This window comes from Quercus robur, chromosome 5, assembly GCF_932294415.1.
Source record: "Quercus robur chromosome 5, dhQueRobu3.1, whole genome shotgun sequence".
NCBI classification, from domain to species: domain Eukaryota; kingdom Viridiplantae; phylum Streptophyta; class Magnoliopsida; order Fagales; family Fagaceae; genus Quercus; species Quercus robur.
The window spans coordinates 44493875-44565963 of NC_065538.1; the positions used below are offsets into that span (position 1 = coordinate 44493875).

Below are 72089 nucleotides of genomic sequence, written 5' to 3' on the forward strand. Positions count from 1 at the left end.
AAATCCATATTTTACACCATCTAATAAGAGATTGTCACATTATTTTTATTTATTTAAAACTCAATGCATTTTATCACACCTAATAATACCATATCAACCTTTTACTTAAAACCTGAAAATATATTGTTTATCGAGATATTATCCTTTGTAATTAAATGTATTGTATTTTAGTAATATGATGATGTGACATGTCCTTATTGGAAGGTATAAACCAAAGATTTTACACCAAGTCCTTATAGAATTTAATCTCTATTATTTTAAAACATACTTTTTAATTAAGTTTAAATTTATAACGATTCCTTATATAAACTTATTGATAATAAATGTCTATTAATAACTATCATAATTATCAAATTTCATATTTAGGGAAAAAAATTAAACAAGAAGAGATCATTTTTTGTTCAAATTTTTTTGCTATATTGCATGAGTTATTGACATGTGGCAAATAAAATTCTCTTTATTTAGTGTTCCACCTCAACAAAACTTCACATTTATGTTAAAGTATTAATTAATTATTATATGTATATGGATTAAATGCATATATTTATAGGTGATGCATTAATTATTTATGTGAAAGAAATTAAAATTGTTATTTTTTAAAAAAAAAGAATTATACCCAAAGAAATTTATTTGAAATACTTATTTGATAAGGATTCATGCTTGCCTTCAATTAGTTTGATGTTAGAACCATGACCTAGGATTTGATCTACTTTAATTCATTTAAATATAGTTTACTTTGAATAAGTGCCATTTGTATGTTGTTTGTTTAGAAATACATGAATTATATATTGACCTTGAAATTACATGATTAACTCAAATTTAATGGTCAGAAATCTTGTAACTCAATTAACAAATTCTAGTATTTTTTTTTAAAATGTCCATTGTTCAAACCCGCTCCTCCCCCAATTATCGAATTACAATAAAGTATAATTGTAACTACTTTCATTAAATTTTTAATAGACTAATTGACCAGTTGACATTACTAGTAACGCCCAGTAAATTTAGGAAGAGCATCATTTGAAATTTGAAATTAAGTTTCATGTCATATATGAAAATTCATTGCTTTAACTGAAAAATGGTTTGAAACTATCTAAAAAAAGGGTGTCAAGAGAACCTAGGAATGTAGAGTAATTATAAATTAGTTTGAGCCAAATATGATAGCTTTTTGGTCTCTCTCTTTTCCTTGGGAAGGAGAAATAGGAATAACCAAGTAAACAAGAATGAAATGGAGCAGGTATTTGATACGTTACCAAAGGAAATGTAAAAGCCACGTAGCAGTAATAGGAAATTTCGGTTACTTAAAAAAAAAAAGTGCTTTTTAATTTTGTCAAACATTGAGTGCTTTTTGAAATGTGGTGGGCGCGAGAGATGAGATGAACATGAACCCATTATCCATATATGATGATATATATCTCCTCCGCATCTAAATGTTGGAAGTGGTTTTGTCTGCTTTCAAGTTTTTCAAGTGAAAAGCTGCCAAACATTGAGTGCTTTTCGCCTTTTTTTTGTTTTGTTTTTGTTTTAGTTTTGTCATTTGGAGCGAGAGGCATGCAGTTTCTTGTCTTGTTCTTCATGTTCAGGGTCGTCCGTTACTCTCTCTCACTTGGTGCAGTTGGTAGAGATATGGAAAGGAATCAATCACAAAACCAAAGGATGTGAGAGGAGCAAGACGACAATAGTGGGAAAGAGGAAAGGTGAGAAAAACGCGAGCAAAGTGTTGAATGGTGAAATGAATGAGGATGGTTGTCAATATGCCATATATGAAAACAGGCATGCAACATTACATATTATTATGGAATTACCATGGATATCATGCCTACTTTCTAACCGTGTTTATTATTTTCACACAATTTTACATTTTGTTTTCCAATATATCTATATATGTGTGTGTGTTTTCATTTGGGGAATCTCCAACAATTCTATTCCATTAACGCACAGCCATCATCACCACCTACTGAGCTTATTTATGCTTCAAAAGTACAGAGAGAGAGAGAGATAATCACCTGAAACTTCAACATCTTGTTCCTCATCTTTCTCATCTCTCAAGAAACAAGTGGAAACCAAACCATCATGCCACACTCTCCTTGGGATTTGCCATTGCTTTCTGATTTCAATCATTACTCCAACCTTCACAGCTTTCTTCAATCTGTAACTCCCATTGTTTCTACTAAACTGCTTCCCAAGGTATTCTTTAATTTCCATTCTCAATTCTTTCCTTATTAGCAAAACAATATGTTTTCTCTCCTCGATCGGTTGAATTCTACTTAATTTCTCTCTTTGCTAATCTAGACCGATATTAATGTCAGCTATTTGTTTGTGCGTAACTTTGATGATCTTTTACCAATTTCAAACTAGGATCTAAATGTAAGATAGTCAATGAGAGGACATATCTAGGCTTTTATTCCAAATTTGATATACCAGAATGTTCTCTCTTTTTTTGAGCGTTTACTTCTGATCCTTATTTTCACATATGCACACAGCACACTAATAAGAAAAAGTTTCATCATTTACTCTTAAACATTAATTTTTCATGTTTAGACATCATTGGTAGGTAATAAATGGAGATGGAATTGTGGGTTTTAATTAGTTCTGTTAGAGATATATTAGCCCATTAGCATAAGCCCAAACCTAATTCTACTTTGTGTGCAAGCCAAGTCTCCTACTTGTACTAAAAGTCTATTAGTCTAGGGTTTAGTTTACTATATATACACATGTTATGATTCATTGTAATACAAGATTTGTACTACATTATAATATATTATTAATGTACCCCTTTAGGGTTTTCTCCATGGATGTAGGCCGTTAAGCTGAACCATGTAACCTTCGTATGTTATTGTGTTCTATACTTTATACTTTCGCTTCTGCATCCATACTAACATATTCAACATGGTGTATCAATACTAATATTTAACATGGTATCAGTGCCACATTCTTTTGGCCATGATTTTTTGTCCTTGCGGTATATTTAAGAGCAATCTTTGTTTTCCTCGGTGTTTTTTTCGCTGCGTTTATCTTATTTGGCTTACTACTACTGCTGTCAAAACTTTCCGGTATAGTTATGCTACCGTTGGAAGTCGCATCAACACTGCAAGACCATTACCTTCCTTAAACTACTGTCACAGAGCCAAGTTTCATTCAAGGGATCCTCTCAACCTTATCAAATCTCAAGATTTCATCAAGTTTCCATCTTGAGTTTGAGAGAGGGTGTTAGAGATATATTAACCCATTAGCATAAGCCCAAACCTAATTCTATTTTGTGTGCAAGCCAAGTCTCCTACTTGTATTAGAAGTCTATTAGTCTAGGATTTAGTCTACTATATATACACATGTTATAATTCATTGTAATACATGATTTGTACTACACTATAATATATTATTGATATAGCCCTTTAGGGTTTTCTCCATAGATGTAGGCCGTTAAGCTGAACCACGTAACCCTCGTATGTTATTGTGTTTTATACTTTATACTTTATACTTTTGCTTCCGCATCCATACTAGCATATTCAACATGGTGTATCAATGCTAATATTTAACAAGTTCAATTGGTAAAGTTTCTTGTCGTCGAATAAAAAATATGAAATTCAAACCTGGTCTATACACCAAAACCTATTGGTGTTTTGTAAAGGAGCACAATGTCACCAAACTCCAAAGTTGTGTTTGGATACTTGAATTTGAATTTTAATGTGATGGATTTGAAATTCCTTAATTCAAAGTCCATAAATAAATAAATAAATATATATATATATATATATATTATATAAGATAGAATTTGTACTTTAGCCTAATCTAAGTGTATGTGTGAGTGAAACTATCTTCTAAAGACTTGAACATTGACCCTTACCCCCCACACCTTACAAACACTTATGGAGTAACCACCGCACCAAGGGTGCACGGTGGTAAGTCCATAAATATTTAAGTATATCATATGAATTTCTAAAATTCTATGAGTTTAGAAATTATTTCCAATTCAAAGATTTTAAGATTTAAAATTCTTGGTTATCCAAATAGGGCATTTGGATTTTAATCACCCAAATCCAAATCCATGTGCCCAAATCCGAACACACCGATATTTAATAATTACTCAATTGTTAAATTCCCACCAAAAAGAGCCATGATCCTCTGTAGTTTGGAAATTGGAATCTTTATCCTCTCCATGTTCCCAAACCGAAGAATAGCTGAGAACGGGTCACATGAATTGGTAGCCATTTCATGGCATCATTTATAGCAACCCCCGTATACTATTTTCCATAATACCATTTATGTGTAACCCTGGTAATGCTCGTCTTATTCATACACCATTTACCATTTACCATACTCCTGATGGAAAAAAAATTTATAGGACCAATTGCTTCACTTTTTACCATTATAAAAGAAGCAGCGAAGAAAAACAAGTATAAATGTTTTCTAAAACCATAATTAGCACTAGCACACAGGCTATAACAAAAATAACTTTTGGAAAAAAGTAATTTTTGAAATGAATAACAGCTGTCTACGTTTAATAATTAACCCTATATATTTTGGTGCAACATCATTTATTTGGAGGGTTACCGTTCTTTCTCATTTTCTTTTATTCCTCACATCTTATTTATATATGCAGGCTCGTACACTAAATGGGTTTGGGCAATCAAGTGAGAGAAGTAGTGGGAACGATATGGTGGGGTGTTTCTCCTTAAGTGACGTTTGGCAGTTTTATGTTGAGAAGAGTTTCTATGGGGCTTCTGTACCAATACTGTTGAATAATGGTGAAAGTGTTGTACAATACTATGCACCTTCCCTATCAGCTATCCAGATATATACTACAAAACCTTGTGAATCTATCTCAGTGAGTGTGAGCAATCATAATTCATCAACTAGGACTTCACAACATACCATACTGCTAGTTGATCATCATGAGGGACCATCCAAAATAATGGAAAGCCTTGGTCATCTCTACTTTCAGTTCAACGAGACATTCAGTCCTTATGATAGACTTCCGCTGACTACAAAGGCAAATTATCATATCTAAATATTCCTTTTTTCTCATTCCTCAATACCACAATATAATTATCGTTCTGTCACTAGCTAATATTTGATTATATATGGTGGGATATTTGCTCAGATAAATGAATTAGCTGAGGCTCATCCTGGCTTGACGACATTCAACAGCATGGATCTCTCTCCTTATAGTTGGATAGCCGTTGCTTGGTATGTACAATTCATCATTCCTAGCAAAGCCCTTTTTTTTCTTCTTTAAGTTAAAATTGCTATTCGGAAATATCTTTTTTCCTGTTAACATGATTTATCTTTGGGAGTCGCTTAGATTAGAAAGATGTATAGGGGCCTAGTATTAGTGTAGGATAAAAGGCAAACACGTAAGACACTGACTACATTTAGCAAATATCAAAAGCTTTAATACTAATTTATTGTGAGTATACTTAATTATAATAGATTTATGTGAAATAGGAATATAGAAATGGGATAAAACAACCACACAAAGAATACGAACATTCATATGGTTCGGTCTTTAACTTATGATGTGCACAGGTGGTGTTAAAAAGAAAGGTCTACTAATAAAATTGAGAGATTACAAAGATAGTATATATAAAAATAAAATAATTCAAAGCACCCCCTTTATTTACAAAGGCTACTGCTTGAAGGTTTTTTAAGGAGCTCACATATATATAGTACCTAGAGTCTTAACCAAGTGTGACAAAATTAAATTTGTTGTTTCACACGGAACGAAAAAAAAAAAAAAAAAAACGTAGGAATAAATTACAAAGTTGAATAAGAGTGACTAGCTTTTCATGGGTATGCTGTGACACACAGCACCTTATGAAACATATCTCAACAAAATTTTCACCGAAACTTGATTCGAAAGGTTAAACTTCTTTAACGCCTGCATCAAAACCTCTATCAGCTAAGTCTAAGCAATGGTTAAACTTGTGTAAAGTAATCAGGGGTGGCTGCACATACAGTTCAGGGGATCAATGAACCCCTTTACTTGAAAAAAAAAATTTTATTTATATATATATATATATATATATATATATATATGTGAGATGGGTTCAAGTTACACATTTTTTAAATTATTGAATTTAAGTAGATCCAATGATCAAAAAAGACTCGCATTAATGCTAATATTCTAATTAGGATCTCATTAATTATCTCTTATTTATTATATTTTATATCTATCTCTAAACCTAAAAAAAGTGTTATATTTGACTCTCTCTTTACCTTTCTCTCTTTATCTCTTTCTCCTCCACCGTTGTTCCACCCCATGGATAGATTGCCGGCAGAAGAAGGGAAAAAAAATGAAATACAAAATTTTAGAAATTTTTTATTAAAAAAAAAAAAAAATACCACGCAAATGTATTGCATGAAGCACAATTTCTCTCTCTCTCTTTTTTTTTTTTTTTTTTTTTTTTTGGTTTGGTTAATAGAAATTTTCAAGCAAGGCTGGTTTAAGATAAACAATTAGATGAAACCTACACCAGAAAGAATGGATTAAGTTGACTTGACTTGTTAATGCTACTCTATATTATATGTTGTGTACCTGTGCTTGCATATGCAATGAAGAATGGATTAAGTTGACTTGACTTGTTAATGCAACTCTATCTTATGGTAATATTATAATTTTGGTTAAAAGAGGAGTGAAACACTGGAGCATGATTTTCCCCTTACATGCATATATCTGTGGGCTAACTGGGCTGTCTGTTATTTCCTTGAAAAATGTTGGACTCTGACTCAGGTGTAACTTCAGCAGGGGCACCATAATTGATCGGTAGTCATAAGCAGTTACCACTTCAATTTTCTTTCCCGTTTGCTGCATAGCAATAGTAGTTGTCCTTATTATACTGAAATTCAATCATCCAATGGAATGAAACAGTTCATCAAGCAACATATCTAATATCAAACACGGCACTACACCTAAGGACATTGGATTTCACTTCAAGCATGAAAGTTATCATGTTCATAAATTTGGCTGTATCATACCTTTTCATCTATCTCGCTAATATGCTTCTTGATCTCTAATTTAATTTCATTGTCCTCGTGATTTTCTTCCAAAATATACCATATGATATCCGATTCAAAATTCTCACCATTTGTGTTCTTAATCTGTCTCTCACGCTCTGACAAGAGAGACTTGTAACTCAATGGTTTGTGCCCAAACTCTTCCCTTCTTTTATCTTCTTCAACGCATATACTATCCAAGTTCTGCCATACCCTAATGTATCTCAAATAAAGTATTTTTCTCTCAAAAATGTTCTGCATCCGGTGAAGTTCAATCTCATAGATCTTGAAAAGATCTTTCCCTTGACTTCTACTTGTTTCTCTCAAATTTGCCCACTGCTTCAATTGCTCCCTGAAGAGGAAGGAATTTAGAGGTGACGGATCCATTTGGATGGACTTGACAGATCAAGATAAATGCGCTAAAAGTAAACGGATCCGATGTGAACGGATCAAAAGGCCACGTGGCATTGAATTGGTCATTATGTGGTCTCCAAGAAATCCTAAATGGAAACGACTTGCGTCTCACGATTAACTCTAGTCCATAGAATCCCAATATGAATAGAATTCTAACACGAGGAGGATTCTGGAAGATACGCACATTAATGAAGATCTTCCCTATAAGGAAAAGACTTGTTGCGCAAGTATAGGAGTTTGGTTCTACACTACTATAAAACCCAAAGACCCTCAGAAAATAGGTACGCATGATTCACCCCAGCTCTGACACTCTAGAGTTGTGAGAAGTTCTAACTTAACTTTCGGAGGGTATTTGGCTAGCACCACACTGGTGCTCTCTGTTAGGTCTTTTCTTTTTATTGTGCAGGTATTGTTTTGAGTGTGCAAGGACTGTGTGGCTCACTGGTGATTTTTCGACATCATCAGTTGGCGCCGTCTGTAGGAAAGACTGCGACTTGTAAGCAATACAAATGCTTCCTGGACAAAGAGTTGCATGGTACTTACTCGCTCGATGGCGACCACCAACAACATTCAAGGAGACGAGCCACGACCCACTGCCCTGGAGAGGTAAGTCCAAACCCTCATAGCAGTAGTGGAACATCTCACCAAACAGAACCAAGACCTACAAGAATAGCTACGGCAGAAGAACGCAACAATGGGTACCCAAGAGGAAGACCAAGAACGTACTAGTGCTGAACGAAGAAACCAAGAGGGGCTAAAGGGTAGTAACGCCTCGAGCAGAGCGGAACGACAAGACATGAGCCGTCCATCCATCACTGATATAGCTCAACCCCACATTGTCGTAGAGATGCAGATGATGAAAGAACGGATGGACTTTATGATGAACGTGCTCAAGGGGAGAGTGTCCAGTGACCTCGACGATCTGGTCCACCAAACCAATTCACCATTCACCATGTTTGTAACATCCTAGTTAGCAATTAAAAAAAAAAAAAAACAAAAGTCAAGATCAGATTTTTTTTTTTTGGGTTCCCACGTGCCAAAGCCCAACCTAACCCCACTACCCACCACACAATCATTCCATTTTATCTTCTCTTTGGCCGGCTCACTCTCAACCTTTCCTTCTTATCATTTTTTTTTGTTTTCTCTCATACGCTCTCCTCTCTACTCTCATCCTCTCCACCGGCACTCCCACACCACCACCACCACCATTTCCACCATCATTTTCCGGCAAAATCACCGGAAAATTCTTGGGAACCCATAAACACCTTCACATCCTTTCTTTGAGGTAAAAATTTCTCATCTTTTTGGTGGGTTTTGCACTTTTGCTTGAGGTTATTTTTATGTAAGCTTTAATAATGATACCCATGTGATTTATGAGTATTGAAAGTGATATATATGTGTTTTTATGTATGGGTTTTGTATTGGTGGAATTATTTGATGAGTGGGTATATATTTTGTGCTATTGATGACTACTTAATGTTTATGTATGGTGGAAAATTTAGGGGTTTTAAGTTATAACATGTGATGGTTGGTAAATTTAAATTTTTTCATTGCCATTGGGTTTATTTGGAATTAGTTGAAGTTCTAAATTTCTTGTCTTGGAGGATATATTGATTTTGCTTTCATGGGTCTCTTAATGATGTAGTGTAAATTTTATGGAAGCTAGTCATAATGTTGGAGATGATATTAAATGGGTTAACTTTATAAATTAGAGTTTATGCCTTGTGAATCTATTTGTTAAGAAACTTTGGAAGTGAAATATATTATTATTGATGAGGTTAAATACTAGGCTTGCCTAATTAAGTGATTATTTGGCAATTCCTAAATTGTGGCTAGATGCAATTTCAAGCTCTATGCTTATTGTGATAGGTTTACTTGATATTGTTTAGATTCTAGCTAATCTCCTTGGAGCTTGGAGAATTAGGATTTTCTGGTTGCGAGGTAAGTAGCTTTTTAATGGGATTTTTGAAAAATAAACATTTTGCATAAATGTTGTTTTGGGGTTGGACACGCTTTTGAAAACTACTTATGGAAACTATATTTTCCTAAAAAACTATTGTGTCCTAACCTTAATATATATATATATATATATATATATGATTATATATGAAAATGCATTATATTTGGTATTGCATTTGGGGAAATGCATGAATTGTTGATATGGAAAAATGAGCATATTTTATTTAATCTTAGATAAGGAAATCTTAGATTTTATGGTATATTAGAAAATTTAAATATGCTTATCTTGTCTTGTTATGTAAGAAATTGATAGAAAATCTCTTGACAAGAATGAAGTTGAAAACCTTAAAAACTTTGGAGAAGTTAGATTATTTAAGGTTTTTCTGAAACTACCTGGATATGAATTATGTGTTTCAAAGTAATGTAACCTGTGAGTTGTTTTAACACTATGCCATGTGTGATTTCTCGGTGATCACCCGATTTGGTCTCCATAGTCTTTGTGATAATGGAATCAAATCCAGGTCAGTGCCCTTTCACTTTGGATGACGCGTTCTTCCCTGCTGCCCATGGGGGGAAGAGGTTCCTTGATTGTGTGTGGGTGAGGCTGCTGTCCATGGGGCCAAGAGACCACATGCAAGAGAGGTCCTATTTGACGCACTCTCTCTGCTGCCCATGGAGGGAGAGAAAAACCTTGAGGGTATGGGTGAGGCTGCTATCCATGGGGCCAAGAGTCTGCATACCAAAGAGGACAATATCATGCCAGTTGTGAATAGGTGGATCCCCTGACCAATTTATGTGGTAGTGTGGTATATTTGTGATAATTTATCTTATGTTAGATATTATGGCTTTAGAAATTATATTGTTGATACTCACAGATTATAGTATATAGTTTCAAGGCATTTACTTTGAGAAACTTTGTGTTTCATTATTTAATCATTCTTGTCATATTTTTATTTTGAAGATGAAACTTGCATTTCCCCCACCCCCATTAAATATGCTACTTATTGCGCTCCGTCTCATATCATTATTTTATAAACTTTTCAGAGTAGGCAACACTCTTTTGAAACAGCTTTTTGGTGGCTAATAGTAGTTAGACTAACTACTGATGGAAACTAAACTTTTGTAATGGAGATATTAGATGTTGTACATCTTAGAGTAGGCTTGACTCATTCATTTGTGTATTATAATGGTTGTGACTTTATTCCCACTAATGGGACAAGCTGTTGATATGTAATTATTTATTTAGACCTCTATTCTATTGTAGCCATTGGTCCTTGTAATTATTACTTAGAGTTCTGACTTACTCTGAGAGTATATTCAATGGAATTATTATGATAATTCTTGATGTTGTTATTGGATATGATTTATGTGGATTGGATTGTCAAAAAAGAATTTAAAAAACAGGAAAAAAAAAGTCTATAGGTACTTTGAGATGTCTTTCTCATGCTTTGGACCCTTTGGGGTTTGGGACGTGACAATGTCCATCAACTCCTTCCCCCTACCACAGAAGTTCCGCATGCCGCAGATAGAAAGCTACAACGGAGCCAAGGACCCTTTAGATCACTTGGAATCCTTCAAGACCCTGATGCACCTTCAAGGAGTAGCAGACGAGATCATGTGTAGGGCCTTCCCTACCATACTAAGAGGTCCCGTAAGAATTTGGTTTAGCAGGTTGACGCCCAACTCCATTAGCACTTTCAAGGACCTAAGCACCCAGTTCGCTTCACACTTTATCGGAAGACATAGATATAAGAAGTCAACCGCATACTTAATGAGCATTAGGCAACGGGAGGATGAGACGCTGAGGTCTTATATAGCCCGCTTCAACAAGGAAGTACTCTCGATTGACGAAGCTGACGACAAGATCCTCGTAGCAGCCTTTACAAACGAGCTACGAAAGGGTAAGTTTTTATTCTCCTTGTACAAGAATGACCCGAAAACCATGTTGGATGTGCTTTACAGGGCCACCAAGTACGTGAATGCTGAAGATGCGTTGCTGGCCCACGAGGAAAAACCCAAGAAGAGAGAGAGGCAGGAGGAAGCCTGGCAGGATAGGGGTAGAAAGATGGCCAGAACAGGAGATAAAAGAGATAATCGACGATCCAAGCCCCCGACAAGGAGGTTCACAAACTTCACCCCCTTGAATACCCCGATTAATCAGGTCCTAATACAGATCAAAGATGAAGGAGCCTTAACATTCCCCGGCAAATTAAAGGGTGATCCCAACAAGAGGCCCAGGGATAAATATTGTCATTTCCACCAAGACCACAATCACGACACGTCTGATTGCTATGACTTGAAGCAGCAAATAGAGGCCTTCATTAGGTAAGGAAAACTGCAAAAATTCGTCGGTAAGGAAGGAATAGAATAGAACCAAGGAGCACCAGCCCGAAGAGAAAACGAGCGACCCAGGCCACCCATGGGAGACATAAGGATGATCACAGGAGGCAGTATTTCTAGTTCCTCTAAGAAGGCACGTAAGGCATACCTACGGATGGTTCAGAATATTCAACTAAGAAGGTATGCCCCGAAGATAGTGGGTCGACAATCCCATAATTGGGTTCACAGAGGAAGATGCCCGACGTCTCCACCACCCACGTGATGATACACTTGTAGTCAGTATACAGGTAGGAGACTATAACACCTACAGGGTGCTGATAGACAACGAAAGCTCCGTTGATATCTTATACTATCCAACTTTTCAGCAGATGAGAATAGAGAGAGAACGATTGATCCCAACCAACGCCTCACTCGTAGGATTTGGAGGAACAAGGGTGTATCCACTAGGTGCAACCACCCTACCAGTGACAGTGGGAGATTACCCTCAGCAGATCACGAAGGACGTGACCTTCCTAGTCGTTGACTGCTCGTCCGCATACAACGCCATATTGGAATGTCCTACTTTGGATTCATGGAAGGCTGTAACATTAACCTACCATTAGATAATCAAGTTTCCCACTGAATACGGGGTAGGAGAAGTATGAGGGGATCAAGTGGCAGCGCATGAATGCTACATTATTATGCTAGAGATGGATAATCACCAGCAAACCATGTGCATAGAAGAACAACGAACAACAGCGGAGCCAGTAGAAGAACTAGAGGAAGTGACCCTTGATAACTCAAGGCCCGAGCAGACGACTAGAGTGGGTACGTTGGCTAGTTAGCCGGTATGTCAAGCACTCATAACGTTTCTAAGAGAAAATCAGGACGTATTCACCTGGAGTCACAAGGACATGCCCGGAATCGACCCTTCAGTCATCGTCCACAGATTGAATGTGTCACCTTCATCCTCTCCCGTCCTACAGAAAAAGCAAGTATTTGCTCAGGAACGAGACAAAGCGATAGCTAAGGAGGTTCGGAAGTTATTGGAAGTAGATTTCATTTGAGAAGTGTACTACCCTGACTGGTTGGCGAACGTGATTATGGTAAAAAAAGCCAATGGAAAGTAGAGGATGTGCATAGACTTCACGGACCTCAATAGAGCCTACCCCAAGGACAGTTACCCACTCCCATGGATAGATACCTTGGTAGACTCAACCATGAGACGTCAGCTTCTGAGCTTTATGGATGCGTTCTTAGGATACAACCAGATCAGAATGGAGGAGGTTGATCAAGAAAAGACTTCTTTTGTTACCAGCCAAGGACTCTTTAGCTACAAAGTGATGCCATTCGGGCTCAAGAACGTAGGCGCAATGTACCAAAGATTAATGAACAAGATGTTTGCACACCAGATTGGGAGGAATGTGCAAGTTTATGTAGATGACATTCTGGTGAAAAGCTTACAAGAAGATAAACACTTGAGTGACCTCCAAGAGACCTTCGACACCCTCTGGGCGTACAACATGAGATTAAATCCAAATAAGTGTGTGTTCGGGATTACTGCGAGGAAATTCTTGGGATTCATGGTATCCCAAAGAGGTATTAAGGTCAGTCCAAAGAAAATACGGGCTATAGTGGAGCTAGCCCCACTGAAGACGGTCAAGGAGGTGCAAAGCCTGAATGGCAAGATAGCAGCACTAAACAGGTTCATCTCAAGGGCGACGGATAAATGCCTACCCTTCTTCCGTGTATTGAAGAGATCATTTGAGTGGATGGACGAGTGCTAGCAGGCGTTCGAAAATCTAAAGTTGTGTCTTTCCTCTCCTCCATTACTCAGCCCATCCAAGCCAGGGGAAGAGCTCTATCTGTACTTAGCCGTCTTGCAAGCCGCTGTCAGCGCGGCTTTGGTAAGAGAAGATGATGGGTTGTAGAGACCGGTATCCCCAGATGGGGAAGCTGGCGTTCGCATTGGTGACCGTAGCACGAAAACTCAAGCTGTATTTCCAAGCACATACTATTGTTGTCTTGACGGATAAGCCTTTGAGAAGAGCCATGAGTAGCCCTGAAGCTGTAGGACGGATGGCATTATGGGCAGTCGAGCTGAGTGAGTTCGATATATGATACCGTCCGCGTACTACTATAAAGGGACAGGTGGTGGCTGACTTCATCGCCGAATTCACTCTCATGGAAGGCCAAGGGGTAGAAGTAGTTCCATAGTGGAGCATCCATACAAATGGATCTTTAAATAAGCAAGCAGGAGGGGCTGGGTACTCCACACCTCGGAAGGAGATAAGATCGAGTGCATGATCCACCTGGACTTTCCTACGACCAATAATGAAGCAGAATTCGAAGCTTTAGTGGTAGGATTGGACCTCGCAAGAGTGGCAGGAGCTGAAAACATGGTCGTATACTGCGACTCCCAAGTTGTAACTAATCAGATTAATGGTAACTACGAATGCAAGAACGAAAGAATGAAGAAGTACCTTGAGGAGTTGAAGGGTCGAATCGGCGATCTCCAAATCAAATTTGTCCAAATCCTAAGGGAGGAGAACGAATGTGCTGATCGTCTAGCTAAGGCCGCCTCAGCAAAATACATACTCGTCCCTGATCAGGTACTATCCTTCGTCCAAATCTCTTCACTCATAGATGATGTTACGAGTGTGCAGGAGATAGGTGCTAAAGCAACTGGACCACGCCATTAGTCTTCTACCTAAGGAACGGCATGCTACCGGATGGGAAGGACGCCGCCAGAAAATTGAAGGTCCAAGCATCGTGATTTGTTCTAATAAAAGACGTCTTATACAAAAGAGGTTTCACCAGCTTGTACCTAAGGTGTTTGGGCCCCGAGGAGGCAGATTACGTCATGAGAGAGGTCCACGAAGGGATCTGCAGAAACCATTCGGGGGTACAATCGTTGGTGAACAAGTTGATTCGAGTAGGATACTACTGGCCTACTATGCAGAAGGATGCGCAAACTTATGTCAAAGCTTGCGACAAATGCTAGAGATTCGGCAATATCATCAGACAATCATCCGAGGAACTCACCCCTATGACGGCCCCGTGGCCGTTTGCTCAATGAGGATTAGATATCATGGGTCCTTTCCCAATAGCAGTCAGGTAGCTGAAGTTTCTAGTGGTTGGCATCAATTACTTCACCAAATGGGTGGAAGTAGAAACCTTAGCCACTATCATAGAGAAGAATATTCGGAATTTTGTCTGAAAGAATATCATTTGTAGATACGGGATACCCAGGTGCTTGTTTCGAACAATGAAAAGCAGTTCAACAACAGCGTGTTCAGAGATTTCTGTTCGGAACTAGGAATCAAAAACTACTACTCGTCACCCGCCCACCCACAAGCCAATGGACAGGTTGAAGTTACAAACCTATCCTTGCTCGAGATCATCAAGACTTGGCTCAAGGGGGCAAAGGGTATATGGCCAAACAAACTACCAAGTGTTTTATGGGCATACTGAACAATAGCGAGGACACCTACAGGGGAAACACCATTTCGACTAGCATATAGAAGCGAGGCAGTCATCCCAGCAGAAGTAGGGCTCACAAGCTACCGGGTAGAGAACTATGACGAGAATAAGAATGATGAAGCCATACGCCTGCAACTTGACCTAGTAGACGAGGTCCAGGCAACAACTGAGCAAAGGTTGGCACAATACTAGAACCTCATGGCGAAGCACTACAACTCCAAAGTCAAACACAGAGACTTCCAGGTCGGAGACCTTGGTTTAAGGAAGGTAATGGGAGCAGCTAAGGATCCTACCTAAGGAAAGCTTGACCCTAATTGGGAAGGGCCTTATAGAGTCACATCATGGCAAAGAAAAGGCACCTACCACCTTGAGACACTAGATGGGTGAGAATTGCAACATCCATGGAACGCTGAGCACTTACGAAAGTACTACCAGTAGAGATAACGAAGCGAAAAGCAACATCCACCAGACCTCCAATTTACTTTTTAGTTAAATTTTTTGCTACATTTTTCCAGTTTTTTAGTTCACTATTTAGACAATTTATTTTGCTACAATGCTTTTTTAAGTATCTTTTTAAGCTTCTCCTTGGAGAAATTACTCTCCTATGAATAAATGACTATAATAAGAGGAGTATTCAGATATAACTAGTGTTTTTTCTACAAAATTTTATCAAGTCCATAAAATGGATGAATTCATCCTAGGAGGGTGAAAGTATTAGTCCAACAAGTGGATAGATCTACCACGAATTCCAATAAAATGAATGGTTCAACCCAGGAGGTTGAAATATTCTGAAGTCCTTGAAAAGGACAAATTATTCAGGTCCACATGTGGACGGACTCATCCTAAAGGATGAATACTATAAAGTCCATACAATGGACGGATCCAACTTAAGGCTGGATTAAAATTACTAGTCCATAAGTGGACGGATTTAGATTAATATTTCTAGTCCACAAGTGGACGGACTCATCCTAAAGGATAACTATAAAGTCCATACAATGAACGGATCCAACTTAAGTTGGATTAATATTGCAAGTCCATAAGTAGATTGATTCAAATTAATACTTCTAGTCCACAAGTGGACGGACTCATCCTAAAGGATGATAACTATAAAGTCCATACAATGGATGGATAAAATTTAAGGTTAGGTTAATGATACTATCCCATGAATGGACAGACTCACCCTAAAGGATGAAAACTATAAGGTCCATTTAGTGAATGGACCCAACATAAAATTGATTTACCTCAATCCACAATTGATCCTTATAGTGGACGGATTTAAATTGTAAGATCAACTGGATAGACTCCATCTAAAAATTCAAAAAGCCCTTATAGTGGACGGATCCAACTCATAGTTGGATTAATATTACTAGTCATTGAGTGGACAGGATCATCCTGAAGAACCTTAATGAGTGGACGGGCTCATCCTGAAGGACCTAAAGTTGAATGTTCCTCACTAGTCCGCAAGTGAACGGACCCCCTTGAAGAGAATAGTTATAAGATCCCTATTAAAGGTTCAACATAAAATTAAAATTGACACTACACATTCATCAGAGGACAGATCCATCTAAAAGACAAACAATAGAACAAGTAAATATTACTTAAAGCCCTTAAAAGGGAATGTTTTACATGCCATAAATGACAGATAAAGTTAAAAGGTTGTTCCCCAAATAGTTACAATTCTATAAAAAATAAAAAATAAAAAATAAATTTACTGATGAGGGGGGGTATTTTCAACATTCTCTTGAACAATCACGGGCTGACGGGCATCATCACCGACGGGCTGGGCTTGGTTTTCAACAGGAGCTGACTCTCCGTCGCCAAAGGCTGCATCATCAGCAAATAGATCATCCGCACTCTCAGAGGCGAAGGGTTGAGCAGTAGCTTGGGCTTGTGTATTAATGTTGAGTTGAGAAAAGTCAAGGTCAGGATAAGCTTTCTTGGCTTGACGGACAGCGTCATCAAAACCATCCGCATAAGAGGTCTCGAGCTCCTATAGGAAGGCGTTAGAGTCGTGATATTCACGGATCACTGCCTCCTTCGCCTGACGGAGTTGGTCCTTGGCATCCTTGATCTCTTTCTCCTTATCCTCCAGGACTTTCCTCATCGTCTCCATATGTTCCTCAAGCTCTTTCCTGACTTTCTCCGACGTAGCAAATTTTTTCTCCATGCCAACTTTCCAAGCCTTGAGAGTGTTCAACTCGTCCTCCATCTCGTTGGCCCTCGCCTTTACACGGTCCAGCGCCGTCTCATGGTTCAGACACTGTCTCATCAGCCCCTTCATCATCACCATAACTTGAAAACAAAGGTTATTAGTGACGGAGGTAAGTGAACGGGAAGGATAGAAAGTGGACGGCATGACTTACCTAAGCAATACAAAAGAGCCCCATCTCTCCCATGGCTTCTGTGGCATGGTTGCTTAAATCCTCATAGTCGTCGGACGATATGATGGACGAAAGTTTCTCTAAAGCATATTTGGAATTCTCACGGAGGAGGATGGATGGCTTCTCTTGGGTGGTAGACGGGCCCTTCATTAAACCCTTTCCTGCTCCATGCTTGGCAGGAGTAACCATCTTCCTGCTCTCGACCTCTAGTCCCACGATGGGCTCTAGAATGGTTTTAGGCTTCTTGGGGAGACGACCTCGCTTCTCCGGCAGTTTTCTTTTTGTGGACGGGTTGGATGAACCCATTTCCTTAGGTTGTTGTCCTTCCATCTCTTTCTTTTTGGCTGCCTGTTGTTTGATGACAACCCTTCTCTTGGCAGCATCCATTTCTACATAAGGGAAGACGAATGGTTAAAGCTTACAAACCAAGAAACCCAAAGATAGGGCGACAAACTAACGTTGGCGAACTTGAGCGTCGTATCGATAGGTAGCTGGAATTGGCTCTGGTCTGTTGTAGTACCAGTGGATAGTGTTTAATGTGACCAACTTTTCCCACGTCCTCTCCTCTAGCTTGGACTTGTGAAAAATTCTCTCCAGAAAACTCCACTCTTCGAGAGGGACTTGTGGACTTTCGCGAACTGCAAAAGAAGACGGTTAAAGTGACACGACTGTTAGGACATATGTGATTCACTTGTTAGGAACATATGTCAATATTTTATGTAATTGACTAATTCTTTGAAAAAACGTATTTTACTTGTATTTGGGTAGATTTAGGATGTGTTTAATACTTCAAGAAACCTTATTTCAAGTTCAAGTGTTAAAGCCATGCAAATTCTGTCCAAGAATCAAGTGAGAAAGTGCTGAATTTTAATGCTCGATAGCTGCTCGACACCTCTCAACACCTGGCTTATCTGTCGAGCTCTTCAGTTGCTTCTTATCACAATCTCGACACCTCTCGATAGCTAGGTCGATCGATAGAGAAAATTTCTGTCCCCTCAACACCTGATCGATACCTCCTCGATAGCTGTATCTGTCGAAGTTTAAAGCTCGACACCTCTCGATCGATCGAGGTTACGGAAATTCAGATTTTCAGATCTGATTTTCAGCCCATGTTGACATGTATGTGTAAGGTTTCTTTTCTCACAACCCTAGACCTATATAAGGCTTATTTTAGAGGCTGTCACATAAGAGAATACAAGGAGAACATATGCAAAAGGTGACCGATGCCTTGTTCTTTCTGAAAGAAGCTACTGCGTCTTTGCTCCTTAGGGTTTTGTAACCAAGTGCTTCTTGATCTTTATTGTTGATGAAGTGAAGAACTTTGCAGCCAACAATCTTCTTCAAGCTGGTGTGTTAGTCACGTACTAGGAGCCGTGCATCATTGGTTAGTCACGTACTGGGATCCATGCAAAAAGGGTGGCGTTCATATATTGAAGAGTTCAGAGGTTCTGAAGCGGTAGAAGGTTTCTACTGTGAGTTCATCTATGGGGATTGTAGAGTCTAGGGACAAAGGTTTTGTACTAGATCTAAAACTTCTCTTTACTATAGTGAATTGCTTTTCGGGAAGATTTCCCCCCAGGTTTTTTACTGTGAAACTAGTTTGTTTCATTGGTTTTCCTAGGTCATCATATCTTGTCTTATTTATTTTTCCGCTGCATGATTTTGACATGATATTGATGTTTGTTTGTTTTAACAAGTTTTATTCATAATAAATCTAATTAACAACTTAGGTTTAAAATTTTTTAATTCTATCAACCGGGGTCTAAATTTCCCAACAAGTGGTATCAGAGCAGGTACACTCTGATTGGATTAATTTCCTGAGTGTGATCCTTGACCCCTGTTGTCATAGATCATGGACAATCTCTTTTGATTCCTCGTTTATTTGATGGAACTAATTATGCATACTAGAAAGTTCGTATGAAAGTTTTTTTGCAGGCTCTAAGTGAACAGGTATGGCAAGCTATTGAAGTTGGCTGGATTAAGCCAAAGGAAGTGCTAGTGGATTAGAATGATGTAACAATCATATCGGAAAATTTCAACAGTAGGGCCTTGAAAGCTTTGTTTTATGGGGTGACCAATGAGGAATTCAAAAAAATATCATCCATAGAAGTTGCTAAGGAAGCATGGACTATTCTTGAGATCACCTATAAAGGTACCAAGACAATAAAGATTGTGAAACTTCAAAGACTCACTAGTAGTTTTGAAGAAATAAGGATGGAGGAGGATGAGACCTTTGATGAGTTCTATGCTAAACTCATGGATATTGTGAATTCTACTTTCAACCTTAGAGAATCTATAGCAGAATCCAAAATTGTGAGGAAAATCCTTAGGTCCTTACATGAAAGATTCCATGCCATGATCACTGCCATTGAGGAAGTGAAGGACATTGATCAACTTCCTTTGACTAAGCTTGTAGGGAACCTTCAAACCTATGAGATGGGATTAGGCTCAATGGGAAAAGGTGGAAAGAGTAAAAACTTGGCTCTTAAGGGTATAGAGGAAGAGATTGAGGACTCTGAAGATGAAGATGAAAGTGAAGATGAAGATGATGATGAGGATAAGGTTCTAACCTTCATAACTGATGAGATTATCAAGCTTCTTCAATTTAGGAAAAAGGATAAGGGCAAACCTCCTAGGAAATCTAAATCCTCTAGGAAGGGCAAGAATGAGAAACCCTTCATCCAGTGCCATGAGTGCAAAGGTTTTAGTCATATGAGGATAGAGTGCTCAAACTACCTCATGAGGGAAAAGACCAAGGAGTCAAAAGATAAAGGGCTGGTTGCTACTTGGAGTGATACTGAGAATGACTCTTCTGATGGGTATGTGGTTTCTTTTTAAAGATTCTATATATTAGGGGGAGAAATACATGCCTCTGTAAGGGGGAGATGTGTTTCATCTTGTTAAGGGGAGTGCTTACCTCCTTCTTCTTGTACACTGGTCCTGTGACCATGTTTACATATACTATGCTTATCTTTGATATATATATGATGTGTATGTCTTCTTCACCTACCTTTACATGTGTTGTTTCTTTTCTCTCTTTATGCACATGCTTTTTATTACTTGTATACAATCTATTATTTTTGTTTCACACAAAGATGCCTTGATGTGTTTTGTTTAAAGTGTTTTAGAAATATATGTTGTCAAAGTCTACTGGGCATAAACTCTCTTCTTGCAAAGTTTTTCAAGAGTTTATGTTAGGATAAATTTTATTGTATTCAACAAGTGAATATGAGTTGAGTGATTTATGACTTCTCTTATATGTTCATTTGTTTGTTGTGGTTTTGTCACGGATTACCAAAGAGGGAGATTGTTAGGACATATGTGATTCACTTGTTAGGAACATATGTTACTATTTTATGTAATTGTCTAATCTTTTAACAAAACACACTTTACTTGTATTTGGGTAGATCTAGGATGTGTTTAATACTTCAAGAAACCTTGTTTCAAGTTCAAGTGTTAAAGCCATGCAAGTCTATCCAAAAATCAAGTAAGAAAGTGCTGAATTTTAATGCTCAAAAGCTGCTCAACACCTCTTGACACCTGGCTTATCTGTCGAGCTCTTCAGTTGCTTCTTATCGCAATCTCGACACCTGGCTTATCTATCGAGCTCTTCAGTTGCTTCTTATCGCAATCTCGACACCTCTCGATAGCTAGGTCGATCGATCAAGCAAATTTCTGTCCCCTTGACACCTGCTCGACACCTCCTCGATAGCTGTATCTGTTGAAGTTTAAAGCTCGACACCTCTCGATCGATCAAGGTTACGGAAATTCAGATTTCCAGATCTAATTTTCGGCCTATGCTGACATGTATGTGTAGGGTTTCTTTTCTTACAACCCTAGACCTATATAAGGCTTATTTTAGAGGTCATCACATAAGAGAATACAAGGAGAACATATGCAAAAGGTGATCGATGCCTTGTTCTCTCTGAAAGAAGCTACTGCGTCTTTGCGTCTTAGGGTTTTGTAACCAAGTGCTTCTTCATCTTCATTGTTGATGAAGTGAAAAACTTTGTAGCCAACATCTTCTTCTAGTTGGTGTGTTAGTCACGTACTGGGAGCCGTGCATCATTGGTTAGTCACGTACTGGGATCCATGCAAAAAGGGTGGCGTTCATATATTGAAGAGTTCAGAGGTTCTGAAGCGGTAGAAGGTTTTTGATGTAAGTTCATCTACAGGGATTGTAGAGTCTAGGGACAAAGGTTTTGTACTAGATCTAAAACTTCTCTTTACTATAGTGAATTGCTTTTCGAGAAGGTTTCCCTCCAAGTTTTTTACTGTGAAACTAGTTTGTTTCATTTGTTTTCTTGGGTCATCACATCTTGTCTTATTTATTTTTTTGCAGCATGATTTTGACATGATATTGATGTTTGTTTGTTTTAACAAGTTTTATTCATAATAAATCTAATTAACAACTTGGGTTTAAAACTTGTTAATTCTATCAACCGGGGTCTAAATTTCCCAACAACGGCAAATAAAAACTGAGCCAAATATAGACAGATACATACCAGACGGTGGCAATATGCCCCATGCGGTGTCGACGGGCATAAATTCATTGTCACCAGGACGACACATCCATTCGCCACACACATCCATTTGTCACCTTCTATGAAAAAATACCGACTCTTCCAGTTCCTATTGGAGTCGGGGGTCTCACACACAAGCCTCAGCAAAGGGCTCTTAGGCACGAAGCTATACATACCCTTTGATTGGGCAATCTCATCAGGATGGTAACAATGTAGGAATTCCTGCACCGTCAACCTCCTGGCATCGTTGCACATTGCCCTGTACAATACCTCTATGCCTAGGAAGACCTTCCAGGCGTTTGGGAAAATTTGGTTGACGAACAGGCCTAAGTGTTGAAGGAGTTGACGGTGGAGTGAACTTAAGGGGAATCTAAGCCCTGCCTTCAACATTTGCTCATAAACCCCGACACCTTCAATACCGTCATAGTAACATTTCTCCGACTTGTAAGGTAAACGGAGAGGTATGCTGTCAGGGATTTGGTACTTATCCCTAAGTGTTTTAAAATGGGATTCTTTAATTGTGGAGGTAAAGTCATTAATCGTCCATATAGGTAACATGATAAACTTCCTAAGTCCATCAAGACCCACGACAGATTGAATTGGGGGCTTAGTGTCATCTAGGTCTTGAATGAAGTCATCCTCTGGCCCTTCCATCTCCAAACCCTCATCCCTTGAGGGAGGAGAACTAGCCGACTGACTCCTTTCTCCACTCGGACTGTCAAAGTCTTTGTGACCCAACGAGTACGCTTCATCATAGCCCGCCCCGTCGTGGAAAAACGAATGTTTACTCGACGCACTAGACATGACCTACACATGACGGTAAATCCTAAAACTCTGATGGGTCCATAATGGATGACGGTAGTGTACAGAGTCTAGAGAAATAAAAAGTGCATAAAAATTTTAAAGGAAAAAAAGTGCTTACCAGGTTGAAGTTGGACGGTAAAAAAGCGTTGATGACGGATGTAACAGCTGAACGGTATGGTCTGACAATGATGACGGGTGCTCTTTGATCGTAGATTTTAGTAGAAAGTAAAGAAATGTAAGGAGGAAAGTTTGGTTTATATAGAGGGAACGACACAGAAGACGAAAGGGTGCTTCGATCCAAGTGAGCGACCATTCAGTTAATAACACATGTCCTTCGTCATTAATGATCTTAGGCCAGCCTGTCAAGGCTGGGGTGTTCCTCAAAAGGCCGGATTGAACCGTCACCCCATAGGTCCTTCCACTTAGTGATCACGGACCTATGGGGTGAGGGTGCAACTGAAGAGGAAGGAATTTAGAGGTAACGGATCCATTTGGATGGACTTGATAGATCAAGATAAATGGGCTAAAAGTAAACGAATCCGATGTGAATGGACTAGGGTGGACGGATCAAAAGGCCACATGGCACTGAATTGGTCATTATGTGGTCTCCAAGAAATCCTAAATGGAAACGGCTTGCATCTCACGATTAACCTTAGTCCATAGAATCTCAATATGAATAGAATTCTAACACAAGGAGGATTCTGGAAGATACGCACATTAATGAAGATCTTCCCTATAAGGAAAAGACTTGTTGTGCAAGCATAGGAGTTTGGTTCTACACTACTATAAAAACCCAAATACCCTCAGAAAATAGGTACGCATAATTCACCCCAGCTCTGGCACTCTAGAGTTGTGAGAAGTTCTAACTTGACATTCGGAGGGTATTTGGCCGGCACCACATCGGTGCTCTCTGTTAGGTCTTTTTTTATTTTATTGTGTATGTATTGTTTTGAGCATGCAAGGACTGTGTGGCTCCATCATTCGGCACAAGAAGCTCTCCATGCGACATTCACTTGTCGAAAACTACATAAGAGAAGTCCTCATTGAATAAAATCTTCTCATGATAAGCAACACAAGACTCACCTCTAATCTTATCCTTTGCAAGACTAAAGTAGAGCACGTATAACCCACAAATATGGCCGAGATCATCCAAGAACTTGAACACACGATTAAGCTCTGAGATGTCAAGAAAGCATGCTGAGAGCAGAGTGCAATTCATCCAATGTTCCTTAAGCAGTTGTTCCGAGATTCACTTCTTAAGAATTTCCATTTTTTTTTTCCTTCTTCTACTAGCAATCTATCCATAGAGGTGGAACAACGGTGGAGGAGAAAAAGATAGAGAGAGAAACATAGAGAGAGAGAGAGAGTCAAATATAACACTTTTTTTGGGTTTAGTGATAGATATAAAATATAATAAATAAGGGATAATTAATGAGATCCTAATCAGAATATTAGCATTAATGAGGGTCTTTTTTTTTATCGTTGGATCTACTTAAATCCAATGGTTTAAAAAATGTGTAACTCTTTAGAGTTACACCACCAAGTGTAACTTGAACTCATTACTACTCTTAAAAATATTTTTGCACACCCTATTTTAAATCTTGCACACTTTGATCACATATCAGCATATCCCACAATTAAACAACAACTTAGTGTATTATTTATGTATGGATGAGTGTGGTTATGTGAGTTAATAATTATACAGTGCAAGTAGAGTTGAGTTTTGTTATTTAGTTTAAAATATTTTTATAAAAAATGACAAATATATAACCACATTTGCATAAAAACAAAAATATTATACAAAATAAAATGGTCATACTTACATTGACAATAGATAATGACAACTAATAATTAACTATCATGAGACGATTTCAAAATATGAAAACTCGTAGAAAAAAATTGTAAAACTTCATGTATATTTGTGTGTGTGTGTGTGTGTGTGTGTGTGTTGTTGTTGTTGTTGTTGTTTTTTTTTAATTTTTTTTTTTTTGTTTTTTTTTTTTTTTTTTTTATTTTTTTGGATAACTCAATATATTCAAGTTCTTTTTTTTTTTAAATAAAATTTTTTAATGACCCTCCTAGAAAAAATTTCTAGAGCCGCCACGGAAAGGAATTGGTTTAGTCATCATATTTGCTAATTTATCTACTATAGCAACTTTTGTGACTGCAATAGTTTCTTGAGATATAATCTCGTGAATGAATTGGTATCCAATATCAATGCACTTGTTTCTCTCATGATACTTATGATTTTTAGTCAAATATATGGTGCTTTGACTATCACAAAACACAATAGTCTCACTATGCTGCAAACCAAATCTCTCAACCAAATAACTTCTCTCACTACCTTTGCTGCTACCATATAATCTGTTTATGTGGTAAACAAAGCAACAATTGACTTTAATATCATCTTCCAATTGATAGCGTAACTAAAAAGTGTAAAAAAAAATGACATGTTAGAAATTTCCTCTTCTTTAAATCACCAACGAAATCAGAATTTTCAAATCCAAAACACAATTACTATTACTAGAATTGTCTGTACTACACTAAAAGCATGCGAAATATCTAAATGAGTGCAAAACATAACATACGTCATGATATCAACTGCACAAGCATAAGGAATACGTGCTACTTCTCCTCACACAACAATGACAAAGTGGTTGAAAGCTTAATGTTTGTTGTTAATGGAGTACATTGTCCGAAGAATCATGCATCTCCTCTTGAATGGGTTGAACCATGTTAAGTTTTTAGACCGTGGTTGTTAATTTCATAATGAATTAACCAAGTTGTTATATTAGTCCAATTATACCAAATATCAATTTGAATGGAAAGAGATGAAGCATGTAAAGCTAACTTGAATAATGTGTCAACAATCACACAAAATTAATCAAAAAGAGAAAACAATATGGTGGCTGAAGTGGAAAATCTAAGAAAAACTATCCAAGTAAAAAACCACTATGGGAGAAACCTTTCCCGATGAAGCAAATTCTCTATGATATGAAAAGTTTTACAATCAAGGAAAAACATTTTCTTAGCCTCTACTGACTCGTACAGAACTTAAAGAGAAATTAAAACCCTTCATTGCACTAGAATGCCTAGATTCTTCAATCATATGAATTGCTTTCACAAATGACACACGCATGAGCACGATTAAAGCTTCCGACCAACTCTAAGACCCTCTTGAAAGTAATCTTCACAACAAGTATATGATATGTGCTATGGCTTCAACTTTTTCACTAACTGGTCTTCAAATTTGCTTTAATATCTCCAGTATGTTGAAATTGAGAATCTTGGTTACAAAACCCTAAGCTCACAAACATGGCTCTCTCCTCTAAATAATCTCTCTTATCAACTTATAATTTCTATTTTATATTCTAACAAGTAGGACTCAAATTAGGGGTGAAACATACAAGCTATTGGGCATTTTGCAAAGCGAGTTTGTGCAAGTCTCAATAAGCAGAGGTTGCTATCAAGCTCGACCGATTGATGTTGCTATCAAGGTTGTTGTCGATATTATAGAAACTTTGCTTTCTTGAGCTAATGTTTGGGTTTTTGTTTTGATCTTGAATTACACCTTTAAGTCACAACATAACTAGCAATTTTTTGACATGGTTTAACAACACTAATACATATAGACCTAACAAATTATAGTGTTTTCATGCACTTTGTCAGTTGTTTTAACTTTAAATCCACAAGCTTGCTAACATCATTGTCTTTGACTATATCAAGCTTCTTCTTCTCTTTTTTAATAGTTGAGTAGAAGACTCGTTCAATATTAAATCGATGATGATTGATGATAATTTTACTTGAAGATGTTGAATTCATGCTCCACAACCTATAATATGTTACCCCTAATGCATAGCCTTAGATAAGAATAATGAAGGTGTCTAGTGCAAGATAAAATTCAAACACCATAGTTGATATTAAGACTGTGATTCGGGTATAGACTTTACTTTGACGGGCAACATCAAAGAGAATTGAAACTTTCACCAATAAAATAGGAAGATTACAAAGCCAGCATAGACCATCACAAACTCAAACCCCAGGCGCACCAAATTTCTTTCAATTTACAAAGGCTACGGTTTGAATGTTTTACAAAGAGTCCACTATATATATATATATATAGTAACAATGATCTTAACCAAGTGTGACGGCTGGTCGCACATGGAGTGAAAAGACAACTGACTCAAATAGGAATCAGGAAGCTCACGATAACAATTAAAATGATTTGCCCATACATTGCATGTCGAAAATTAATTTGTTTACTTTTTTTTCCTAGGAGTAAAACCGATATTCCATGCGACACACCCAATGTGCACCTTATAATTTGTCGAAACGAACGTGAGTCAACGTTTCGACAGAAGTTATGAATATGACTAACAATTTAAAAATGGTCTCCATTGTTTATTAATTAGGTATCCTATCTATCCGATACCAACGACAACAATTGTGAAGGAATTATCTGCATGTTTCCTCACTTATCACCCATTATCATTACCCCTCCAAGGTATGTTTTCATCTCTTGCGGCGGTCTTCTTCCCTTTCTGAAATGTTTGTGTAACAAAATAGTTATGAACGCATCCCAGCTTTCCATGCTAGCTAGGCTTAGAACATTATTTGCATCTCTTTATTTTCTTCTCGCCATAAAAATATTTTCCTATTCTTCCCGTTTGGTTTAATATGTCTCAACATTATAGTATGATTTACTAATATTTTACCCATTAATTACTCCAATTCCCTTGGAGTTGGATAAAACACATACTTTTTATCCTACCTACTTTTTGCTATATTGAAGTTAAAAATATAATTTTGGAGTGCTTATAAAAGAGAGGAAGAACTCCAGATTTACCTCAGACTGTAAAAAGATAATTATGAGAAGGTATATCTATTGTATTGACCAATTAAATTAAATATGTAGCACCAAGTCTTAGGACTACTGGACTTTGAGGGGACTAGTACAGGATTTCTCATTTGGAAATATTATGATCAGTGCCATTGTCAACCATTTGAGCTTTAAGGTTCTTGACTGCTAACTCTAAATCTAATAATACTAGTACAAAAAGTACAAGAATAATAGTAATTCTAATAGCAACTCAAAATGGATTTTGATAAGCCAACTTGAATTTGGATTCAAGATCATGGAAACGGCCTAGTGGATGGGATTTGGTGAAGATGTCACTGAGCTAATCCTAAGAGAAAACAAACAAAAGTCTTGCTTGATAAGAGGTAGTGTCGAACGAGATGATAGTCAATCTTAAAGTGCTTGGTCGGCTCATGAAAAACGCTATTATGAGTGAACCAAATAGGACTCATATTATTTCACAAATAAAGGTAGTGAAATGCCCATGTCTTGTAGTAACCATCGGAACCAAAGAAACTGAATACACCTAAAATTGTCCTATATTCATGATAATCTTATAATCCAAGTCATTAAGGTATATTATGTTCACGATCATCTTTTATAAACTTTCCATAATTCTTCTATTTGTAGATTGTACCTTCTATACATATATAAATGAGCTGAATTGTTTATGCAATGACTTGGTCAAAGCTCAATCAGCAGACGATTAGGTTTGCTTGCTAATACAAATGAGTCAAGCTTGAGCTTACTGCATGGCTCATATCATTTTACTAAATGAGTTGAGCTCAAGTATAAAGATGCTTAAATCATAGGTTTGAAAGTCGTTAATGTTGTAAATGTGTAATGTGGGACTAAGATGCTTCAAAGCCCATGTTGAAAATGAAGAAAAGCTCTTGAGCCCCTATGGTTGTATAGACTCGCTTTCTGGAGTTCACAACGAAATCGCGAATGATGATTTGGAGGGAGAAATATGAGCTAAAGGAAAGTCACAGAGAATTTGTAGATTGCACCTTCCATCCAGATATAAATGAGCTTAACTGTATATGTAATTTCTCGATCAAAGCTCAGTTAGCAAATCGATTAGATTTGCTTGCTAATACAAATGAGTCAAGCTTAAGTTTACTGCATGGCATGTTTCGTTTTACTAAACAAGCTGAGCTCAAGCATCAAGGTGCGCGCTTAACCTGTAGGCTCGCAAGTTGTTAATGTTGTGAATGCATAATGTGGGACTAAGATGCTTCAAAGCCCATGTTGAAAATGAAGTAAAGCTAGTTCTTGAGCACCTCTGGATGAGTAGACTCAAATTTTTGGTAAAAATGTGAGGGTGTCACTTTCAAAAGCTCACAAAGAGATCGACGATGACAATTTAGAGGGAGAAAAATAGGTTTAACACACTGTTTGATTGAAAGAAAAGTGGAGAAAAGGGAAATCAATAAAAGGAAAGTAATGTGAATCTTTTCTTTAGTTAAATAGAAAGAGTGGAGAAAATGGAAAGTCATGAAAATGGTATTTGTTTAGGTCCCTCAATTTATCACTTTTCTGCTTCCCTTCGATTAGGTAGAATTAGAAGAGAATTTAAAGTATAATTGATTAAATTATTTTTATGACCATAATTTACTCACTTAAATAAATATTTTAATATTATTGTAAACTGTTTTAAGAGTAAAATCGTACTCTTGATATTTTGTCATTATTTTTTGATACAAAAATGTGGTGCCTGAACTTGAAATGCTCAATGATTTTTGGGTCATACTCCCAATTTATTTGTTTGGGTGGGTATGGTATTTCCTACAATGGGAAAACCTCTGAGAGCCAACCCAACAGCCCAAAGGAGGGTTCTCAAGCCCACTCTATCCTCTTTTCCTTCCTGTGTATGCTTCCTGAGAAGGCCCAAGTTATATTGAGTTGAAACCTTCTTTCCCTCTTTGTTCATTCCTCCCTCTTCTCTCGGGTATCTTTTCCTAAAAATGCCATCCACTTATTCTCTAACCCATTTTCCCTTTTATAATGCTCTCCTAGTGGGGTCCTAATGATGATGTTTCATCCACCTTTCACATGGACTCCACTTCTGTTCAAGATTCCTAATCAGGTGGGGTCTTTTGATGATTCTCTTGAAACTTGCACTTGATGTCGGATGGTGCTCAGCAGACGACTTCCCCCAAGGCACTATCGTTCTCATCTGTTCGGGTTGGATTTGGTCTCCGGCCCATCAAGGGCTAACGGGCTGGTGTCGACCTGATATTGGGTCCTATCCTCATAATCATACAAAGGCTAATGGGCTGGGCCCCAACCTCTTGGCTAATAGGTCGGGCCCCGACCTGATGCTCGTACAATAGCCCCTCATGATTCCATTCCCACGAAGTGGGGATGGGATCAAGGTTAACTTTTATACATCGGTGAGGGGATGGGATCAGGGTTAAATTTTATATATCGGTGAGGGGTACTCGGGAGTTTGCTTCCCCTTAGGAAAACCAACTGCCAGTCAATAAATGCGATGGACGTGACAACTTGTACATTTCGCACGTGTGACTACAGCAGTCATATCAAACGGTCAAGATTGTCTGACGTTTTGTATGCTGTGGTACACGTGTAATGGATTTAAGGGGGAAGTTATTAATTTTCCCTCAAATATCATTTAAGATCACCTCTCCTATAAACACGGCCAAACTCCTTTTAATCATTTTCTTTATTCCATTTTTCTCTCCCAGCCTTGTTTGCTTCATCCTCTTAAGCCACAATCCTCCCCCCTCGAGATCATCCCTTTAAACGAAAAGGCAACACTGTAAGTTCTCTAACCCTTACCTCTCTCTTCAAAATAATCTTTATACTTCCCAGTAATGGGATTTGCATATCTATTATACTCTGACGCCACGATTGCGGCCTTCAAAACTAGGTTCAACATCCCTTAGGACATGCAGATTAAGTATTGTCCTAGAGGGAATATAGAAAATGATAGGCGTCCTAGGGTAGTTTTCTTTCCTCTAATGGCAATACTTGAGGGCGACGTTAGATTCCCCGTAGATCCTCTTTTGCTTAGGACCCTAAGTTTCTACAAGCTCAGCCCCAACTAGTGTCTCCCCAACTTTTATAGAGTAGTGAATAGTGTGAGGCATCTCAACGAACTGTACAACCTAGGGCTCAGCCACCATGACATCAACTTTTTGTACGGTATTTGTGGTAGTCTAAAAAATGGCTACTACCTTAAAATCTGAGACCCCATAGTAAGACTGATACAATGCCTCCCTAACTCTAATAGGAACTCCACGAGAGAGTTCATAAAAGTGAGCGAGAATTGGCTAGCTGGTGAACTCACGTACCCAACATCACCTCGGCACATCAATGGGAACCCTATTTTCCCGAGCATAAGTAGTGTTGGGTTAATTACTTCTGTCTTATCTTTCCTTTTATTTTGTTTTTGCATATATTTCTTCTTCTTCTTTTACTAAACTTTTGTTCCCGACTTAATTTACTTTCGATCTATAGTACAGTTTCTAAATGCTTTAAAACAGACATCAAAGTTGTCCATGTTCGGGACCTAAATTTCGTCCTACACTCAGAGATTTTCGTCCACTACGACAAGCAACTCAGAGCTACCTATCTGATCCTCGATTTTGTTCCATCCTATACAAGCTATCAAGATCCGAGATGTGCTTTGACTGTCGGGAGCCCCCTATTATCTTACATAAATGTGCGCCTTCCGAGATTCTTACCAAAAGGCCTTACCGAGGGAGAAGCTCGGGAAAATGGCCCTTATCATAAAAGAGAAAGTTCTTTGGATCCGGTTAGAGACGGTTCAGGGGATACAGTTTTCTAGGGTAGAGCAGAGCACATCCCTATAGAAAAGCCCACTATTGTAGCCCTAGACGCCATTATGGTTCAACAGCGTAATATGAACATCGGGCGTTACTTCCTGGATGCTCAACCAGTCGGAGGTCAAGCGACCCCCTATTAGACCGCCCTTCTAATGTCCCGAGGTTGCCACAAGAGGCCGAGAACTGCTAATGAATTGTCTAGGGAGTCTGGCATTCCCCCTGCTGAACGTACCCACTCTCTTGCGGTCACAACCATCATAGATATTCTCGCTACCAGGGACATTACTCCTGGACCGAGGGTCATCAAACGGTCGGCCATCACGGGTGTCGATGTGGCTTCATCTTTCACTCTCCCATCCTCAGGGTGGTAGAGTTCTTTCAAGCTAGGGGAGGGTCCTTTTCCTTTGGACTTTTATGTGTGGACCTGGAGAAGTGGGCTAGATGGCTAGGTCATGAACAGCCTTGGGCAGGCTTTTCTTCTTCCCGAGGATCTAAGGTACTAGTAGGATGGCAAGGATGAAGATATCGCCCTCAAGTTAAAGTGGCATACTATTGCTGTAAGTATTCCTAAGCAGCATCTTTCATTCCTTCTTGATGTTCTATATTCGTGTAAATACCCTTCCTCAGCTCATATCTAACCCTGCTCTTTCTCTTTACTTGCTCCAGGCCTCTTAAATGATGCACCTCCTCGAAGGTTGGCTAAATTTGTCCACCAAGGAAGTGGATAGGGAGAAAGCCCTTAAGAAAGTGGCTAAATCCACCTTCTAGGAGAAGATTCTAGAATTGGCCCAAATGGAGCAAAAGGTCGTGGCTACCGAGAAGGCTCAGGACTTTGCCGAACAAAATATGGGGGTACTGGAGGGTAAAATAGAGGATTCAAACTCTAAGTTGGTCGTGGCAATAAATGTGGTTTTGACCCAAGACAAGGAACTCGCAGATCTAATGCAAACAATAAAGCAAGTTGAGCAGCTATTCTATGATATGAGCTTTAATGATGCTGAGAACTCAAGCGGCCCTGTCATCTTTAAAGCTCGGAGGATGGGGTTCATGCAAGGTTGGATGGTAGTAGTGGATGCCATTAACCTCCCTGAGACTTCTCTTTTCAAAGATCTTGCTCAAGTACCACTACCTAATGACCCTCATGTCCAAGCTCTAAGACCTGCTACAAGAGGTGAAGAGGAAGAGGGGGATAGCCCCAATAGGAGAGAGCTAGCCGAAAAAATCGACTCGCATATAGTGGTGGTATATTTGGACAATCCGGCTTCCCCTATTGCTCCTGAAGGCACAGGCACCTCGAAGATCATTCTTGCATCGACTGCCCTAGTTTCTGGAGGTGTTTCTCCCATCCTCCCTGATGCCGCCCAAGATCCTGCCCCTTAAACACTTGGTTTTATTTACGTTTGACTTTATTATTGTATGGATTAGGCTATGTTTTGGCCACTGAGTTGTAAAACAATTTTTACTTGGCTTTTATCTCCCCTTCCCCTTTCTTTTTATTTAATATCATTAATGCTCTCTCTTTTCTTTTCTTTTTATATACTTGTTTACGACTGTTCTTGGTAAATTTACGTTTAATTTGACAAGTATTCACAAGTGTTTATACTTGGGAACAATGTCAACCATCGATCTGATGCAACAAGCTGAGCTATTACAAATAATTCCTATGTTGAAATAAGTTTTGGTTTCTCATAGGGATTCTCTACTTACCTGATAACCGTGGTCAATCTGAATGTAGATAGTCCTCATCTAGATTTTTATTTTATTCGCTAATCGAGATAAGACCAAATTAGCCTTTTGTACGTAGATGGTTTTGTTAAGGTTTCCACCTAGTCGGTGACCGGGGTCAGGCCCAGACTAGGTTTCTGTTCATACACAATTTTATTAAGGTTTCCACCTAGTCAGTAACCAGGTGGCAGGTTGAGGCTGGGCTTTTATCCTTGATACCTTCAGAGTAAGAACTTGAATACATCAAACATAATTCAAAACAGATTGATATAATTTCTTCTATTTCATTTCTTTTAGAGAAAATTTACATCAAATAAAGTTTTGGACATCTCTGCATAACAGTTCCACATAGTGGTAATATCTTCATAAATTGCTCACATTCCAAGGTCGAGGAAGCGGTCTTTCCTCCATATCCTCCAAGTAGTAAGCCCCAGCTCCTACCATTGTAGTTACTCGGTAAAGACTCCTAGTTTGGAGCCAACTTTCCCGAGCTTTGATCCTTCATATTTCCCATAACCCTTTGCAAGACCAGGTCCCCTACGATGAACTCCCTCGGCTTTACTTTTCTGTCGTACCACTAAGCTAACTTTTGCTAATAGCCGGCCAATCTGATCGAAGCCATTTCTTGGTTCTCTTCCAAGAGGTCTAACTGCTCAGTCATATAAGCATTGTTACTGTCCGGGGAGAAACTTGTAACCTTCATACTAGATAAACCTACTTCCATGGGAATCACTGCTTCTACCCCGAAAGTCATGGAAAAAGGGGTTTTACTTATAGATCTCCTAGGAGTGGTGCGGTAGGCCCACAACACATTTGGTAACTCCTCGGCTCATTTACCTTTTGCCCCTTCTAGCATTTTCTTCAACTCATTAATGTTTGATTTGTTCGTCGCCTCTACTTGTCCGTTACTCTGAGGGTATGCTAGAGATGAATACCTGTTCTTGATTTCGAGGTCATTGCAATACTTACAGAAGGCCCTGTTGTTAAACTACAACCCGTTATTTGAAATCAATATCTCTGGGATCCCAAACCTCGTGATAATATTTTTCCAAACAAATTTCTCCATATCTACATCTCAGATATTTGCTAAGGCTTTTAGCCTCAACCCATTTTGTTAAATAATCTGTAGCTACTATGGCAAACCTCCTATTACCGATGGCCCGAAGAAATGGCCCACAATGTCTAGTCCCCACTGGGCGAAGGGCCACAAACTGGAGATTGGGTTTAGGTTTCCTCCGAGTTGGTGGATTATTCGAAGCGTGCTTCTGATACCGATCATATTTTTTAACATACTCGGCAACATTCCTTTGCATGTTTAGCTACCAAAATCCTTGCATCATTACTTGATGTGCTCATGATCGTCCTCCCATGTGACTATCGCAAATCCCTTCATGTAATTTGGTTAGAAGACCCTCCATAACTCTTGGGTGAAGACATAACAAATAAGGTCCTCCAAACGATAGTCGATGCAACCACATGTCCTTAGACAACTGAAACCAAGCTAAAATCCTTCGTATCTTTTCGGCCTCTTTTGCTTTCACTTGGGAGGACACCATCTGATATAAATGAAATAATAGGATCCATCCAGCTCAGATCGGGTGTCGATACTACGGCTACACATTGTTGACATTTTATGCTCGGATGGTTCAACACCTCTACATAAATTATATGAGGAACATAGTCATCCATGGATGAAGCCAAAGTGGCCAATGAATCTGCACAACTGTTTTGTCCCCTAAAGATTTGAGACACCTTCACTCTTTAAAAGAACACTCGTAGTGTGCTAACCAGTTTCAAGTATTCAGCCATCAAAGAGTCTCTTGCTTTAAAACTTTCTTCTACCTGACCCACCACCAAACATAAATATGAGAAGATCTCTACCTTTCTGGCATCCAACTTCTTAGCTTCTCTAAGCCCGACAATCAATGCTTCATACTCAGTTTCGTTATTGGAAGGCCGAAAGCTTAACCTTAACGAGTGCTCCAACCTTATGCCTTCAGGCGAAATAAGTATGATCCCTATCCCTGCTCCTCGAGCATTAGATGCCTCCATCCACATATACTTGCCATGGCTGAACCAAGATTTGACAGACCCACTCTTTGCCACTAGCCGAAGGGTTAACTCCACAACAAAATCCGCCAATACCTATCCCTTAATAGCGTTCCTCGATTTATACCTAACATCAAATGACCCCAGCCTCGTCCCCCACTTGGCTATTCTGCCTATGAAATCGAACCTCCTCAATAGCGATAGCAAGGGAAGTTCAGTTAACACATACACTATATGAGCTGGAAGTAATAAGGCAACTTCCTTGTTACGTGGACCAATGCTAAAGCAATCTCCTCCAATGGCAGGTATCGAGTTTATGAATCCATTAGGGTTTTACTAATATAATACACCAGCCTTTGTACCCCATCTTGAATTTTTAACAATATAGCACTCACAAAGTGATCAGATCTAGCCAGATACATGTATAGATCTTCCCTGGGTTTAGGACTAGACAAGATGGGTAGGTTGACCAAATAATGCTTCAAGTCCCGAAATGCTACATCACACTCCTCAGTCCACTGGAACCCTTTCCATTTCTTCAGTAGTTGGAAGAATGGCCCACATCTGTCTGCTGATCTCAAAACAAAGCGATTTAGGGCTGTAATCATCCCCATAAGTTTTTGCACCTCTTCAGGGTTGCTCGGCGAATTAATCTGTTGTATTGCCCTAATTTGTTCGAGATTCACCTTTAATGCCCTGATTCGTAATCATGTACCCCAAGAACTTTCTGGCTCCCACTCCAAATGCACACTTACAAACGTTGAGGCGTAGTTTGTGTTGCCTCAGGATTTTGAAGACTTCTATCAGGTTTGTTACGTGCCTCTCATTTTCCTTACTCCTGACCACAATGTCATCAATATAAAACTTCTATCGTGCTCCCAATCTGATCCCTAAACATTCTGGTAACCATCCACTAGTAGGTAGCCCTTACATTTTTCAACCTGAAAGGCATCACAGTATAATGATAGTTGCCTTTGAGGGATATAAAAGATGTATTCTCCTTATCCTCGAGAGCTAGGGCGATTTGATGATATCCTTGAAAAGCATCCAAGAAATTCATCCTCGGGTGCCCATAAGTGGCATCCACTAACTGATCAATTTTTAAGACTAGAAAGGGGTCCTTCGAGCAAGCTCGGTCCAAGTTAGTAAAGTCTACACAGACCCTCCACTTCCCATTCTTCTTTTTCACCACTACTGTATTTGATAACCATTCACGGAAGAACATTTCTTTATTAACCCCATCCTGCTTCAACTTCTCTACTTCTTCCTTCACAGCCTCCATATGCAGTTTAGCAAATCTCCTCGGCTTCTACTTCCTCGGTGGGAACAAGGGATAAACATTCAACTTATGGGTGATAAAGGTCGGGTTCACGCCAGGCACTTCATATGGACTCCATGCAAAAACATCCAAATTTTGTACCAATGCTAGCAACACTTTAACATGGTCCTTCGGCCATAGGCTCTTTCCAATCTGGAAATATATATCTTCATAAGGCAAGATTCTGATCTGGACCAACTCTACTACACTGTCAGTCCCGACGTCCTCCTCGGGTTCCTGTAAGTGCTATAATGGTTCCGTTTCTACTTGCTCTTTCTATTTGATCGTTGATCCCCCCTGACCACGACAATTCCATCTTTGGTGGGGAATTTAACCTTCATATGTAGTGTAGATGGCACTGCTCCCATGGCATGAATCCAAGGTTGACCTTGGATTGCAATGTATGGTGAAAAAGTATTAACCACTATAAAGTTCACCATCACCTCCTTCCCCTTAGTTAAAACAGAGAGTGAAGTTTTCCCTTCAGGTACCACCATCTTCCCATCGAACCTTACTAAAGGTGTGTCGTACTTCTTCAAATCTTCTGGCTTCAAACCCAGGTCTTTGTAGAGGTCAGGGTACATTAGCTCAGCCCCACTCCCTTGATCTATTATCACCCTTGATCTATTATCCTCCAATTCTCTACGCCACAACAAGGGCATCATCATATGGCTGGGATGTCCCCTCGAGGTCATTATTGCCAAAAGTAATCAGTTCTCTAGTCGGCCTCAACCTCTTTTCTAGCCGGTCCGCAACTTTTGGCCCTTGTTGGGGGGTAATGCTTAGAACCCCTTTTCGGCGACTTGCACTCATGCCAATGGAGACTGTATGGATAACTTTAATGATTCTGAGGGCCAGAGGAAGGGCATTTCCTCGATTTTCGGGGGTTTGCCCTATCGTGTTCCCTTCTTGCCTGACCACGAATTCTTTCAAATGCCCAGCTTTAAAAAGTTACTCCAAATGATCCTTGAATAGTCTACACTATTCAGTGGTATATCCCTTCTCCCGATGATACATATAATACAGGCTTTGATTCCTTCTGGCTGGGTCTCCTCCCATCTTACCCAGCCATCGAAAATAAAGTTCATTTTTTATCCGCTCCAAAATTTTGTGTACTGGCTCCTTAAATGCTACGTTGACACCCCTAATATGGATCTCGAGATCTAGGACCCTGGCTTCCCTTCTGGGTCTTTGCTGGAAGCCCCTGGATCTTAAATCCCTGTTGTATTAAGAAGTAGCCGGAGCTTTACCCTTGCTCTGGTGTCGGTCATCTTCCAACCTTTTATGTTCCTTAATCCTCTTCATGAGTTGATACACGTTCTTGAGTGGTCACATAATCAGCGAATCTCTCAATTCAGACTCTTAGGGGAGCTCCAGCCTAAACGTGTTTCTACAACTTGCTCATTCCCTCCTCATATCTTGTTGTATAACTCCTAGTACCTATTTGCATATGATCAGAAAGTCTCCCCATTCCCCATCCTCATGGACAACAACGCATCGATAGGCTAAGGGAATCGGCTACATGTGATAAAACGTGCCCCAAATGCCTGAATTATCTCTCTGAAGTTGTGTATGGATCCCTTCCTCAAACCGTTGAACCATTTAATTTCCATGGGCTTGAGGCTAGACGAGAACACTTTACACATCAGTCCATCATTTTGAGAGTATAAAGCCATTAACTGAATGTAATGACTAACCTGCTCCACTAGGTCGGTTTTACCATCATAGCAAATAAACGGAGGACAGTTGAAACAGTTGGGCATCTCAGTACACTCTATCTCATCAGAAAACAGCAATCAAGCAACTCTCCAAAGTGCCCAGCTCATGGCATCTAGGGCGGCGCTGGGGTGTCTGTGTCTTTCTCTTCTTGGTGTTTCAGAGTGATGCCCAATAGTCTCATTAGATTTGTCTCTCGACCAGCGTGAATGACTTTGGTGGGATGACTCTCCTGTATAGCCACTAGTAAAGCCTTGATCGTAAGACGACTCCTCTTGGTCCCGTCTTCGATGTCGGCCCCTTATTTCAAGTTCCAACTCCTTAACTTGCTTTTGTAAGTTCCCTATCTTTTGGTCCCGTTCACTATGATATGAATGCTCGAGGATGTAGGAAACCGATCTTTCTCCTTGTGAAGTAGCCTTATCTAAGTCTACTCTCGTTTTGTGCCCATCTTGCATGTGATCTTGCTCCCTTTTCCGTTCCCTTTCCAGCCTTCTAAAGCCTCGAGATGATATTCTGGATCGATTACCCCTAGAGACCACTAACCCTCACCTATAGGTGGCCCTTCCTTCCTAAGCAATAGCAAACTAGCTTTAGCTCTTCAGCTGAGTAGGAGATTCCTATAGATGGCGCCAATTGTGGTGCCTGAACCCAAAATACTCAATGATTTTTGGGTTAGACTCCCAATTTATTTGTTTGAATGGGTATGGTATTTCCTACAATAGGAAAACCTTTGAAAGCCAACCCAACAGCCCAAGGGAGGGTTCTCAAGCCCACTCTATCCTCTTTTCCTTCTTGTGTATGCTTCCTGAGAAGGCCCAAGTTATATTGAGTTGAAACCTTCCATCCCTCTTTGGTCATTCCTCCCTCTTCTCTCGTGTATCTCTCCCTAAAAATGCCAACCACTTATTCTCTAGCCCACTTTCCCTTTTATAATGCCCTCCTAGTGGGGTCCCAATGATGATGTTTCATCCACCTTTCACATGGACCCTACTTTTTTTTCAAGATTCTTGATCAGTTAGGGCATTTTAAGGATTTTCTTGAAACTTGCACCTGACGCCAAATGGTGCTCGGCAAGCACTACTATTCTCATCTGTTCGGGCTGGATTTGGTCTCCAGCCCATCGAGGGATAACAGGCTGGTGCCAACCTGATATTGGGTCCTGTCCTTATAATCATACAAAGGCTTATGGGCTGGGACTCGATCTTATACTGGGCCCCGACCTCTTAACCATACAAAGGCTAATGGATTGGGCCCGACTTGATGCTTGTACAAATTTTTTTTTTTTTTTAAATATTTCCTTTTTCCCTTTCCTTTCCTACCATTATCCAAACATATTAAAAGAAACCTAGAATCCTTTTCCTTTCTCTTTCTTTCCACTTCCTTCTCTTTTTTCATTTTTCTTTTTTACTTTCTTTCCAATTTTTCTTCATGTATCCAAACATTGCAAAATTATCAAATATTCTTGCCATACAAACAAAAACAATATTTTTGTTTTATAGGCACCTAACCTCAACCAAAAAAAAAAAAAAAAAAAAACATTTAAGCCCCAAAAACACCATCTATGCCACCCATTCAACCAACCCATTGCTCAAAGTTACCCAATTTTTACTCCATCCACCCAAAAACCATCACTACACTAGCACTATCTGTCAAAGACAAAAACTCTTAGGGTCTAACTTTAGTAAAAAAAAAAAAATCCACTATAAGGATAGTTGTGGTACATAACGACTTACAAAACCTCTAGTTATGCAATGTACATGTACTCGAGCCTCTAACTTCTGCTAAATGTTGTCTAGATGTTGACCGCAAGTCCGATCACTTGAACATTTTGACCATTTGAAGGTTTCCGAAGGTCTCTGTGGTTTTTAGCAATCCAAAACACTCAAAGTAACACTTAATCTTTTAGTGAAGTTCTCTTCTCAAGGATATTTAATAAGAAAGGGTGGAGGCATAAGAGAATACAAGGTTTCTCTCTCTAAGTTATAGAAGCCTCTACCTTAGATCTATTTTCATTAGGGTTTTATTTATTTCTTATAAAGAGTATAAATTAAGGGTTAGATAACTGCTCTAAGATTTGGAAAATATGATATGACAACTTTTGAGAAATCCCACTCGACTGAGGAGATGGGCGAATGTCAAGCGAGTTTCTTTATAAGTCTATTATAATGCTCTCGCTTGGCACTTCAATACGTGCTTGATTGTGATCTTCTCAAATGCAACTTCTTTCAATTTTTCTTCTTTGATTACTCAATCGATTATAACTCAAATGAAAAAAGTATACATGGAAATCAATATAATTACAATTAAATATTTGACACAGAACTAGCAAGCACATAACAATCTCCTCCTACTCAACACCAAATAAAAACAAAATCGTATATGCTTCTCCCCCATGCATATATACAATCACGATAAGTCAAGTATGCAACAAAAAATTTCCACAAATTTTTCCATAATTTGTTAAGGTTGCAAGTTATGGCAGGTGCTCAATAAAAGTATTATTAATAATGGGCTCTATATAAAAGTGGTGTTACACCAAGTACAACTTTACTAATTCTTCCCAATTTGGAAAGAAAAAAAGATAGGCTCAAGTGGAAAACTCCATCCACCCAATGGTCTTTTCTATTCCTTTTCACTCCAACCAAACAATAGAAAATCAAGTTTTCATCTCCCTTTTCCTTCCCTAATTTTTCATTCTCTCATTTTTCACCCAACCAAATAATTGTTTTGGTTATGCATCACTTACTCTTGGTATTGTACATATGTAACTGTAAGGTTGAATTTAATCAACCATGTATTGGCTATATTCCATGCCAAATTTGCTAGTAATTCAACATGTAGAAACCTATATTTAGGTGGGAATAATATAAGGGTTGTGTGTGAGAGAGTGTGAAGAAACTCAAGTTGTGTACATTCAAGAGGAGTCTCGTGACTGGCAAGTCACCAAAGTCACACACGTGTGAAGTATGCAGGAAGCTGAAGGGTCACAATAGCTGGAGCACTACAAGACAAAAAGTACAGTCTGGCCTGGCAATTAACTCACGACTTATTCCAGTTGCGAGGCTGAGTTGCCAGAATTCCTTGTTTTGCTAAAAACTAACTTTTCACATTCCATCTCATACCCTACTATAAATACCCTTATACAACACACCCACCCTATTAGCGAGAGAGCTACTCATTCTTAGAGAGAAATCTTTGTAGTCTCTTCTCATTCCCTCTCCCATTATTATACACATTGAGAGGAGATTTGTACCTAAACACTACCCACACCCATTTAGAGTGTTGAGTATTTTTGGAGCTTGGGAAGCATTGGAAGATGCCAAGGATGGCGGATGCAATATGAAGCTTATTGTGGGATCCAGAAAGCTAGAAAAGACTCGATTAGGCTTAACCAGTTGGTAACAAGAGTTTGGAAGGCTCAAGTACATTGGGTAGACTAGGCTTGGAGGGTCTTTTGTTATCCGTGTACTCTAACTTTATTCTCTAGTGGATCATTTCACCGCTTGGAGGGCGACGGAGAGGTTTTTCGTCGAGTTCTTCAGTTTCCTCTTCGGTAACATGTGCCGGTGTTATCCTTGTGTTTGCATCTCTCTTCCCTTACTCTTTAACCATTAATTGCTGCTGTGTTTGTGATTAATTATGTGTTAAAGTAGTTTGCCAAATTAGGTATTGCTTATATTTCATATTTTGTACATACATTGTTTGAATATAAGCTTGTGTTGGTTATTTTGTAATTGGGGTTCTTTGTGATCCTTTAATAGTAGATGTAGCTTTAAGAACCAATACATCTTGCCCTAATAAATAGATTGAGACATCATCCCAAATAATCGATGCTTTGATCTTTCTACTTTAATTATATATATAGGAAATGCCATGAAGAATAAATTTCAGCTAGCAAGATTTAAATCCAAAGAGTTTTTTGTTTATCATGGCATAACTAATATGTGATGTGAATTTTTGTTATGGAGAATGTACAATATCAATCTTCTCACCACAATAGCATCACTTATAAGTCGTTATTATGGTTTTATATTTAAAGAAAATAGTTGTTCTAGTTGACATTCTTCTTATTGTGGAGTGACCTTAATTAAAGTTATGAAGTCATTATCCTTATATGAACATCATAGAGGGGAGTTCTCTCCAAAGGCATTAATATTATGTGTTGTGTTACAAATTGGTTTAAGTTACTTGATGAATGATAAGGCACGGGTGTATCATTCTTTGTGCATGTTGGTTAAAAATGGCATTGACTTCATTATCATTTGAGCTTCTTTTTTTTTTTTTTTTTTTGACCCCTTGTATTTTTTTGGAAACGTTTGGTCTTAAATTCACTAGAAGGAATCACTTGTATATTTTCCCTTTTCAACTGCGCATTTTATCAATTGTATTGAATTTTCTACAGTCTGAATTAGATCCAAACAAGAATTGAATTCTCTAGAGTCTAATCAATGCAGTGCTTGACTTAAGGATTCTTAGCTACCTTGAATATTAGAGTACTCTTGTACCTGTTATCATCAAAGAGATAGAAATCTATGGTTTACTACTACTGTGCTAAAAAATGATTTTAAGGAGTTTTACAAATTATACTCAAAAGTGTAACAAATTGGTGTAGTTGTTTAAGTATCATACCACATGTATCACACTTCTTCACCCCATGAATTTGCACACTTGAAGGTGTGCAAAGGTGAGTATTATCACACATGATATATGGCATAATCATATCAAATTTATAATAAATTAATATTAAAATTTGAAACATACCTAACATATAATTAGTCTTTACTAGAAAATTATGCATATGCCAAAGAGTTGGTTGATATGAAAGGATATCTATATAATTGAGATTATACTTAATTTCCTCTCAAGCTAATACTTCTGTTGGTAATTAGATCTGCCGAGTAGCGTGCCAAAGGAGGATGATGACCTTCGATGCACTGACTCTTTGGGAAAGAAATGTGAAGGTGGAACATTAGGAGGAAAAGTTTCCCTTTCACCATTTGCAATGATGACTTATAAAATGTACGGAGAGCTTTGGATGAATCCCGAGACACCGGGTGGTCATAAGGAGAGGATCATAACTTATCAAAATGCTGCACATTCCTGGTTAAAGCAGCTTGGGTTCAAGCACAATGACTTCAACTTCTGCATCTCTCATTCTTAATAATGTTTATTAGCAGCTAGCTCTTCTTTGCCCATTTGAAGTCACCATTAGAGCAACTTAAACCTTGGTTGGCCCGAAAGTATAAATGGATAGACTAAAGGTTGCGTTTGAATTCGAGGATTTTGTATTAATGGATTTGAAGAATTGTTAGTATAAATTACTAGATATAAATTCAACATATGATGGTTAAACTTAAGATATTTTACTGAAACCAATGCATTTGTGATGTTATGGATTTGAAATAACCTCTTACAATTAATCTTTTAATTCATACACACAGTACAAACAAAAGCATCAACCTCATGTGAGAACAAAATATTTTATCATATGGCTAGTAGGTTTGACACATCATATTGTTGAATTCGAATTGATGTTTTATTTTTAATTAATTGTCAAATTTATTTTAGACCTCGTGTACACATTGTAGAAATTATAGTTTAAAAAATTGCAGGTGATAAGGTCTTGTCTCATTACCCACCTCATCATTACTCTTTCTCTAATCATTTCTTACCTTTTTTATACTCTTGTTCTCCCAAGTCCCAGTCGTTGGTCTCCTCACTATTACTGTTTCTTCTCTTCCTTTTTTTGACTCATATTCTCTACCATCTTTCTTTGAATCGCTAATTTTTTACTTTTTTTTTTTTTTTTTTTTTTTAACTCTTGTTCTCCCAATCATTGGTCACCTTAATATTGCTTTTTTTTTTTTTTTTTAATTCCTATTCTCCCCCATCTTTCTTTGCATCACTATTTTTTACCTTCTTCTTTTTTTTACTCTTGTTCTCCCAATCACTGGTCGCCTTATTATTACTCTTTCTTCTCTCCTTTTTTTTTTGTGTTTTTTTTTTTTACTCCTATTCTCCTCCCATCTTTCTTTCCATCTTTATTTTATTCATTTTATGTTCAGCCCGCAACAAAAAGGTGATTGTTCTCTCTCTCTTTAAGTTTCTTCTTTCTTTTGGTGGATTTTCATTTACTGTTTATAACATTGTGGTGTTTTCTTTTATCCTTTATTGTATTAATAAAACTCATTTAGCCATAGATTTCATTAATAGACAAACTAAAATAATTTGCTATTTCATAGTTTGTTCAAATCATTTATTTTTTATTATAAGAAATGGCAAATCATTTCATCCTACCCTGCTAGAAAATACTTCCATCCAAATGGACCATATAAATATCTATATTAAGGACAAAGATTCGTGCTTGCTAAAGGATTATTATGAACATGCATCACCTAACCCAAGCGATATGATGATGAACTGCTCCATTTGGTTGCAAAATAGCTACAGGAAAAGAAACAAGGCTTGGAATCAGCAACAGGACCTCGCCTTGACATCGATTAACTGAATAGCTTATTAGAATTCGAAGAATTCTAAAGCAGAACATAGCTTACAGCAGCAAAATAATTGTATAAATGACAGGCATTTTATATATATGTATTTATGCTTAAGATTTTAAAAACATGACCTTCTGAATTACTGAAAATATATAAATTAGCTTTTTTGCTTGCCTCTTCTTTTATGGCTCATCTGTGAAATAAAGCCACACAACCAAAAAAAAAGTATATATCCCCATAATTGTGTTTGGTATTGAATAGGTGAGGACTCATACAAAGTACAAAAATAAGTCAAACTTACCTTGTATTTTTGTCATCTGGTTTGTTGTGAATTGTTTAGTTATGTTGGTCCAGCATTATTTTGTGCGGTTTCTTGGCTTAAAATAACTGATTTTCTCCTTTGATGGACTTGCACTCAAATGGAATTACTGGGCTGGTGTGAGAGCGGAAAATTTTATCCCCCTCCCTATGCCGTCCCTGTCAAGTTTAAATCTCCATCAGACCCCACCCACTGGGCATTCCGAATTCCCAACCCCATTGGAAAAAGCATCCCTATTTGAGCAAACAATTTTCACATTTCAAACACACTTACACACATTTTCACACATTTTTTCACCTACACGTATTTCAAAAAATTACAAAAAAACTACAAAAATCTCATCTCAAACTACTCTACCAAATACCCCCTAAATCCCTAGGACCCTATCCTTATCCTGCCTGATCATATATATATAGTCATTCACATGTTAGATATCTTAAAAAAAACTAAATCCCTATGCAAGCTGAGACCTAATTGGGGTAGTTAAACCCAAAGGATTTAACCAAGAGAAGATAATTCTAGGGGGCCACTTAACCAGAGGTATAGTATGCTGCTTGAAACTGCTAATCACAAATATTGCTTGACACATAAATCACTCGACTCAAATAGCAATAGAACTTGCAAATAATTTTCAAAATAAATGCACTGTACTTACAATGTCAAAATACATGAAGCATACAATGTCATGGAATATTATACATGAGAAATAGTATTCCAAATTAATTTTAAATCTTGAAGTATTTGTATCCAAAATCAGGGTTTGTCATCCCCTCTTCCCAGTCACCCATGCATCGACCGCCAAAAACTATCTGTTGAATGCCTAAATAACTGCATGAAGAAAAAAAACCTAGTCAGCAGTTGAACAAGTGAATGTGGATGATACAAGTATAGTCAAAGAAGAAACACCCATCCAATCCAAAAATAGATCACATTCTTTTCTAATGTTTCCTTTTGGTCGTTGTGACTTACTCTGAACTTAAGACTGTCAAGCAGTTGAGGAGTACATCAATCGCAAAATAATCAGAAGTTCCGAGGTCTACCCTGTTATACACATATCTGATTAGATCACTTTCATGGACAAGTACCAAAATAAATATGCTTTATGATACTGAAAAGAAAAATAATGAAGTTCTGGAACTCATACCAAAAACGACCCCAGTTATCTTGAAACTCAACATCACTGATATCATGAAATGAAGATGGCATCACATTGAAACCCTTACTTGCATCATAAAGGGGATTGTACTCCATCGATGAATTAGCCAGCTGTCATCAATTTGACACTACATGTTTCAATCTTTCTTAAAGCAATGGCTAAAACTAAGATATTTAGATAATGATGAGCTAATGAGGCACAAAAGTTGCATTACAATCGTTTAAAAGGCAAGGGTGAGCTAATGAGGAGGCAAAAAAGTTGCAATACGATCATTTAAAAGGCAAGGATAACACAAGGGCAAAACTTTCTTACGTTAGGCTAAGTAATAGCATAAATTACTCAATTAAAATCTTCATAAAATTTTCACTGATAATAAAACCTATTATTATCTAGGCCGTAGAATTACAGAACAGTGTCAAGGATGTGAACTAGTTATTAGGTGTATTGTACTAATGTTTTGACGTTGCTATCTGTTGTTAGCCTCTGCTTGGGGCTTGAGGTTGTATTTTTAAGCCTTTTGACTTGAGTGGATTCTGTATTTGTTGCTGGTTTCCAGCTTGTGTTTCAATAAAATTTTCTTGATATCAAAAAAGGATGCAAACTACGAGAGCATTTATTTTGAATGAGAGGATAAAACTTATCATTACAAGCACCTATATGCATATGAAACAAACAAATATATATATATTATAGAAATAAAAACGTCATTAAGAATAAAAACTTGGCAACGTCTGATTATCAGACCACACAAGCACACTAAAGATAAAAATTACATAGTGAGAAAATAGTAAGTTAAAGTAAAAGGAAATGACATGCAAAGAACTATGGTTGAACCTGTAGATTAGCAGAATTAAAAGCTCCCAAGCGCCCCATAACATACCATGACTGAATTACCTGCATAAATTCCTTAATAAATTAATTGTAAACTTTGTAAAAGTGTTGCTATGAAGATGAGGAAACAAACAGATGATGTCATCTTTTTACCATCTAAATTTTTGACATAATTTGTATAAAAACTAGTGGCAATGGAAGGAACTCAGTGAGATGTTATCACATGATATACTTACACCACCAATAAGGTCAACATCCCGATCAGATGGTGCTCCATACAATTCAAACCAAATGTAAGAATCAAGAGGATTGAAACTGTCAATAAACAAAAAGAAGGTTAGAAACAAAGAAAGTACTAATGGGGAAAAACAAATTATACAAGGTACCACACAAACATCATTTGTTTTCTATAACCAACAATGATCCAGGGAAAGTAATGAAGTATAAAATATCATATATGCTTATCGCCGATAAGCATATATGATAGTTATCGGTTCACTAAATGATATTCCTGTAACAACGCAGGTCTTGATTGTCTAAGGAATGGTTCCCTGGTCACGATAACTCTTAAAAGAAAGTGGAATATGCTCAGGAAGAACAGATAAATTTAAGTCATCCAAAATTTTCAAGATAGTATTGTTGACAAACAAAAAACCAGTGAAAATGTGAAACAATATTAACATGGGTATTGAAGCATTCAGCAAGATAAGATCATATAGTCATCTACAACATCAAGCCTAGTACTGATTTGGATCATTACTTACTAGTTAACATACGCAAGAAAGAAATGCCTACGCCTGCCTCATGTACTGAAAAATTGCAGATATGAAGCATACATGCAAAGAAGATAAACTATCGCTTAATGTCTAGATGGTGTAAATGTAAACAACTTATAGGGATCTACAGATGTGTCCCAACTGGACATTTCCAATTATTTCCTTCCCTTTTAATACTTGAAAGCTTCCGATTTTACTAGAAATTTAAAATTTGACAAGAATTAAAATTTATATAAAAGAAATGGAACACAATGTGTGAAGCATCTTTCAAAGAAGAAACAAAGCTCAATTGAGAGAGAGATGGGGAAAAAAAAAAAAAAGCCAACAAACTGACAGAACCAACCAATGAAGGAGGCATCTTTCAATTTATAATCATGTTTTCCAACAGTCCCAACAACTTGCCAATTGATGGATAAGTCCTTGCTTGTGTAGGTTGAACGGAAGTGAAAGGATGTTTTGTACTTTAACAAATATAGGAATTCTAAATTTAATAACTTACTTCAACATAACAGTATCCAGGTTTTGATAAACATAGTAAAGAGATACATACAAAGACAAAGGAAAGGAGTGTGGAGAAAACAAGTAGAGTTCAATTTAAGCAGATTACTCTCTAAAGCTGACTTTGAAGGCAAGGATGGAACCCGTTTTTGATTTGTGAAAGTCTCGACCTTTCTTCCGAACTCTCTCTTCAACCTGTAACATGTACACCACACTCTACACACACACACACGAAGGAATTAGAGAAAGAGAGAGAGAGATCTGGACCCGTTTGCGGATGAGGTCCGGGTTGCCGATGGAATCAGCGAGAATGGCACGGAGCTCATGGTCATGTTTGCAAGCATCTTCAAGAACTTTGGCCCAGGCAGGATAGTTGTGAAGGTTGTCAAGTTGGCGTTTCCTCTTCTCTTCTCGAATCTTCAGCAATCTGCGCCCTCGAGCGCTGCTTCCTGTCGTTACTTCAATTTCTCTACTACTACTACTACTGTTTTTACTTGTACTTGCGGTGGCACCAGACTCATTATTGGAAACCCAAGAAGAAGAAGAAGAAGAAGATATCGGAAACAAAGGCATTTGCTTCTTCTTACTTATATACACAGTGGGAGAGGGAGAGGGAGAGGGAGAGGGAGGACAGGCTGATAGTTTTGGGCACAACATAACTTTCAATTTTACACAATTCTGCTTCTCTCTCTCAATATATATATCGATCATATATCATCGCTTTTCATTTACATTTACATGTTCCTTTTTTGGGTTCTTTTTTATTTTTTTAATCTCCAGCATTTCTTTCTTATTTCTTTATCTTTTTTTGTAACAGCAGCAGCCATAACTATTACTTACTGCTCGAGTAATGGGCACTCTTGCCAAGCCCAACTCAATTTTTGCACATTTTTAATATGTAATATACTTTTTAAAAAATTAATTAAAAAAAAAAAAAAAAACTTGTGAGGACAACCCGGCCTCCATGCTTTTTTTTTTTAAACTTCAATTTGTTCCAAGTTTTCTTCTTCTTCTTTTTAACCGTTTATTCTTTTGGATAATCTAGCATCCTTATCTTCTTTGTTTTATATTCTTTGGAAATTTATCTATGCATCAGCATTAACAATATCACCTTCTCCAACTGCACCACTCAACTCGAACAAGGCAATCTAGTTTGTAAACCAGTATTATATTTATAGCACTTACATTGCATTACAGGTGAATCCTTTTTCTTTTTTTTAATAATGTTTTTTTTTTCTTCTATTACGAATAGTAGATAATGCCGAACAGAACAAGGAACAGCCTTGTGGGGGGATAAAGGTTACACACTAAAACTCATTTTGCTCATTTTAACAAAAGACGAAACTTTTGCTTCCTCCAATTTTTCCTTCTTTATTCCAATAAAATTTTCATTACATAAACCTGTAGAAAAGAGACACTTGTAAAATCTCAACACTCTCTCACACTACAGCATCAGGTAGCTTGGAATTAACAGGAAGAACATACAGAAGAGAGCAATGCCAAGTGTGACCTCAAGCAACTGGCTTCAACACAAACATTTTGCATCCGTGAGATGGCACGGTGGCTGTCAAGTTTCCAACAAATCGTGTCTTCAGTGTCTTGTGCTACAAGAGACACATGCACAGCACACATATATTACAAAGGTATCTCATAAATACAAACGTGGAACTGAAATGCCCATGACCTTAAAAGGCATGAGAAATGAAAGCTTAATCAAAAATACCTCCCAAACATCTCTTGCTACAACAACACTGTTTTCAGGGATTCCAATGTCTTCCCAAAGGCTTGTAATTGAACGACGCACAGGGCCCTAGGTTGAGCAGAACTAGAGCAAACCTATAACCCGAAAGAGGCCCCGCCCAATTCTGTTGCAATTTAACATAAAAGTCATTTTTGCTCCTATGAAGTGAGACAAAAGTACACACTACGCATCATAAGATAATTTAGGCAAACTTTACCTCAATATCACCTTCCATCCTAACCTTTTTACCTTGTACACCAATTCGATCTGTTATAGATGATGATCAAGTCAATTTTCGTAACCATTGCTACAGAGTAGTTCACAAGATGGGAGGAAAAATACACCATCAGTTACAAAATTGATGCACTTACCTTGATTAACTGCAATAACCTCTTTATTGGAAATGATATCAAATGTCTCTTTTGTCATGTTCCTCACATCACAACCAAGGATAAGGGGAGCCTACAATACCATTTGATGTTTAAGCAAACAGAAAGCCAAAACCCCAATAATATGCATTCATACAAATCAGAGCATCAAATTCCACATAGTACTGCCTGAAATACCTTGGAAATAGCCCATAAACTAAAGTGCGCTATATATTCATCATTTGTCATCCCTCCATTTCCCACCTCAAGCATGTCAGGATCTGTACATAGTCAAGCAGATAAGATGCCAATAAATTTCTTAGAAAAAAGTGGACTAAAATGTTTTTTTTTTTAAATTATGTTAGTGTGACTTAACTATTGTAGGAGAATACTAACCATTCCAACCACCGGGCCTAGCATCATCAGCATATACATCATTTGCATCTATTCTAGAGATCATACTGTAGAAGAACAAACAAAAAGAAATGATTTTGGGCTCAGGATTTGTATAATCAATTATTAACTTAACAGAAACATGAAATTTATCTACCTTGTCCAATTATCAGCAATGTCATTAGTAGTTCTCCAGCTATTTCCAACCTTAGAACCCTATAGAGCAGGGTGCAAGTCCCCCCTATTAAGCGAAAGAAAAACAAATCATTAATGGAGTGACTTCCACAACATTGATTTAAAAGTTAGAGATATAGGATTACCATTCACAAAGTGAGAAAAAGATTGGACGACCTGCTTTCATTAGTGCCCTAGTCATTACAGGGTATCTAACAAAAGAAGAAATAAACGGATCATTTATTACTCTCATAACTCAAAGTTTGAACATATATGTGCGGGAAAAAGAAAAAAAAAAAAAATCTACATTTCCCCATTTCCTTGTGAGGTTAATGTCAAGATGACTATGTTACCTAACAGTTGGCTTTGTTCCATCATTGTAACAGTTATCATACTTCAAATAATCAACACCCTGCATACAAATTTCATTATTGCATGATTTGGTATTGCAAGTGTCAATAGCAAAAATGGACAAAGTAAAACCCATAAAGAAAATAAAAACTAAATTTCCTACCCTTGAAGCAAAAGTTTTGGCATCTTGCTCCTCGTGACCAAGTGAACCAAGCATAGTTCTGCTACAAGTATAATAACTGCAAAGTGGAGGTGAAAGAATTTGTTTTCCTAGCTGTTTCAGTAACAAGGGAATATTGATATTGAACAATTATCATATAGCATAAAGTTGTGTTAGGGTGTAGTACAGCCATGTTACCCTGAATCTGAGTAGATTCCTAACTTAAGGCCCTTGCTGTGAACGTAATCTGTAACACCTTTAATGCCAGATGGAAATGTTGAATTCCTAGGCAATAGATTACCCTGAAAAGTAAGAAACAAACGTTTAGTGCAACTACAAAGTTCAAATGTTTGTATTCTTCTCAGAAACTTCAAAAACACTAAAATTTTAAGAGAAGCCAACTTATCAAAAATTATAAAAGAGAAACCATACATTGTCATCACGATGTATTTCAGCCCAGCAATCATCTGGGAAAGTAAGAAATAGAAGTTGTGGCTTAGTTTCATGTACCCACTTAGCTAAAAGAAAAGAAGATTTATGATAAAAGAGAAACTACGTAAATCGATTGCCACAGACCTATATTAACGTAGATATATCCAAGCTTGGCAAGACCAGTGGAGAACAGAGCATCAGCTGTCAAACCAAGAAAACAAGGACTCTTGTAAGTCGATCTCTCCCACCTCAATAGATGCAGTTTACCATTTTGCTATGTGAACTTTGACAGCACTTTTTGATATATATATATATATATATATATATATAAGTTCCTCATTTAAGGATATTTAAAATAAAGAAAAAAGACAGCACTGGTTAACGTTTGAAGGAGAATATTGCATTTGAGTAGTAAACCTACCAGTTTCTTTGATGACTTTCTCATCGATATTGCAGTGGAAGTGATTCCAACTATTCCACCTACATAAGTAGAAAATACCTCAATCCCACAATTCCCCATACATATTATTAGGATTTTTTTTTTTTTTTTTTAAGTTCATGGTATTATTAGGCAGGGAAATTATTGTGTACTCTCGAAATACCATAAATTCGTACTCCCTCCTCCCACATGAATGATGGGTCTCACAAATTAAATTCATGGCAGGACCCACCATTCATGTAAGAGGAGGAAGTACGCATTTATGATGCTCCGGGTGTACCTAATAATTTTCCTATTAGACAATAGGAAAAGTAGTTCTAGTAATAAATGTGAAAAGCTTTCATCCAAAAATAACAATAAATATATACTAAAAAAAGTGGTCGAAGAGGATATGATTATAAAAAGATAAGTAGAGATGAACTTGGAATTAATTACAAAGCACTCTTTCAATGGTCACCAATTAGATAAGATCTGATAAAATTGTATATTCGAAAATCTTACAAAAATTTATGTTATTATTGTTTTATACCAATTTATCTTATTATTAGGAATTAATGAAAATTTGAATCTAGGAGTATTAAAAGGAAACAAAGTTCCCATCAAATTTTTTTTTTTTTTTTTTTAAAAAGAGGGAGTTTTTTAAGGATACAAAATGCATAATTTCTCTCATTGACATTGTTATATTTCTTGAACAACCAACAAGAAGATATTATTTCCCATTTCCATCTTTGATTTAGAAATATTTGAAGAATGATCACGTATTAATCCAGAATATATAGATAAGGATCATTATAATGATCTTCTTGATTAGTAAGGGAAAAATAAAAAGAAATCAATTAAGATATACAGACGAGAGATTACAGCAAAAAGAGATGAAGAAATGTGATTTTGAGAGAATGATAAAGCAAGACCAATATTTGTCCTTAGCAAACTACAGTATTAGGACAATAAATAAATAATAATAATAATAGGATTAAAATAAAAGTTCACATTGGAATTACGAGGGTGGTAGTGCGGTGCCTGTGCCTACCACAGAGAAGCTCCTTTAATGCTAATCAGTACTGCAATCCAGAAGAGGAGGACCTAGCTGAACCTGAACCTGATCTAATGGGTTTGTATATACACACAAACACAACATCAAACAAACAGTACTGCTAAGAAAGGTTATAAATAATATGCAAATCTATAATCCCACAAGTGTTTCTTCTTCCTTCCCCCCTCCCCCCTTTTCTGGGGATAGGATATTATGGCTTGTTCGAGCATAGGTGGGTAAATAAAAAGACATGTAAATGGCCGTTTGAGTAAAGAACGATGGAAATAAAAAATTTTAAGTGTAAAGCTGATAATAGCATGTCATTAGGGAATGGTTCCTCTACTCAACTATACTATCTGCTATTGGTCTTAAATTCTTTCATGTCCTCAACAACCAACAGCTTGGCTTGGCAAGAGCTATAGCCCCTTCTATTGCCAAGACTCTCTTAGAGGCATAGTTCTTCCATGCAGATAGTCTACTTTTGAACCACCTTTAAGTTGGGTTTTGGCTTAGTATCACCACCTCTTCTGAACCACCTTATTTGTTAGGCTTAGAATGCACTGCTACTCCAAATCATATCACTGAAACTACCATATATCTAGAGCGAAAGAAGGTTATGATGATGAGACTTCTATCATTTTCCTTACTATCTTGGAAGTTTGTAGATGTCCTGTATATCTCCTATTATACCTAATTTGCTAGTTTCTTGGAGTAGATGCTAAAAGTTATAATCATGGTATTCTAAACGAGTGTATTTATAAAAATAAATATTTCCCAATAACCATCACTGCTTCATAATTTGATAAATATGATTCATTTTGTCACAAAAGTAGACTAATTTAACTACATCCAATCTCTTAAACATTTTTTTTAGCATTTTGATAGTGTTAACAATTCTTTACCAGATTTTAGTTCTCCTATGAAAAGCCTATTCTTAGAGGGGAAAAGCCTAGCTATTGCAAACTCCTTCCAGTTCCATGTTGGAGGCATTGCCTAAAGTCTGTGATAACTTAAAACTCTAGGATTGCTACAGATAAAGAAACTCTAAAGGCAGAGGAAACAGGGCTAGAAAAATATTTTAACGAGAACACAGAAATCTTGGAGAGCTTCCAATTCCTTTCTGGCATCGTTGCTTAAATATTGTCAAGATCAAGAGGTTTAAAGGATCTTCATATAAAAATATTTTTTGAGAAATATTGTTCTTACAATGTAGGGAATTGTAAATCCTCTCATAATCTGTGACTTCTGGCTTGTCTAGTAGAACCTTGCTGCAAAATCGTGTTATTTTTTAAGTTTATATGAATATTCTAATTGTCTGAATATTTTGTGAGACTACTGTTGACACTTAGGAACCTGTTAAAGATGTTCTTAGGTTAGAAATTCTAGCACTATGCCTCTTAAGTACAGTGTCTTTGTGGTAGCAATGCTAGTGATGTTGTTTCTATTCAAGTTATATCACCTGATGTTCTTATTACTTATGGCATATGAGAACACTAGCATGTGATTTACTGAAATGGTAGGGTGCTTGGCCTGGCTTTTAGTCTTTACTCTTTAAGTTAGAAATGATTCTCATAAGCTTGATTAAAAGTAACTAGCCTCATCACATGCGCTTCGCACGTGCGATGATGCTTTTCATTTTTTATCTTTTAGGTTTACACATTTTACTCATGGGAGCTTTATTTTATTTTTTATTTTAAGAAGAAGTTGTATTAGTACTGAACTACTAATGCAAGAGAGAAATGTGGAGGTGGGATAAAAACAGTTATAAATAAATAAATGGTACGTTTGTGGAAAAAGGAAAAAACAGTTTTATTTTTTTATATTTTTTCTAAAAGAAGATGTTGTATTAGTAATTGAAAACTAACGTGAGAGAGAAATGTGGAGCTGGGAGAAAAAACTGTTCTTTTTTTTTTAATTTAGCTAAAAATTAAGTGTTTTTGAAATACTAATTTTACATGTCTAACCCTATGATTTAAGCCTTAGAAACGGATGAATTTGAAGGTATTTTGGGCATCTGAATAGACGATCCCAAATAGGGAAATTCCTTAAATAGTACTATAGATACGTGTTGGGCGTGTGAGTACCAAGCCAAATGGATAAATCTAGCAGCCTCAAAATATTTTTTTACAGAAGGATTGGCATATAATTTAGTGACTCTGTGAAAGAGATACAATTGAATGGGCTTTTGGTTTTGGTTGATGATGGTAATGCCCAGGGCTGTCCATGGGTCGAGTCGAGTTGGCAAAATCGACCCATGCCCATTTTCCCACACAACTCCACCAACTTAAATACGATCTAAACCCACCCAATTATAACTAATGTTAATTGGGTTTTTACTAGGTACCCAATTAAGCCCAAATATCATTTCTACAAATCACCAAACTCTAAAGTACCCCAAAACCACTAAAAAGACCAAAATACTCCCTAAACCCATCAAATGACTGAAATACCCTCGAAACCTAAAAAACCAAAGTACCCCCTTAAACCTAAAAAATGAAAGAAATACCTCTAAACCCCAAAAATGACCAAAATACCCCCGGAACCTAAAAAACGATCAAAATTCCATCAAAACCTAAAATTTTATTCATTTTGTTTTTGTTTACTTACCTGATTGTGTAGTAAATTGGATTGGTAGTAGATGCTTAACAATGTTGGTGGACAATATTACTTAAGAATAAAAAGCATTTAGGAAGAGTTGAATAATTTTTTTGATTTTTATTAAGAATGTTCTCAATTGCAATAACAAAACAATTACTATCTACAACAACACTGCAAATCATAGCAGATTTCAACAAAAGGCTGAACCTTAACAACTCAAAAAATAACTAAAAAAATTCCCCAATTTCATTTAAATAAAGAAAAGGGGAACATGTTAGATGGGATTCTATTTAGAACAGAACCCCGATAACCTATCTGCAAATTGTATTTGTTCATTCTACATTAGTTTTAACAGCTTGGGAAGCATTTCATTAATGCTTATTGGTACAAGCAGGAGGGTTCAACTTGCCCGAAACTGCAGGCTGGATGTTAGTACAAATGGAAGTAGCAAATCCTCCACCTCCCTTGTACGCGAGATCAATGTCAGAAAGCACCACTTGTTGGCATGGTACACTCTTACTGCAAATAAGATTCAGAGCTTCCTTTGTCGAAGAAGTGCCTCTAATTTTCTTGAAGCTAACATTGCTGATCTTAACTTTAGAGGGAGACTGAAAACAAAACAAAAAAGCACACCCAAGAATTCGATATTAGTAGTTTTACTTTTTTTTTAACATCAAAATTTGTGTATATATTTGTGATGTTTTATAATAACCTGGTTTGAGCATTGACTGTTTGGGCAGTAGTTTTGATCAATGATGACAGGATTGGCAACATTGTTCATGACAACATCCTCGAAATGTATATCAGAAGCAACTCCAGAAGAGGAAGAAGGCCATGTTTTGATTCTAACACCATTATCTGTATTGCTAAGTGTGGCACCAATAACTCTGATTCCTGAAACAGGTTCTTCGTTCTCATACCTTCCAAGACTTCCAACGCTGATACCATGGCCAGGTCCACAAGTTACTTGGTTAACAGTAACATCTTGGGTTCCATCACCAAAGGAGATGCAATCATCACCTGTTCCAATATCGGCATTGGTAATGGTGATCTGAGATGAACGTCCCACGTGGATTCCATCAGTGTTGGGGCTATTAGCGGGTGCAGTTATGGTAACATGTTGGAATTGCAACTTCTTGCATTCCAAAAGGTTGATGTGGAAATATTTGCTGTCCTTCGATGTAATGTCTTGGACTTTTGAATTTGTGACGTAATCAAACCTTATATTCTGTTCATGTTTACAAGTTAGATAAATTAAAACGCTAAATATGAGCGCTCAAGTTTCATTTAAAAACATTTTAATTAGTAAAATGGTAACGATTCTTTGAATCATAAAAAAATAAATAAATAATTTTTTTGGAAACAAACGTGATCATTAAATCATTTTTAAAAAAAATGGTAAAGTTGTAGCAAATATTGTTACATAAAAACTTACAAACTAATGTTTCTATGAACGTGGTTGGTACTACTTCAATAATATTATATTATATAAACAATTCTTCAGAGACCACAAGCTTTGTCAAAAGATTACATGTGCGATTGTGATTGGTGAATTATCGCTTTTATATTTAACCATTGTTTTTACTATATCGCTTATAGTCGCACATGTTAGTGTTGTGGCACAAAAAGTACTCCATAAACTTTCTCATATATAAATTTTAAAATTAATTCTTTTTTGAGTTGTGACACATCACTATACAAAACTTGTCAAATTATTAGTAAAACATCATTTAACATATAAATGTTTGAATTTTTTTTTAACGGGTAAATTTTGTAAAGTTGTAGTGTCTATGTATATCTAATAGAAAATGATGGAATATAAATGCTAATTAATTAAGATTGAAATCTTACAATAGGAAGTACGTTGCAGTTTTTGTCTTCGGCACACTCATTTTTTTGCCATGCTTGTTGTCCTTTGCCATCAAAAACTCCACCACCTGACACAGTGAGACCGTCGATACGTTCAAAAGCAACCCAACCATCTTTACCGTTGAAGGAGGCAACATCTGATGGGGCCTGTAGGGTTCCCTGAAGGTTAAACTCAATTGCACCTTTGCATGGACCCAACAAAGTCACTAAACCTAGTTTGTATACCCCTGCTGAAATCACAACTTTACTTCCTGCTACTGCACACGCAGCTTTCCAAGCTTTTGTCAAAGCCTACACACATTGTAAAAAAAAAATCAAGATCAGTATATAATAATCATTTTGCATTTTAATGTTTTATCATTTGGTCATGACATCGATCCGTTTCTGGTGTAAACAGAGTTTGAACCTAAGTTCTCTTGTTAAAGTTAAAAGGCTTTACTAGTGATGTTAACTGGAACACACTCTTCTTGTCAATTACATATTTATACCTGGGTTATATCAGCATTAGGTTGTGCTCCGTATGATTTAACGTCAAAGACCTGCTGGGCTTTGGTGGATGCCAACACCAATAGCAAGGAAATTGTTGCAATGCTTAAATTCTTTCCCATCTTATTGTTCTTTATTTTCTTTCTATTGCCAGTTTGTTGTATGATATTATGGTAACCCCATTTGGTTTGAAGCTATTTATACTTCAGTACCTGAGTTCCACACCATTGAAACTACTCAACTAATATTAACTAATTTAGTGCAAGGTTGCTAAGAACTCTCCTGTATATATTTCAACTTCTATACTATTATTAGTTTTTGTTCTTTCTCCTCCACTAATTAATTATCGTTTGTTATTGTATAAGATAAGATTATTTTACTTTTTTGTACATCATCTTAACTTCTTTGCTTTAAATGGCACACTGTTAGCAACCTGAAATATGTTCATTTTATCATGTAAGCAAAGTGAATACTTCTATTAGTAAGGGGGGAAAAGCCTAGTAAAATCGACTAAAATTTTCCAAAATTGGCATAGGCAACATGCTTGTCTACACTTTACAATAGCAAATAATGAAACCCACCAATATTTTGCTCATTTTTTAGTTTTCGGGGTATTTTGGTAAATTTGTTTTGTCTTTTTTGGGGGGGAGGTATTTCTATCATTTTTTAGGTTTTGAGATGTATTTATGTCATTTTTTGGTTTAGGGGGATGTTTTGTTCAATTTTTAGGTTTTAAGGTTATTTCGGTCATTTTTTAAGTTTTGAGGGTATTTTGGTAATTTTAAGTGGTGTTTTTTAGCATATTTGGTCTTTCTTTAGGTTTGGAGGGTATTTTGGAAATTTTAAAGGATTTTAGGAGTATCTTAGTCATTTTCGAGTTTAAGGGGCGTTTTGGTAATTATGATTATTAGGTAATTGGGTGGGTTGGGGTTTACGCATAATAATTGGGTTAGGTTGGGATTGGGTTAGAAGTAATTAGTTATATGGGTACTAAATGAGTAAATGTGTTTTAACCAAACCAAAAGCCCTCCCCAAACCCACCCATTTGATACCACTAGTATTGGGGATGAACCACCGCTTAACTTGATTTGATCCGGTGAATGGGTTAGGGATCTGCTGCTAATTGAACGATCAGTCGAATCCAGGTCTCTTACGTTGTTGGTTAGGTGGGGTAGAATGTCAAGTGACAAGATCTGGGCTATAATTGATAATGATAACATCAAAGCAAAAAAAAAAAAATATGCAACCATTCTTTAAACACTTGTAGCCTAGATCAAGTGAGGCAGGAACACAATAATTAGTATTTTTGGGTTTATTTGATTTGAACCTAAACAATTGAGTCAATGAGAAAATGAGAAAACGAGAGATGAGAAACAAAGAAAATATACATTGATCAAAAATGATATTTTTGCCAACATATCTATTATGTGACAAAACATGAAACATATTATATTAGTTATGTGACAATATTTGAAACTCAAGTTTCACTGGAAACTTAAATAAATAATCAACAAAACTTTTTCTTGCTGTGAATCTTATCCAACATAGATATACATGAATGACTTCAAATTACCAGTTCGTATGCTTTAAACACACATTTGGGTTGGCTTTGTCGACGTCCTTTAAAGAGCTAGGGATTGTTTGTTTGAACTGTAAAGAATGGGTAATGTAACAAAAAATGCATGGGAATTAACTTCCCCCCCCCCCCCCCTTGCACCCTTGCACAGCAAGCAAGAAATGGGGAAAAGTGAAATCAGTGTTCTCCAAAATTGAATAGGTAAGTTGATGTTATTAACAATAATGGTTAATTGGATAGTTGAGTGTTTATGCCATTAGATCTCATAATAATCTATGATTTAAAAAAGATTGGGTTGTAAATCAATCAAACAGTTTGAGCTCATTTAGAAAAATAACTTCTTCTTTTTTATTCGTTGGTTTACTAAATAATTGAAACTCAGGCTCAAGTTTAAGCTTAACTACTAAACAAGTCAAGCTTAAACATAATAATGTATTCATAAACATGATGATTCAATTTTGATAGGAACCCCTATATAGATAATAGTTGTTGTAATGTTGTATTTAGTTTGTTAGTTGGTTAGTTAGTTAATTACAATTCCAAGCATGTCAATCACATTTAACACATGTTGAAATTATTATGCACATGGGGAATAATAAGACCATTAGGGTATGGTCATGTGGGCCAATAGAATAGTTTTATGATTCTATAAATACCTACTTGTAATCATATTACCATTATTGAAGAATAAAACAAACTCATTGCTTATTGCAATAGTGCGTCTTTCTCTCTTAATCTCTTTCTTTCTCTATGGAGGGTGACTACCTCGAATTAAGTTAATTTCACTACAATTCCTATCCATCCCCATTAGGAACCACTAGGTTCCTAACAAGTAGTATCAGAACCATCAATCTTGAGACGAGCAATTGTGACTAAAGAAAACTTAAGAAATAAATACAACAAATTGTGAGCAAAGCTTCAGAGGATGTCAAGGATATTTCAGAAAAAGGTCAAGGCCTTGGCTGAATCTAAAAAGGCCATGAAAGAAGAGCTCTCAAGATTGCAAATGGATCTTAAGAACATGACAGAAGAGGAGTCGCAGCTTCTTGAATGTACAAGCAACAAGTTTCAAGTTGTTGAATAAACAAAAATGTCTCTGATATTGAAATCAGTTGAGAACATGACGGAAGAGGAGTCGCAACTTCTTGAAGGTACAAGCGACAAGTTTCAAGTTGTTGAATTAACAAAAACTGCCTCTGATATTGAACGTGCAAGTGAAATTGAAATTGATCACTCATTAAGCCAAGAGCATGAGGTGGGGCTTTTGAACCAAAAGGCTTCGCCATCTCTTGATTTAGAGTAAACAAAGCTAGAAGCCGTGTCAGATGTATGCAATGGGCAATTCTTTATCTCTTCCAAAGTTTCCATCGTATCAGATTCTTGCTTTTCAGCAAATAAAATTGATATGAGATCATCAAATAATTGATGCCAAAACACAAAGTGTGGGTTCCATCATCAACTCTTGGAAGTAATATGAAATCATCAAATTTCATTATTGTTCCAAAGCCAAACCTATGAAGCCTATCAAGTTCTGTAGCCTATCAAGATTTGTATATGACTCCATTCAACTATGATTTGGAGTGTAATGGAAATGAGGCTGTCCAACACAAATCAAGGAAGGAACACTCCCTTGATCAAATTGTTTCAAGACCAATTTGGAGTGCAACAAGATTCGCTATGATTGATGCAATTGCCTATTGTGATTCTCGAGCTAATGATCGAAGAGCAAAGGTTGAAAGAAGTTTTGCCAACAATATGATCAAATGCTTGGAAGTATTTGACGTTTTCAACGGTCAAGATACTTTGGCGTATTGGGTTAGTGGTCGATTTCCCCTCATGAAAGTGTCATTTCAAGGAACACCTTTTGGACAAGGTTTTTTGAAGTGGAGGGAAATGATAGTAACCCCTATATAGATAATAATTGTTGTAATGTTGCATTTACTTAGTTTGTTGGTTAGTTAGTTACAGTTCCCAGCATGTTAATCACGTTTAACACATGTTGGAATTATTGATGCATATGGGGAATAATAGATCCATTAGGATAAGGCCATATGGGCCAATAGAATAGTTTTATGGTTCTATAAATACGTACTTGTAATCACATTTCCATTATTGAAGAATAAAACCAACTCATTGCTTAATGCATTAGTGCATCTTTCTCTCTTAATCTCTTTCTTTCTTTATGGAGGGTGACTACCTTGAATGAAGTCAATTCCCCAACGATTTCCATCAATTCTCCTACAATTCCTATCCATCCCCATTAGGAACCACTAGGTTCCAAACAAATTTAAATACATATAATAATTATATTTTGAAATTAGTTTTACAATATCCCCTGTTTAGTTTCAAAATAGGGGATACCATATAGGCATATACCAGGAACCAAGCTTATGGGAAAAACCAACTAAGATTTTTATTTTTATAAATTGAGTAAGACAATTATGAACTCCCACCTTTGGGTGCAAAAGAGTAGAAGTGTTTTGACTCGTAAGAATAATAGTAAGATAGAATTGTTTTGAACTTCAATTTGAATGGAAGTCCTTTGCACTTCAATTTTATATGAATTATTAATTGAAGGACTGTGTTGTGCCTTGCATGGTGTTAGGGTCCTAATTATTATTTGTTGGTATATTTTTAGACAAAATGCATTTTACTTGTAATTTGGTAGATCTAAGATATACAATGTGTTGAGAAATCAAAACAAGTGATATCATTAAAGACATGAAGATCGAACCAAAAAACTAGTAAAGAAAAGTTGAAATAGTGAACCTCGACATTAGTCACCACATAAGCACGACACTAGCATTTATCGAGATTAAATGATGGAACTCAGCACAAGCTTGACACCTCTCAATATATTAAGCTATGCAGATCTAGAATTCTCATATCAGAATTTTTGCCCATGATAACTTGGATTACTATGGTTTGGTTTGCTAAACTCGTAGAGGGTATAAAAACTTTATTTTAAAATGTCATTAAAGAACTCACATACTTTTGGAGAAGCTACTGCATTCTTATGTGCCTTAGGCTTTTGTAACCGAGTACTTCTAGATCTTCAACGTGCTTTGAAGTGAAGAATATTGCATTCAACAACAAAAATCAATTGCTAGGAAGTTAGTCACGTACTGTGATCCGTGCAAAATGAAATAAGTCTCTACAAGATTAGGCCCAATTGCGTATTGGAGTAAAGGTCAACTGTAAGTTGGTATTTTAGGATAGGCCATGGTAGTGGTAAAATTCCTTATACTTGTAACCACTTGATTATTGATTAGTGGATTCTTGAGAGTGGCAATTTGAAAATCACCCGGTTGGGTATTTGTTTTGTGAGAGATTTTTCCCATTAGTCAACAAATCACCGTGATAATTTAATTTCCACTACACTTTAGTGTATTTGATAATTTGTGTGTGCTTCCACGATTTGCATATAATTTGAACTAATTAATCAACTAGGGAAATTGAATTAATTAATCGGGTTCAATCTATGACCCAACACATGACTTTGGAAATATACACTAATTGTATTGGAAAAAAAAAAAACCATTGAAAAAATCTATTTAATTTCCTGTAGCTATAGGAATACCATTCCTATTTCATTGGTAAACACAATAGAAAATCTTGTATTATTTTTTAATACATAGGAAGGAAGCTTTCCACGTTATGGATCACAAGAACAACATAGTTGTGGACAAGCTGTCTGAACTACTAGACTATCTTCAACAACATATTATGTCTTACCTTTCCATCAATGAAGTTTTTCAATCCTCTATACTGTCTAAGAGATGGAAACATGTGTGGACTGCAGTCCCAATTTTGAAAGTTCACACAACCTTGTTTGGTTCTTCCGAGGTGAAGAAAAATCTAGATATCTAGTGAAAGTTACAGGACTTCTATATTTCTGTGGAAAAAACTTTAGGAAGGCATTGTAAGTAGAGGCTAGGTATAAAGGAATTTTTACTTATTCATTGCTTGGGTAATCGCAAATCATTTTCTCTTGTTGATCGTTGGATTAACTATGTGATTAGGAGTGATGTCAAAAAGCTATCCCTGATCTTTGTTCTAGGATACTGTATCTGTGATCAATATTACTATTATGAAAGGTATCAATTACCTCAAAAAGTTTTGGTTTCAGAATCCCTAACTGTGTTGAATCTATGTTTGTGTAAGTTGGACACAAACTGTGGTAATATAAACTTATCCTCTTTGAAAATACTGTCTTTAGCTTGCATTGATGCAAATGATAAACTATTCAAAAACTAGTTGCTGGGAGTCATATGATAGAAGACATGAAATTTATGAAGTGCCATGAATTGGAAAGTATAAAGTTCTCCGGTCTTATTAAAGCCAAGTCGATTGAGGTGGAACTCAACGATGATCTTGAGAGAGTTGAGTTGAAAGCATCAAATCTTTGTCCAGTAATTACAAGTTAGCCTGAACATTTTGAGATCAATCTGCTCTCTTGTAATAATCTAAGAATGCTAAAATTTAGTGCACCAAACATAACAGGGAAGCGGCTCCATAATCATTTTTCTTAACTTCCACTAATCAAGTACTTGAGCGTTGACCATTGTCGTACACTAGAAGGACTGAAGATTTCAAGTCCTCGTCTTTAGACATCGTACTTAATGCACTGGGGCAGTCTGATTGAAGTCTTCATTGACACTCCCAACTTATGTAAATTCACATAATGTGGGCATAGTGTACTACCATTCTCGTCAAATGCTTTTGCTCTGTCGGAAGTTACCTACCAGATGCAGGACATTGCTCCTTAGAATGTTGAAGAAATTGAGTTTCTCGCAAAGCTAAGAAATTCCAAACTATTGACTTTGACAACGAACTCAGCCAAGGTATTTTTTGCTTTCTCTGATTTGATATCTTGCTCCTTATCTTTGTTATTTCTGTACATCATTTATTCACATATCTTTTGAAAGTTCAAAAACGTGTACAAAAACACTTTTGAACGTTTAGACCCCCAAAAACCAACTTAACCAACACAAGCAATATGTCAAACAACAAGTGTGCGGAAACTTAACATATGCTATGATATGAAATTGGTTAAACAACTATCTAAGCCATAACAAAATAAACCACAGCAGATAATGTAAAGGCAGAGATAGAGAGGAAGGAAGATGCAAACACAAAGATAACACCCGATATGTTATCGAAGAGGAAACCGAAGACCTCGGCGAAAAACCTCTCCGCCGCCCTCCAAGCGGTAATCAATCCACTAGAAAATACAGTTGGGATACAAGGACAGCAATAGACCCTCCAAGCCTAATCTACCCAGTGCACCTAAGCCCTCCAAGCTTCTTGCTCCAACGAGGTTGCGCCGAACATTTTTCTTTTCTAGCTTTCCGGATCCCGCTACTACACCGTAGCATCAACCAATGTAGATTGGCTCCTTCCTAACTGCTTCCCAGAACTCCAAACGACTGTCTCACAGAGATGATAATGATGAGAACCAGGTTTGGTATAATGCCTCTCAAGGATTTAACAATGGAGAGGAAGAGAGTGAGGGAATTTGATGAGACTCTAAGGTAGGGATTGTGTGTGAAACAATCTTGTTTTTCTTTAGGGTTTCTCTCTCAAAATTCTCTCTGGAAGCTCTCTTTCAATCGTGGGTTAAAAGGGTATTTATACTGGAGTGAAGAGGAATGTGAAACGTCAGGTTTTTCCAAAACAGGGGTGGCTCGCGGCTTGACCTCGCGGCTTGACCAAGTCGCGAGATCCAGTCGCGAGTTAACCGTATGGCCAGTTGTCCTGTTTTGTCCTGTAGTGCTCCAGCTAGCATGACTGTTCATCTTCCAGCATGCTTGGCACGTGTGCAGCTTCTGGCGGCTTGCAGCCGCGAGTCCACCCGCGAGTCCCAGCCGCGACACTCTGTTTTCTTGCACACTCTTGAGCAATCTTCACTCTATCTCACTCACTACCCTTACAACAATCCCACCTAAATACAGGGTTACTAAATGCTGAATTACAAGCAAATTTGGCACGGAATAAAGCCAATTAGATGGTTGAATAAATTCAACCTTACAGGGTCCGTTTGGATTGAGCTTATTTTTGCTGAAACTGAAAACTGAAACTGAAAACACTGTAGCAAAATAATTTTTAAATGTGTGAATAGTGCTGTGGGACCCATTTTTAATGAAAAAGTTGATAAAAAGTGAAGTTTGTAGGACCCGTGAACAGTGCACAAGTACACTGTTCATAGCTGACCGGGTCAACAGTTGCGGCTGGGGAGAAAAAAAAAAAAAAAAAAAAAAAGGAAACGCATAAAGAAAACGCAGACGGGCTATCCAAACTGCACCACAATCTCCCCCTTTGGCTATTCCGTGACAAAACCCTAAAACAGACTCTAGACTTAACATGTGAGTTGGGAACAGTTGAACAAAACTCACTCACACCTAACTCTAGAAGCTGTGAAGCACTTGAATCATATGAACATAAACTCCTGAAACACAACAATACACCATGATCATTGTAAGCAGAAAATTATAAATGCATATGAAACAGGCAAAGTGAGATCAAGCAAAGATGGAGTTAATAAACAAACCATGGCTTGATCAACCAAGTGAACACCACAAGGTAGTGATCACAGTGCTCATTCACACTTGGAATGAACACAAGGACATACAAGTTAACAAGCACAAGGCAAGACACTTGTATGCTCAACACTCAACCAATGCATAGCACACATGGCATATGCATCTAGGAACAATCCTACAAGGGCACAAGAGTGACAGTACATAAACCAAAATGCAGAGCATTTAGATTAAGGTACTGATTTCAACATAGCATAAAGGCTGCACTTAAGCAAGGTACATACCATAAAGCCTACAAACTATGCATAAAACAAAAACCCTAAAAGCTTACAAAAGCACATGGGTACAAACACATTATATTGAATAAAAACTTAAACAATATAAACTAAAAGTGCTTAAAATTTCTCCCCTTCAAAGTGATGAGAAGCTGTGATGCACTTGGAACATATATATACTTGTACCCTGAAACACTTGCACAAAACACATTAGACCCTCAAGGTAAAGCAAGTAATAAATGAAAAGTATAATATAACAAGTATAGAAATGACTACAATGATCACATAGCAAAGCAAATGATCATCTGAACATGCATTCAATGAAGCATAATCACATAGAGATATATGCATGTCCAAAGCACAAACATGATGCAATGAGAACACCAAAGCATATCACAAAGCACCATAAAGCCAATAAGAAAACAAACAGAACAAGGTTTTCTAGTTAACACAATGTCTTCTCCCCCTTGGTATATGCATCTCCCCTATGGAATATCTCTCCCCCTACAAATGTGCATGAGAAATAGAATTTCTCCCCCTAAGGATGTGCACAAGAGTCATAAAGAAATGACAAAATACTCCGGAATATACTCTAGAGTATACTCTCCCCCTTTTTGTCAGGAATAGACAAAGGGTCAAGAAGAAACGAGGGCAAGAGATGAAGGTACGAACAATGCTAATGATGCATGAGGGGTGCACGACGAATGAGAAAATGAAGCTCAAACCTAAGACAAAGTAGCATGCTACAAAGCATAAGGTAGACATGACAAGCTAGGATGAAACAGCAAGGTCAAGACCAATGCATGACAAGGGTAGCAAAGGTGTGTGCAAGAGGTGGCTAAGTGCAATGCATGACCAATGCATGAAAAATGCACATGTGGGGCAAAGTGTGTTAAAATACACAACCAATGAACCAAACATGTTCCTAATGAGGAAACATGAGAAACCCCAAAGTTTGGTACTCATCGGAGTCCAAACAAGCGAGAAAATGTCTAAGAGGCATTTTATCAAACACCTAGCATGCACACTATGAACAAAAATGTGAAACAATGCATGAACATCATGAAAACCACCCTTAATACATGTTCTTTCTGCCACAAGGGGCCAACATCCAATGCATATCAACAAAAGAAACCAATCCCATGAAGAAAATTGACAGAAAATAAGTTTTCCCAACCCCAATGATAAAAATCCCAACCAAGAGTACAAAACTCTCCAAAACATAATCCAAGGATCAAAAATAATGAAAAGAATTTATAATTACCTTAGAGATGTTAATGGATTGAAAAACCATTCAAATTGGTTGGGTTTTGATGTAAAAATATTGAAAGAGGGGTTTTAGAGAGGATGGGAGAGGTTTAAAACAAGTTTCCCACGAAAAAGCTCTTTAAAAGGCTGATTCTGGGCGACTCGCGACTGGCGAGTCGCGAGCCAAGTCGCGAGTGAGCCGCGAAACCTCTCTATCTGAGCTCGCGGCTTAGACTCGCGGCTTGCAAGCCGCCAAACCGACCAGCCAAAACTGGCAGCTTGCTGGCAGCTCACGCAAGTAGCCAAAATGAGTGGCCAAAAAATCTGACACTTGTTTTTCAAACCAGAACATGTTTAAACATTGAAAAACAAAGTAAGCACTAAACATAAACTCAAAGAGTGATGAAAATCACTTCCAAAAACATATAAAATGATCAAAAATCTTTTTGGATTGAACCATATATGATTGAGCACACACACATCATATTTAGACAAGTACAATCTAACAAATGAATAAGACATTCATTGAACATAAGGCAAGTGTGTTATGTGTGTGTATCAAATGTGGAATAGTCCTTAGTCTAGAATGAAGCTTCAATGATCAATTCAATCAAGTCATACACAATTAGTACTAAGTCAAGTGGTATATCTCAATTATAGAAGTGAACATATATGACCTCCCACAAGAAAATGATTACATAAGATTGAAGCTTTTCATTTGGCTTCTTACAATTCATATCATTTGATCATTTTGAATCAATACAACTCATTTTGAGCAATACATCTCATTTTTGAGATTGATGCCTGAAATTTTTGGTATTTCAATTTGATGAACAAGCCTTTGGCTTTTTGGGCATCATACATTTTCATATAAGTCGCTTTCCCTTTTTCCTAGTCGAATACTAGTACGTGCGACGGCTTTTGCAGCTCATTATCTCTTTTCATTTTGAGATTTACATTTATTGAGCTCTTTAAGCAATAAAGATAAAAGAGTAGGAAGAGATATAAGCACAAGTCTACGCATGTATCAAAACCAACATGACTATTGACAAATCATTCATGACAAGCTTGAAGATCGATTTACAACAATCACACAAAGATGTCAAGATTTTTCCCACAAAGATATAAGTGCAAAAATAACAAGCTAAGCTCGAAAATGCACAAAGCCATTTGTACAAATGTACAAGGCCAAACTCACATGTGATATGTGCTCAAACATATACGATCAAACTTTTTGAATTTTTCACTTTTTATGTGGTTTTGGATTTTTTACTCACACAAAATAGAAACATAAAAGTAAGATAAAAAACGAAACAATGCATACAAATAAATGCAAGATGCACAAAATGCATGAAGATATGACATTTAATGCATGAAGGGTCCTACAAAGATCGAAAGAATTAGATCAAGGACCAAAAGAGCAAAAGCTCAACCATAGGAACCCTTCCTCATCCAAACGGAACGATTGTTTGGAATGAGTGTCTCATGAGAAGTGAGACGAGGGTTGGAAGAATGAGAACCGGAGATGCACATAGACAAGGAGTTAAGAGCATTAAACATTTTCTTTAACAACATGCTATTATCACTAAAATCCGGTTTATCCTTTTTAGCACAACTTCCAAGAAGCTCAAGTTTTTCTTTTCTTTTGATTCTTTTAAAAGCATGAAACTTAGAGCATTGAGGTCTTCGATGACCAAAGGCACCACAATGGTGACACACAATGTGTTTAGGTCCACTAGGCCTTTTGGGAAGGGATCTAGCAATATGATTTTGTTCCATCTTCAACTTATGACATTGAGGTCTTATATGACCAATCACACCACAATGGTGGCAAGTTGGAACAAATTTAGATCCATCCAAAGCCTTAGGTTGAGACCTAAACGAAGGCTTTGACTTAACAGCCTTTCTCTCCACCTTTTGATTTCTTTTATGTGGAGGAATGTACACCGATTTGTCCTTTAAGGTAGAACACACACTAGGCACAAAATCGGGTACCACAACATGATTGCAACAAATATTTTCATCCTTTTTAACAATAGGTTCAGCAATCAAACACTTGGCATGCATCTTAAGAGATTCATTTTCACATTTAAGATCATCAACAAGTTTGTTAGACAAAACAAGTTTAGCATCCAAGTCCATATTCAAACATTCAAACTCTTTCAGCTTTTCAAGAGAAATTTCAGCAAGTTTTTTATATTTCTCAACCAATTTGTTGGATTCATTGAGCTTAACAATCAAATCATCCTTTTCACAAAATAACTTGCTCAAATTCTTTTGAAACTTCTTAGCATTTTTCTTGAAGAGTTTGTCAACAACACCCATAGATTCAAATAACATGTCATCACACTTATGAGGATTAACACTCATAGAGGCAATTTCACAAACACGTGGCATGTTACATTCATTACCAACCAAATCATGCAAAGAGTCATACAAAGCACAATCCATGGCAAATAAACACAAGGGGTCAAGGATCACACTTAGGTATTTAAACCACAACAAGTGTACCCGCTCTGATACCAATTGAAAGTTCAAAAACGTGTACAAAAACACTTTTGAACGTTTAGACCCCCAAAAACCAACTTAACCAACACAAGCAATATGTCAAACAACAAGTGTGCGGAAACTTAACATATGCTATGATATGAAATTGGTTAAACAACTATCTAAGCCATAACAAAATAAACCACAGCAGATAATGTAAAGGCAGAGATAGAGAGGAAGGAAGATGCAAACACAAAGATAACACCTGATATGTTATCGAAGAGGAAACCGAAGACCTCGGCGAAAAACCTCTCCGCCGCCCTTCAAGCGGTAATCAATCCACTAGAAAATACAGTTGGGATACAAGGACAGCAATAGACCCTCCAAGCCTAATCTACCCAGTGCACCTAAGCCCTCCAAGCTTCTTACTCCAACGAGATTGCGCCGAACCTTTTTCTTTTCTAGCTTTCCGGATCCCGCTACTACACCGTAGCATCAACCAATGTAGATTGGCTCCTTCCTAACTGCTTCCCAGAACTCCAAACGACTGTCTCACAGAGATGATAATGATGAGAACCAGGTTCGGTATAATGCCTCTCAAGGATTTAACAATGGAGAGGAAGAGAGTGAGGGAATTTGATGAGACTCTAAGGTAGGGATTGTGTGTGAAACAATCTTGTTTTTCTTTAGGGTTTCTCTCTCAAAATTCTCTCTGGAAGCTCTCTTTCAATCGTGGGTTAAAAGGGTATTTATACTGGAGTGAAGAGGAATGTGAAACGTCAGGTTTTTCCAAAACAGGGGTGGCTCACGGCTTGACCTCGCGGCTTGACCAAGTCGCGAGATCCAGTCGCGAGTTAACCGTATGGCCAGTTGTCCTGTTTTGTCCTGTAGTGCTCCAGCTAGCATGACTGTTCATCTTCCAGCATGCTTGGCACGTGTGCAGCTTCTGGCGGCTTGCAGCCGCGAGTCCACTCGCGAGTCCCAGCCGCGACACTCTGTTTTCTTGCACACTCTTGAGCAATCTTCACTCTATCTCACTCACTACCCTTACAACAATCCCACCTAAATACAGGGTTACTAAATGCTGAATTACAAGCAAATTTGGCACGGAATAAAGCCAATTAGATGGTTGAATAAATTCAACCTTACATCTTTTAAAACTATTTCTGGAATTTTTCATTGTAAAGGATATGGTTATACCAAAAAGATTGAGAGAGGGTCTACCATCTTCATCATATAAGGTCTAGTAGTTGAAGGTGAGAATGTCACTGCCACGTACTGGAGATGAAATCACTGAACTTGTGGATAGCTTGCTCTGGATTTCTCCTCTTCCAGATATCCTACTAATAGCATATTCGGTTCACAAGGAACCCGGGAGGGAAACCATATCTTTCAAGGTATAACAAAAATTCATCCTAAATTTAGAAAAAAGAAAAAACAAGAAACCTGTTGAATGTTATGACTCGTGGATGCTGGATAGTGCTTCAAT

The 72089-nt window shown here is 37.3% G+C and overlaps 4 protein-coding genes and 1 pseudogene across 4 annotated transcripts in view; 2 read left to right on the forward strand and 3 right to left on the reverse strand.

Annotated features, from left to right (window-relative positions):
• Nucleotides 1–6764, forward strand: part of LOC126728225 (uncharacterized) — a 14259-nt gene extending 7495 nt beyond the window's left edge. The window contains exons 3-5 of the mRNA XM_050434089.1: nucleotides 4598–4987; nucleotides 5099–5184; nucleotides 6728–6764. Coding sequence (XP_050290046.1) covers nucleotides 4598–4987; nucleotides 5099–5184; nucleotides 6728–6764 — 513 coding nt within the window. The remainder of the gene's footprint in view (nucleotides 1–4597; nucleotides 4988–5098; nucleotides 5185–6727) is intronic.
• Nucleotides 6765–11134: 4370 nt separating this feature from the next.
• LOC126728226 (uncharacterized) lies at nucleotides 11135–11692 on the forward strand. Its single transcript, XM_050434090.1, has one exon. The coding sequence runs from the start codon at nucleotides 11135–11137 to the stop codon at nucleotides 11690–11692; it is 558 nt and encodes a 185-aa protein (XP_050290047.1).
• A 34072-nt stretch (nucleotides 11693–45764) lies between these two features.
• LOC126726054 (uncharacterized) lies at nucleotides 45765–49087 on the reverse strand. Its single transcript, XM_050431165.1, has 7 exons — nucleotides 48699–49087; nucleotides 48541–48626; nucleotides 47394–47472; nucleotides 47161–47220; nucleotides 46315–46436; nucleotides 46140–46211; nucleotides 45765–45998 (listed from the first exon to the last, which is right to left on the reverse strand). The coding sequence occupies exons 1-7, from the start codon at nucleotides 49002–49004 to the stop codon at nucleotides 45896–45898; spliced, it is 828 nt and encodes a 275-aa protein (XP_050287122.1). The 5' UTR covers nucleotides 49005–49087; the 3' UTR covers nucleotides 45765–45895.
• An 840-nt stretch (nucleotides 49088–49927) lies between these two features.
• On the reverse strand, nucleotides 49928–54512 carry LOC126728228 (alpha-galactosidase 1-like; annotated as a pseudogene).
• Nucleotides 54513–56491: 1979 nt separating this feature from the next.
• LOC126728229 (exopolygalacturonase-like) lies at nucleotides 56492–58600 on the reverse strand. Its single transcript, XM_050434091.1, has 4 exons — nucleotides 58478–58600; nucleotides 57972–58280; nucleotides 56833–57348; nucleotides 56492–56728 (listed from the first exon to the last, which is right to left on the reverse strand). Exons 1-4 carry the CDS (start codon nucleotides 58595–58597, stop codon nucleotides 56492–56494), a joined length of 1182 nt encoding a protein of 393 aa, XP_050290048.1. The 5' UTR covers nucleotides 58598–58600.
• Nucleotides 58601–72089: the final 13489 nt, after the last annotated feature.

Excerpts from the sequence above, each read along its gene's own strand:
- LOC126728226 (XM_050434090.1), top strand. The coding sequence starts at position 11,135 with ATGAGCATTAGGCAACGGGAGGATGAGACGCTGAGGTCTTATATAGCC.
- LOC126726054 (XM_050431165.1), bottom strand. The coding sequence starts at position 49,004 with ATGCCTTTGTTTCCGATATCTTCTTCTTCTTCTTCTTCTTGGGTTTCC. Across the intron at positions 46,212-46,314 it reads GATAACTGGGGTCGTTTTTG|GGTAGACCTCGGAACTTCTG; the intron begins GTATGAGTTCCA and ends TGTGTATAACAG. Across the intron at positions 45,999-46,139 it reads TTGACAGTCTTAAGTTCAGA|TTATTTAGGCATTCAACAGA; the intron begins GTAAGTCACAAC and ends TTCTTCATGCAG.
- LOC126728229 (XM_050434091.1), bottom strand. The coding sequence starts at position 58,597 with ATGGGAAAGAATTTAAGCATTGCAACAATTTCCTTGCTATTGGTGTTG. Across the intron at positions 58,281-58,477 it reads CTAATGCTGATATAACCCAG|GCTTTGACAAAAGCTTGGAA; the intron begins GTATAAATATGT and ends CAATGTGTGTAG. Across the intron at positions 56,729-56,832 it reads ACAGTCAATGCTCAAACCAG|TCTCCCTCTAAAGTTAAGAT; the intron begins GTTATTATAAAA and ends TTTTGTTTTCAG.